Consider the following 70,871-nt stretch of genomic DNA (forward strand, 5'->3'; position numbering starts at 1 on the left):
TCCAATCTAATTCGACAAATATTCACTGACCAGCTATATGTGCTGAGCATATTGGGGGAGACAGCGATCTCCAAGATTGGGCTCCTGCTCCCTTTCTGCTTCCCGCTAGATAAAATGAGCCCAGTAATCTATGCCAAGTGCCATTTTAGTGTTATCACAAAACTGTTGATGGGGAAGGAGCAGTCACTTCCTGATGGCTGCTGACCAGGTCAAGGTCAGTGGCCCCTGACAGACAAATGGATGGGCAGACAGACTTCTTGGAGTGAGACTTGGGAAGGCAAGCTGGGGTCCCACTTGGTTTCACAAGACCTGGAGGATCTCATTTTAAAGTGCTTCTTAAGTGGATTTTGTATCTGATTGCATTCAGGCATTCTTCACAGCTCTTAATGGTTTTGAAATGGATGAAATGCAAGTGGAGGGAGGCCAAAGTGCAAAACCCAAGCTGTGTCAGAGATGGGTTAAGGTGCTCCAGGGAGAAGATTTCCTGTATGCAAATGACCCTGGACCCTTTGAAGTGCACCCCACTCTGGAAACTCTGGAAACCTATGGGAACTGTGAGATAATAAATGATGTTCTATTAAGCCACTAAGTTTGTGAGAATTTGTTACAGCAATATAAGACAAATACAAACACTTTAAAACTTTTTTAGTGAAGTATATTGTGCTTTCATAAAAGTGTACAAATAGTTAGGGTTACAGGTTAGTGAATTTTTCCAAAGTCAGTACCATGGAACCACGACCCAGGTCAAGAAAAAGAATATTACTAGAACCCCAGAAGTTCACCTCCTGCTTCTTCACAACCACTGCCCAGTCCCTCTTACCCAAAGCTTTTACATTTCTAATTTCTAATCCCATAGGTTGGTTTTCCACGGTTTTGACCTTTTTATAATCATCAGTGTACGTGTATGTCTGCTTCTTTTTGCTCAACATTGTGTTGGTGAAAGTCATCCATGTTGTTTGTAGAAGTTTGTTCATATTCATTGTTGTATAGTATTCCATTGCATTGAATCTATACAAAGATTCAGCACCACTTATTGAAAAGATCATTCCTATAATACTGATCTATCATGCTATTTCATCAGGAATCAATTGTTCATGTGTTTGTGTGGCTGAGGTGGTTTTTTCTTTTTTAATGCCTTATTCTGTCTGTCTCTTCTTATATTAATACCATTCTGTCTTCAGTACTGTAGCTTTATACTTTATAAAAGTCCTTGCTATTTGGCATGGTAATCAGTCCCCTCCCATTGTTCTTCATATTTAAGGTTATATCAGCTATTCTTGACCTTTAAATTTCCATATAATTTTTAAACCATTTTCTAAATTTCCAAAAAATTCTGCCAGGATTTTGCGATTAGAGTGCATTCCTTTAGAATTACTATCTGTATCATATTGAGTCTTCCAATCCATGAAGACTTGTTTAGGTGCTGTTTAATTTCTTTTAATAACTTTTTATAGTTTTCTGTATAGAGGTGTTGTACAGTTTTGTTGGGTTATTCCTAAATATTTATTCTTTTAATGTTAAAGTAAATGGTATCTTTTACTTCCATTTTTGTGGTGCTGATTTTTATATTGATCTTGTATCCAATACACTTAGGAAATTTACTTATTATTAGTCAGCTAGGGTTGACATAACAAATACCACAGACTGAATGGCTTAAACAACAGAAATTTATTTTCTCACAGTTCTGGAGACTAGAAGTCCAAGATCAAGGTATCACCAGATTTGATTTCTTCTTAGGCCTCTCTCCTTGGCTTGCATATGGCCATCTTCTTTCTGTGTCTCCCAGAAATTTTACAAGCCGAGAACTCTGACCAACACAAGAGATCAGATCATCACTGACTCTTCCATTATTTTCTTTTTCATAACACCCAGTGTTTTTGATTCATAGCATTATCCACAGTTTACAGTTGGATATTTAAATGTTTGTTTAGAGGACCCTCTTCCAACAAATTGTGACTTTCAAAAGGGCAAGATCCTTCCTTGTTTAATTCACTATCAAATATTTAATACCAAACATACTTCTAGGAACATAGTAGGCACTTAATAAATATTTGGTAAATTAATAAATGAATCCCTACTGAAGGAAAATAAGTATGTATGAGAGATTTCTTTAAATTATTTTTATGATTGTAGTTTCCACTTTCAGTAATGATAGAATAGGTAATTCAGACCTGCAGAAAACAATTAGAAAGTTGGACAAAATAATTTTGAAAAATTGGCTTAATAATCAATAGATCACCAGAATTCAATAACCAGCGCAGCCTTCCTGAACCCAGGGTGCTGTGCTCAGGATTTTTAGCCAGCAAATGTGAAGTGGTGAGTCAGGAGCCCTTACCACTTGCTCCCACTTCAGTGGGAGACATTTAGTAATGGTCACTGAAGTAGGATGAAGCAGTTTATAAAAGTTTGGGTTTTTCATTCTTCTATAATTATGTCATGAATCAGGGGCAACTGTCTGATGAGACCAGGTATTTACTTGGAAGAAAGCTTCGTGGTGCGTGTGACTCAATGTTCCAACAGGAATCCTAGACTCAGAGTGGCTGTGAGAAAGCATTCAGTCCCCTGTGGGTATCTGGGTGAGCTTGTGTGTGGAACCCCTTTGGATGTGAGGCAAACATATACACCTCCCCATGGAGAAGCTGGAGCTGTGGTCTTTGGACTGTGTTTCACGAGTTTACAAGCCCAGCTGGAGCTGAATTGCACAAAAAAGTGTTGAGCTCTGAGAAAGTAGCCAGGGTTGGTAATAATAAGGCTGTTAGGAGTTGGGCTGCTTCCAGCTGTAAGGGGACACTGGGATGTGAAGACCGCAGGGCACAATCCTATCTGCTGCCCCTTGGGAGCTCAGAAACTGGAAGGTCTTTCTGGACACACTTAGCCCAGCGATACAACAATCTGCACAGAGTGAGTTTAATGCAATAATAACAATTCCTTGCATGAACATAGTACCTTTTGTATTTTAAAATATTTCCTGTTTCACATCCCTGCCTGTGAATCAGAAACAACAACTCCTGTGGAGCATGCTGAAAATATCGACCCCTGGACCCCTGTCCCAGACTTACTGAGTCAGAACTTTTGATGGGCAGAGGGGTCCATCCAGGCCATGCCAGTGAGAAGCCAGTCCTGGGTATCACTGCACCAGACTATGCTAATTCTAGATCCTTGCCACTCACAATATGGTCTCTGGACCAGCAACTTCCACATCACCTGGAACTTGTTAGAGATACAGACTCTCAGCCCTTCTCTGGCCTCTTGAATCAGACTCAGCATTTTAGTAAGGTCCTGGGTGGTTTGGGTGGAGGGTTGCCATGTAAAATACAGGACACTCACTTATATTTAAATTTCAGAGAAACAACAAATAATTTTTTGGTATGACTCATGTATTTGAGACACATATTAAAAAATTATTTGTTATTTATCTGAAATTCAAATGTAACTGAAAATTATTTTCATTTGCTAAATTTCTCAATCCTGTTGAGTGCACATCATTATAGTCTGAGGAGTCTGCACTATACAATGGCCTGTTCCTCCAATCAGCATCATAAAGGCATCCCACTGTATTTTTTTTAAAATTTTATTTTTATTTATTTATTTTTGGCTGTGTTGGGTCTTTGTTGCTGTGCGCAGGCTTTCTCTATTTGCAGCGAGTGGGGGCTACTCTTCGTTGTGGTGCGCGGGCTTCTCGTTGCATTGGCTTCTCTTGTTGCAGAGCATGGGCTCTAGGCACGCGGGCTTCAGTAGTTGTGGCTTACGGGCTCAGTAGTTGTGGCTTGCGGGCTCTAGAGTGCAGGCTCAGTAGTTGTGGCGCACGGGCCTAGTTGCTCCACGGCATGTGGGATCTTCCCGAACCAGGGCTCGAACCTGTGTGCCCTGTATTGGCAGGTGGATTCTTAACCACTGCACCACCAGGGAAGCCCAAGCCCATTGTATTCTGAATGCATTTGTTGGAAAAAATTTTTTCCACTTAAATATGATTAAGCTTTTGAATGTTTCTCTTATAAATTGAAATAGTATTCAAGTAGAATCTGAACTGAAACTGCTTTTTCAATTTATATTGTTTAGTTCAGGATACCAGAAGAAAAAAGAAAACAAAATGCAAACTAAACATTAATTACTAAATAGGTAACTTATACGTTATTTATCAAAAGAGGAACATAATATGAAAATTCTATCCTAAGTAATAAAAAGCACATCTAACATTTTAGAGGTATAATTCAATATAGTCACAAAGATTTATTTGAGCCCCACTAACTTAGTATACAATTAAAAATGGTAATTTAATTAAAATGTCAACAAACAGAAAATGTTCCATTATAGAAACTAGTCCTTCAGAAATCAAACTATTTTGTAATTAGAGTTATTATGTATATATTAGACAAAAGGTGTTTTTCTGTTTTAGGGTGAAGGTGTATGAGGAACTGTTGCCGTGAAGGGGCACCAAGGGGTTGTGTAGGCACGATTGCTGCTTATTAACTGTCATATTGTCCCACTGTTGGATATCAGGAAAACATATTTGCCAAAATAGTAAAATCTCTAAAGAGAACCTAAACTCACGTATGTTTTAGGAAATTAATTTCTTAAATTAAATTAAGAAAAAAATGTAAGGATGAAATCAAGACCTTGGACATCTGCTTCAAATTCTGAAAAAAAAAATTACATTTCCTTGGTCATATGGCTTTCTCATCCTGCTTTCAGTTTGGTTTCCAGCTTAGCGGGCTAAGAATATGGCACCCTTTGCCTCCTCTGACCTGTTTTTTTTTAGCACACTTCAGGATGTCCAATGTTGAAAGGCCCCCGCCATCTGCAGGGAGGTGCAGATAATCCCGGGTTATATGGCTCAGATTGGCCGGCACATATCGTTTACGCTGTGACAAGCCCTCCCCGCCCAAGTGTGTTTTGACTCATGCTGGGCTGAGTCACATAGAATAGATAGATAGTTTATCAGCACATGTCCTACAGATCATATTATCATCTTACAAACATAGCGCATTAGCGCACAGGCCGGGAAGGTGGGGCAGTTGGAGCGCTTCCGGCCCCGGTGTGTCACTGCTGCGGAGTAAACAGGTTCGGATTCCACTCGGCAGGCAGCGGCAGGGGCTCAGGGCTGCAGCCCATTCACGGGTAGGTGGGCGTGGGGGGTGAGTGCGCGGCTGCTCCTGAAACTGGGGGATTGTGGGGAAGGCGAGGGTAGGGGCATGGGGCACCTGTGGAGGGGGCGGGGGACAGCGCTTCCTTGTTTATGTCTGTCCCTGCTGTGCTGAGGCTTGACAGGGGTGAACCTCCCAAACGAACACGGATTGAGGATTATGCAGGGCCTGGAATTGAATGGGGAAGGAGAGCCTGTGAGGGGGCAGGTCTAGGTAGCCGGGCTGCTGCTGTGGCCGGGTCTCCACACTCCGGCTCCTGTTAGTGGGTTACTCCCAGCATCACCCTTGTTCCCAAGGCTGAGCTCCAAACTTTCTGGTCCACAGTGCTGTCCAGGGGTGATAAATCAACTTGTTTGTGCTTCCTCAGTGCCCTGAAAGGGATGATGGACATCTGGCCGGGGAAGTCTGTCCTCCAGGAGAGGCGTGGGGGTGAGGGTGGGAAAGTGATTGGAAACCCGGAAGAGAATTGTCTAGTTTTGTAAGCAGTTTGACTGTGCTGGTGGCTCTTCTTTTATATCTATATATAAATATATATTATATATATATATTTATAATATATATATTTATTTTTATATAAATATATAATAATAATAATATATTATTAATATAATAATATTAATATATTATTATATATTATATATATTTATATATTTATATTTATTTATTTATTTATTTTTGGCTGTGTTGGGTCTTCATTGCTGCGCACGGGCTTTCTCTAGTTGCCGCGAGCAGGGGCTACTCTTTTTTGCTGTGCACAGGCTTCTCATTGTGGTGGCTTCTCTTTGTTGCAGAGCACGGGCTCTAGGCGGGCGGGCTTCAGTAGTTGTGGCATGTGGGCTCTAGAGCGCAGGCTCAGGAATTGTGGCGCACGGACTTAGTTGCTCTGCGGCAGGCGGGATCTTCCCGGACCAGGGCTCGAACCCATGTCCCCTGCATTGGCAGGTGGATTCTTAACCACTGCGTGGCAGCTCTTCTGATGGACCAAATCCTCTCCCATAACTTAGGAGCTGGGTGTTCTCCCAAAGAACCTCTGTACCCATACCTGATAGAGAAAAATCCCCAGATGCTCATGCACCTTTTGTTCTTATATATAACTGGGAACAAGGTGTGTCTTAATTTCTTTTTTTTTTTCTTTAAATAACTGACATTTTTTGAGGTTTACTAGGTGCCAGGTACTGTCTTAAGCATGTGACACAAATTATGACGCGTGATCCTCCCACTAATCCTATGACCTCAGTGCTGCTGTCACACGACGTCCGGATGAGAGCACCGAGTTTCAGAGAGGTTAGGTCGCTGTCTCAGGGACATGCAGCAGTCGGCGGGGGAGGCAGGACTCCAGCCCTGAGACTGTCCTCTTGAATCTGTCTGGAGCCTCTGCCTCCCTTGGCCAGATTTTCTAGTTTAACAAATTACCGTAAAATAATGGGTGTCCCCAGGGGAACCCTGATCAGGTGACATAAAATGTAATTTAATTTAGAATTTGGCTGAAATATTGTGACTACTGTGACTGACCTCACCTGAATACTTACCCTCTATTTCCCCCACTGTTTCTATCAGAAAACTCACTCTGCATTCCACCTCTGGGGTCCAGGCAGTGGCCTTATGTGAGGATAGAAAGGAATTTGTGGGCCATTAAAGCCCCTGGTCTGTCATGTTATTGCCTCCACTGTACCTTGGTGTCACCAGAAGTTCCCATTGGTTACAGTCATTCCCTTGGATCCAGCAAGGCTGATGATAGGTGTCTTCTGCACCTGGTGGATACACCTGGAAAATGCTGTGGAAGGCCTGGAGCTGGTCAGTCCAAAGGGAAGAGGGATCTGGGGGGCTCTAAGGGGCAGGTGGGGAGGAGGGGAGCCAGGCCTCTCTCCCCATGGCTGGTCCAGGTGACCCCCCTGGCACCAGCTCCATGCCCTTCTCCCCTCTCCCCCTCTTCTGCTGTCCCCCTCCCAGCCTCACAGAGGGAGCATCAAGGATGGCTTGGCACCTGTATTGTGGACTTTGTTGAGTCTCCTCCCAGACTCTCCCAGAGCCTTCACACGTCAAATTCTCTGAGATATAAGCCCTGTACCCCACCCCCGCCCTCTTCCAGCCCAGCCTGTCATTTGACAAGAAGTGAGAGGACTAGGTGACCAGAAAGTCCCCCCTCCCACCTGGAACCCTGGCATATGATTCTAAGTGGAGACTAGTGTTCCGCTGCCAAAGGACGTGTTTTTCCAGTCATGCCCTCTGGCTCAGGATCGCAGATGGTTCTGTAAAGTGATTCTGATATACCTGGCTTGGGGAGGGAGCATGGAAAACTATTCGACCAAACCTGGAAGAGTGGTCCTTTCGCCTTCCTCACAGTCCCTGCAGGACTCTCCCTGACCCCCTGCTCCCACCCCCCATCACGCACTGGAGGACATCTCTCCTCTTCTGGCTCGCACAGCAGCTCCTTCGGTCTCTGTTGTCGAATCCACACACTGCATTGAAATGTATCCCTTTAAACATCTGTTCGCCCCTCCAAATTGAGAGCTCAGAGGCAAGGACATTCATCTTTCTGCATTTAGTGAGTGTCCCCAAATGTCAGTTATTTAGGGTTCCTGGGAATCAAAGAACAGAAATACACACCAAGTAATAAACTGGCTCCATACCCAGGGTTTCTGGGTTGAGGTTCAGAAGTGGGAGCCTGGCGTCTGTTACTGCGTGACCTAGTGTCGGTGGCTGACTTGAGGGGCCAGGCTCTGAGCCCAAGTCTGGGGCCCCTCAGGTGGTTGCTCCCGTCAGTAAACCCTGGTTCCGTTCATGGACAGATAAAGTATAATTAAACAAATGGTCAAATGATTCAACTTGTATTATGTGCTGTGAAGTAAGTAAGCAACAGCCTGAGAGAGAGAATAGCAGGAGGCTCTACCTTAGATGAAGAGGCAGGGGAGGCCACACTGAGGAGGGAATGCAGAAGTTGAGTTCAGGGGTGTCAGGGTGGGGAGAGTCGTGTGAATGGGGGGAACGTCTAGGCAGAGGGAGCAGCGTTTGCAGGGTCTGAGGTGGGAGGAAGCAGGTGGTGGACGGGCTCGGAGGAGGAGAGCAGTGGGGGTGAGTGGGAGGGGCTGGCTGAGGGCAGGTCGTGCCAGCGTCTTACTGGGCCCTGTGAGGAGCTGGGATCTCCCTCTCATTCCAACGGGAAGTCTCTGGAGGCCTTGGGCCAGGTGGCAGCATGATCTAGTTCTCTTTGGTGATGGTGATGCTCACCGTCGTGTAGCAAATGGATTGGATGTGGGTGAGTGGGAAGTCAGGAGACCAGCTGAGAGGCTTTTGCACAACTGAGGCCAGATGTGGCAGTAATTGGTGGTGAGAAACACATGCCCCTACAGAATAAATTGGATGTGTGAATGAGTGTGTGTGTGTGTGTGTGTGTATGTGTGTGTATGTGTGCATGTCCATATATTGGGTGGTCAGGGTGAGGAAACAGAAAGTATAAAGGAGTGACCGCCAGATAAATATGGAGTCATTGTCGAGATGGGGAATTAAGGCAGACAGGGATGGATAGATTCTAAATGAGTAAGTTTGGAGGGAATCATGTTTCTTTTGAGATATGCGTGAGATATCCAAGTGGGTATGTGAAGGAAGCAGCTGTATATAGACACCAGATGTCACTGTAAATTAAGACTGATTTTTATAAGTGCCTCTTATTTTACTGTTCACTTTATTAGTTATTTAGTGATGCATAAAAATTACCCCAGCACTTAACATCTTCAAATGATAAACATTTGTTATCCCACAGCTTCTAAGGGTCAGAAACCTGGTTTCTGGCTCAGGGTCTTTCATGAGGTCTAGATTTTGGCCAGGGCTACAGTCATCTGAAGCCTTGACTGGGGCTATAGGATCTGCTGTTAAGACAGCGTCTACCCACACGGCTGTTGGCAGGAGGCCTCAGTTCCTCTCCACAGGAAGCTTCCCCATAGAGCTGCTTAAGCATCCTCAGGACATGGTGGCTGGCTTTCCCCAGAGTGAGTAATCCGACAGAGAGAGCAATACCTTATGGGACTGAGTCTCAGAAGTCACACACCCTCACTTTCACCACATTATATTCATTAGAAGTGAGTCACTAAGTCCAGCCCAAGCTCAAGGAGAGAGGAATTAAGCTCTACCTTTTTAGAGGGAAGAATGTCAAAGAATTTGTGCATATAATTTAAAGCCATCACATCCACCAAAGCTTTTTTTCCAGGAAAAAAAGGCATTTTTGGGAGCAGAGAAGAGGCAGATTCAGGGACAGATGCAGGTGCCACTCACTTAGCACCTTGGGGGAATGAAAGCTGCTGCCATTTATTGTTCATGAAAGCTGGGATCAGCAAATGATCACCCTCAGGCCTGGCACTGCCAGAGCAGGCTAGCACTGTGAGCCATGGAGACCAAACTGGAGTAACCCCCTCTGTCCCCATTCCCCCAGACTCTCAGCACCTGTCTACCTGGCCCGCTGTATCTCACTGCTGCCCAAGACCCGCGCTGGTCGCCATTCACATATTGGAGACTCTACTGTTGGCAACTGCCAGGCACCAAGCAGTCGAATCTCTGTGCAAGAGCTGGTGACTTACCAGCTGCCCAACTTGAGGTGAGTGGGAGGAGAGGACGCACAGGCACCTGGGCGTCACTGGGGCAGAGAGCGAAGCTGACTGTAGCAGGTCCCCCCTCGCCTGCTCCATGCTCGTGGCCTGCCAGGCCTTTCCCTCTTGGGCCAGTCGCTCTTATCCTGAGAATGTCTCCAGTAGGCGGCAACTGGGCAGAAGCGTGGACTCAAGGTCAGTGCTCAGGCAGGCCCATCCCAGGCAAGCAGGGAGGCCAAGCGTTTTCTCTTTTGTTATGTAAGTATTGTACTTACATAAAATATTTACTATCTTGCCCTTTAATAAAAAAGTTTGCTGACCCTTGCAATAAAGCAAACAGTTTTTCCAGGAAAAAAAATTGTTTTTTTCCTCTGTGAATCTAACCTTTGTGAGTCTCTGATTGTTGACATTTCATTCAGAGCCTGAAACACTTGGCACTGGAGGGGAATGAACCTGACCACACTCTGTGCTAGTGTCCTTTCTGTTGCAGTGAGGGACACCGCAGTTCCCTCCTTTCTCATAGTCCCAAGTGTTTTCTTCTCTGGAAGATGCTCTGTGGCTGTGGACAGTGCAGCCAAATCTAGGGAGACTTGTTCTTGTGATTCTGCGCTCACCATGGGAAGCCAGCTCTCTAGCAAAGAACTGGAATGAGGGTCCTGGAACCATGCATCTTTGCTGTCAAGTTCAGTGCAGGCCCAGGCTAAAGCTCTGCGTTCTTTTGCTGCCTCAGAAACATCTCCTTGGTTGTAAACATTTTCTCTGACAGGTTATTGTTTTATTTGTGTTGAGGGCTTCCAGACTGGATCCTGGAGAGGGTAATTTTCCTCTCTTCTGCTTTGGTATAGCATACCATGGTGATATTTCTATAGCTCTGCAGAAAGTTAATGCTTAGAAAATTACATCTTATGTAATTGCCTGAAAGACTGGGTTGAATGGAGTTCATGCTATGAAGAAGAGATTAGCTTTGTGAATTTGCCAGGGGACTCTCCTTCCCCCAAGCTGCTAAGTGACTGGCATCTGCATCTGTCCCTGAGTCTGCCTCCTCTCTGCTCCCCAAAGGGGCTTTTTTTCCTGGATGGAATGACTCACGGGCTCTTGTCATAAAACCACTTTCCCAATCTCAGCACCCGCCCATGGGGCTACTACCTCCTGGGTTAAGGTCCATCCTGTCCAGTTGTCCAGAGAGGCCTGGACTCAGCCCTGTCCTGCACAGGATGCCAGCAGCTGGGCTGGACCTGGGATTTAGGAGCTGGTATTTCTTAGCTTTGCAGGATCTCTGGAGGTTACAGTGTAGATCCCCAGCATACATGGTCATCACTTACCATTCTTAGAGTCTCTAGTTTTCATTACACACATTTGTAAACAGAACCTCTGATAGGCAAAACCCTGATTAAAATCCTAGCACTTTCAAAACCCCCTTAGTTGAAGGATAGTACCTCTTTCTCTGCTTGGCAAAAACACAGAGAAAATAGTGAATGTGGTTAGATGACAGACAGGATAGACTCTTTTCCACCAAAATACTGAGACTAATGTTGGTTTACAAATATTTAAAAATAGAACACAAAGGCGTCAAGAATAGACCATTTCTCTAATATAGGGACTTGAATTATATTTCTCTAAATTAATGCATAGAAATTAATGTACATATTAATGTACAGATCTGGTTACTTTTCAAGGATTTATTGGCCTAAGAAAATAAAGGAAACTCCACAAAAGAATCAGAGCCATGACTGGCTGATCTAGAACACACACACCCTGGGCAGCAGGTGGGTCTTCCAGCTTCAGGTACTCTTGGATGACTGACTGTCCACACTGTTCAAAAGCAGTTCATTTTACTTTGGCTTTTTGGTTTGCTTTTATGTGTAGACTTGGATTATGTGCAGAGATTTCCTCAAAGGAGCTAGGCTGCTTAATTCTTTCTCTTTAAAAAAATTTTCTCCATTAATGGCTAAAGTCTTTAATCTCTTGTTTTCAGGCTGATGCTTGGCATTGCTTTATGGAGGCTTTTATGTCAAAAGTCAAAGCCTTAAGACCTTTGCAGCTTAGGTGCTCCTGAGCTGAAGGTAACAGAGTAAGGAAAGTGGTAAAAGAAAAATTAAATGCAGAGATTTATGGTTTGGGGTGAGATGGAGTAGGCACACTTCACCTTGTCTCTCCCACTAAATGTAGCTATAAAACCTGGACTTATTACACAGAACAGCAATGTGAAGACCCTGAAAAGTAAGCAGTTGCAAGAGAAGAAGGGAAGGACACCCTAATTCAAAGTAGAACAGAACCTGTGGTCTGTTTCCCATTTTTCCCCTCCAGTATACCCCAGCCTGGACTCAAGGCAGCCTGAAACCCAGAATTGAGCACAAAGCACCTAATTTTGTTCCAGGAGTGAGAAACAGGCTCCTAATGCTCAGAGAGTGGGGGTAAATCCCTGTCTTTTTTCTTTTTCTTTTCTCCACCCTCTAATGCCTTAGGCCCTCGTAGGATTGTGTAGTAGTAGCAGCAGTGAGGGGCGATGGGGAGAAGGTTGGTAGTGGAGGACCTCAGTCACCCAGACTTTGGGATAAGAGATTCTTCCTTTCTGAGCAGAGGAGCTGTGGTCCCCAGAGGGTGGAGGAAACTCTCATTGCTTTTTTCCTTGCACTGTCCTCCCACTGTTTGGCCCAACACAGTGCAGTTGTAGGACATGCACAGCAAAGCAGGGTAGCTAAAGCACCAGGTCTCTGGCCAGAGTACTGAAAAGCAAGCCCCAGGAACCTAGAAGGACCAGAGAGATCACCGAGAGGGAGAAGCTCTGGAGAACAACCCCAAAAGGTTGCTTATGAGCTCCTGGGCTCATTCCCGAGCTGCACCTGCATGGATCTGACCCTCACCAGCGTTGGCAGTCTGTTAGAACCCCTGCCCCAGATGGCCACTAGGTGGCGCCCACAGACCAGCTGAAGAGCACTGCAAAGTCAGAAGACTGATCTGACGTGGGAATCACAACCTCGGAGGGCAGGTTGGAATGTGAGGTCTAAACCCAACCAAATTGATCACTTACTGTGTTAGTTATCAACTTATTGCCTCTCAACTTGGAATGCACTCTTCAGTGTGTGTATTCTGTGATACATAATGGAATTCCTTTAAGTATTTGTCCTTTGAAGTGAATACCATTGTTAACCTTTCTCAGTAAAGGACACTGGAGTGACAGTGTAGTAGGAAGAGGTTTCCTGCCTTTCCCAGGGGAGGATCAGCATTGTGGGACATCTACTGGAGCCTGCCCCAGTCATGGGCACAGAATATGGTCCCTTTGCAACCTGGCAGCCTTGGCTAGCAATAACTTTCTGCAGCTCTCTTGATGCAGAAAACAGAGGCTTGTGTGGCCCATTTGCTCTGTGGCCCTCCTGCCCTCCTTCAGAAGGAAAATGGAGAATTTGCTGGCAGATCTCCTTTAAAAGAATTGTTAAGGGAAGTTTTTTAGACAGAAAGCAAATGATACCAGAGGGGAACTTGGAACAATAGGAATGAAGGAAGAACAACAGATATGGTAAATATCAGGGTAGATATGACAGGCTAGCTTCCTCCTCATGAGTTCTTTGAAACAAGTTTGATGATCTGAAGCCAAGAAATCTAACACTGATATAATACATAGGACAACTACAACATAAAGGTGAGAGCATAAGGGGACCTATATGGCAATAGGTTTCTTTTTTATTTTAATAAATTTATTTATTTTATTTATTTATTTTTGGCTGAGTTGGGTCTTCGTTGCTGCTCGCAGGCTTTTTCTAGTTACGGCGAGTGGGGGCTACTCTTCTTTGCGGTGCGTGGGCCTCTCACTGCGGTGGCTTCTCCTGTTGCACAGCACGGGCTCTAGGCATGCGGGCTTCAGTAACTGTAGCACGCAGGCTCAGTAGTTGTGGCTCACAGGCTCTAGAGCGCAGGCTCAGTAGTTGTGGCGCACGGGCTTAGTTGCTCCGCGGTATGTGGGATCTTCCCGGACCAGGGCTTGAACCCACATCCCCTGCATTGGTAGGCGGGCTCTCAACCACTGTGCCACCAGGGAAGCCCAGGTAATAAGCTTTCTATATCTCACTTGAAGTGGTTGAAATACTGTTTCTAAGTAGACCACGATAAGTTAAGCATGTATTTTATACTCCCTAGGGCAACCATGAAAAAGAAATGACAAAGAAACATAGTCAAAAACACAATAGAGAAAATAAGATGGAATAGTAAAAAATGTTCAGATAACACAAAAGAAGCAGGAAAATATAAAAGAGGAAAACAAAAGAGGGCTCAAACAGAAAATGAATAGTAAAATGGTAGACCTGAATCTAAATATATCCTTAATTGTACTAAATGTAAATTGCCTAACAATACCAATTAAAAGACAGAAATTGTCCAAGTGAGTTAAATAAATGAATCAACAAGATTCTGTCTATAAAATCTCATATCGATTATAACCATATATTTAGGTTAAAAGTAAAAGGATGGAATCAAGAAAGTGAAAAGACAGCTCACAAGATAGGAAGAAATTTTTGCAAATCATATATCTGGCAAAGGACCAGTATCTAGACTATATAAAGAACTATTACAACTCAACACTAAAAAGACAAATAGCCCAATTAAAAAATGGGCAAAGAATCTGAATAGACATTTCCCCCAAGAAGGTATACACATAAGAAGATGCTTAACACATAAAGCACATAAAAAGATGCTCAACATCATTAGCTATCAGGGAAATGCTAAAAAAAGACAACCTTCACACTCACTGGGATGGCTACAATACAAAGAGAGATAATAACAAGTGTCAGCAGGGATGTGGAGATACTGGAACCCTCATACACTGCAGGTGAGAATGTAAAATGGTGCAGCTGCTTTGTAAAACAGTCTGGCAGTTCCTGAAAATGTTAAACATAGAATTAACATATGACCCTCCAATTCTACTCATATGTATTTACCCAAGAGAATTGAAAACTTATGTCCACACAAAACTTGCACCATTTGCATCTTTGTCAAAAATCTCCTTTAGGTAAAAGAGTTTTAAGGGAGACAAAAGACAGTCCCAGATGTCAGAAATTAAAGGAAAGAGGGAAATCAACTGGGGTCAGTGTTTTCAGCTCTTCAGACTAAACTTATTGACCTCAAATGTTCAGCTGCATAAACATAAGCCAGTTCTGCCACTCATATTGGCAAGCCATTTGTGGAGAGCACAAACTTGAGTCAGAAGATTTAAATATTTGGTTTTGTATCCCCACTGACTGCTATTTAGAAGTGTCTGGAATTGGAACAGAGAATATTCAATAGCCTTACTGTTTGCCAACTGACACTCTGTGTATTTGTGGACATCAGGAAATGGATTTAGCCAGATTTTGATGCTGTAGGTAGGGGAAGTTTAAAACAATATAAAGAAACTTATTTTACTTCGATAAGGGGGATAAGCATAGCTTAGTGGAATGAATGTTGAAATGCACTTTTATGTCCTGATAATTTTTTTTTTTTGCAGTGGGCAAATAATGACTTAAAACAAATAGTAAATATGAGGTGGGAAAATAAAGAGAAGAGAGAAAGTTCACTGAGTGGGCTGAGAGTGAAGCAACCTGGATGCAAATCTTTTATTCACTTTCATTGATTCATTTACTCACTTAGTCTTTCAACAAATATTTATGGAGGGTCCACTATGTGCCAGACACTGTGCTAGTTCTCACTAAGAGGTGATGACCAAGATGTACCTGAGTCTGACTTCCCTTGTGTTTGAGAAACCACATAAACAGAGATCAGCAGCTGTGAGGGTTCATGTTGCAGGGGAAACGTACAGGACTAGTGCCCAGGCTGTGTGGTCAGTCCCAGGAGGAAGAGTGCTCAGTGGGGTTTGGTACAATGCTTGGTGCACTTAATGGTGGCTGGTGTTTAGACTCAGATAACTGGTGTGTGTGTGTGTGTGTGTGTGTGTGTGTGTGTGTGTGTGTATCTTCTAATTAACTCATCAAACTTACCTCTGAGTATGTTACAACCTACTGAGAAGATCAGATGCCAGTAAATTCAATAGAATGTGGAACCACAAAGCTTGAGGAATGCCCAGGGGGCTTTGGGAACCCATGTGTCAGCTGAGGGGTAGAGAGACAAGTGTGACATTCTAGAGGAGAGGACCCCAGTTGAGCACTGAACTTTGACTTACAAACTAGAGTACTCTCAGACCCTAAGAACATTAGCAACTGCCATCCTGGAAGAAACAAGGCATTTCATCATTATTGATAAAATTAATTCACTCATATTTTATTTTAAAGTTCAAGTTAAAACTATTTTCTTCTGTGTGTGTATGAAGCTGACATATATATATATATATGTACATATATATATAATTTTTTTTTAAATAGGTAATTTCATGCTCTTAAAATGGGGCCTAAAGTGGTCGTATTCGACATTTCTGTCATCAGAGCCTTGTGGGAAACTCGTGTCAAGAAGCACAAAGCCTGGCAGAAGCAGGAGGCAGAAAGGCTCGAGAAAAGCGCATTGGAAAAGTATGTGTTCTCTGTACTTGCTCTGTAGCTCTTTAGCGAATAAGACAGGCTGCATTTGTGTTGTGAAGGGGGACGCCTTTCCTCCGAGATTTCTTCCTGTCCTTGACACTTGCTCATTGGACTTCAGAGTCTTCATGCTGTTGCCTACAATGGATATTTGATTCCTATAACAGTAACACTCATAGCTATAAGGACCCACATACATTCCAGGTACTGTGCTAGGCATGGAAAAGACAGCAATGACATGACAAATTCCTCTACAGGAAATTCTGAAAGACCGCCAGCTGCCCTCAGCAGGCTGATGCCATCCACCCATGTGACCACGTGAGGCTGCTCTATGTCCTGCACTCAGCTCTCGCCCGTTGAGCTGAACGTTAGATAAGATTCATTGTGTTGATGCAATTTTTACTTGGATTGGAATGATGTGGTTTGACTACTGTCATACACTCATGAAGTATGAGTAAAAGAGAGTTACTGTGTATATGAAAACTAAGTTGAGGGCTTCGGAAAAACTATGTATGTGATCAGTACGAACCACCCAATTGAATTACCACTGTACAAGACGGATAAAAGTACAATGAGCTAGAAAGGTTGCACATTCAGGTGGCTTTGCACTTCTGTAATTTTTATGCCCTGTGAGGAAACCCAAACTGGAAGTCTTGGATGATGCGTTATGGGTGTGGTTTATACAAGAAAGGCAGAGTGGGATTCTAATTGGCAGACCCATTTTCAAAGGCGGTCCATGACCCTACATCAAATTGGCAAATTGTGACATATGTCTATGCTTTAGGTTAAAAACAAAATGTGTAGGGTATGAATGTCTCTTTATTCTTGGTTCTCCACTTCTATGAACTATTTCGATCAAACAAATACCTATTCTGATCATGCTTGATAATTAAGCTGCTGCTGTAAGCATCACAGCTGTTCCAGGTGGTTATAATTATCCCCAGTCTGAAGACGAAGTTAGGACCTAAGTATCTTGCCCAAATTGACAGGGCTGGTAAATGGAGGATTTGGCCAAACGTTTCCCCCGATATGATGCTGTAATCACAGATAGCTGGCCTGTCTTTTCACTTGCCACTAATATGAGATTATCCAATATGACATGAATCTTAAATTTAAGAATTGGAACCCTCAGACCAGGCAACACCCATGGCAGAGGATCTTAGGGATCTACATGAGCATGAATTACACAGGTCCCAAGGCCCTATGAGCCCGAAGTGGTTCTCAGCCCTGCTCCAGCTTCCTCCCACCCCCAGCATCTGGGGTTACTCTAGGGTGGGACAACTTGCTGAATGGGGACCCAAGCCCTGGGAGGTTTATGGAGGTGTCTGTAGCTCAGGTAACCCCCTGTGGGTTCTGGGAACAGCAGCCACCTGCAGGAGCTTCGGTCTGAGAACCGTGCCCTGGAAGCCACTTTGCAGTCGCGTTTGACTCTTGATCTCTGTCTTCCATCGTGGTGCCAAATGGCTTTGTGTCCACATTCACACGTCTCATGTACACAGGGTTGGTCCTGCATTAGGCTCAGTGCCATGGGGCTTGTGCTGTGCCTTATCTTAACCTAAGACAGAAAACTTCTTGGGAATGTGTTAGGATTTTCTAGCTCAAGATAAGAAAAACAGCCACCAAATTGGCTGGGTGGTGAGGAGGAACTGGGAGGGTGGCTGGAGGAATGTGATGTTCAGGAAGAAGCATTAATTTCCCAGGACCTGCAAAAATGAATGTAGTGAATTTACCTTTTTCTGGCAGGTATTTTTGAAGTTTCATAATATGACTTATACTGTTGTTGTTAGGACTATTTGAAGGTTACCCTTTAGTTTCTCAAAATTTGTTGCCTGTGGGAAAGTTAATATATACATATATATATATATATATATATATTTTTAAATTTATTTATTCGGTTGCACTGGGTCTTAGCTGTGGCAGGTGGGCTCCTTAGTTGTGGCATGTGAACTCTTAGTTGAAGCATGCATGTGGGATCTAGTTCCCTGACCGGGGATCAAACCTGGGCCCCCTGCATTGGGAGCACGGAGTCTTAACCATTGGACCACCAGGGAAGTTCTGAAAGTTAATGTACTGATGACTGCTTTGTATAAAAGGCAGTTATCTGGTTAATTTAAATGTACTAAACCAGGCAAAGCCCTTTAGCTTGTTCTGTTACCTCACTTCATGGTATTTCATTTTGTAATACTGTATTTGTTCCATGAGGTATATACCAACACTTAAAAGTTATGAATTGAGAACATCACTCTACTTGAATGAAACTCAGTCATTTAGATGGAGAGATAGAGATGCTTTCGTTAGGCTCTAAGTGAGGAATTTTTCATCCAGTGAGGCTATTTGCCATCTAGACTAAGATTGTGGGCTCATTTCCTAAGGAAAGAGTATTTTATTTGCACACTTACTGATTTAATTAATAGAGCTCTAATGGCATTGTTTTGTATGTTTATCTTGTATTTGAAATACTACTAAAATTGACTTAAGGGGACCATTATTCAATTATATGAGCGATAAAGTATAAAGACAATGACATTTTATTTATGTTAATTACTCTCAAGGAAGAGAATGGAATTGTAAAAATAGTTTATATTCTCATTGTGACTTTCTCTAGGTTTCAAAGGGACTAAGACATCAAACATTTAAAACAGAAATCCAAAAAAGATTTGGTATTTAACTATTTTTTAAGTAGCGCATCTAATTTCCTTTTTCCCTCCACTTACGTTGGCTGTACCAAGATATGTGAAATAGTTACATCAATTTGTAATTTGTGATATAGGAAAGATGTGTTGGGGAGGGCTTAACCGGTATCATTTCATTACCTTGCCAGACTCTACCTTCAGGTTCAGTCTAAGAAATGAAGAAAGAAAAGTTAGAGACATTAATCTGAAAAGTGCTCATTGAATACAAGAACTCACTGTGGCTGTGCTGCTGGTTGTGAAAATTCTGGGAGGATTTCTTTTATTATTTCAATCAGTGTCTTGGATCTAGGGTCTGCCCTGTATCCCTGACTGCTACAGTCAGAGCTAGAGCTACAGGTAGATATTTAAACTTATTTTTATCACATGGTATTAAAAATATTTAAATTACACAGAAGAGCTAATAATGAAAAGCAAAGCACCCCAAGCCCCTGCTAGTATTTCCCAGAGGAGCTCACTTCTAACTCTTCCAGCACTTTCTCCTGGTATTAAATTCCTATTTCTCCATGTGCTGGTATTTTAAAATTTATCTGTTTTATTACATTATTTGTAGACTTCATATGTAGATCCTGAAGCCCCAGGTAGTTGATTACCCAGTGCTTTTCCCCAGCTCAGCAACCTGTGACTAGGACCTGGGTAGGGTAGTAGCTGTGCTAGCCAATGCCATCAGCAAAATAGTTTTTTTCAAGTGCTCCTGTTCTCCTAGATGAATGGCAAGCACGAAACTCCACTGATACCTGAAGTGGTTTCTGAATAGCAAAAAGTCTGATTAAGGGGGAAACATTTGCACATAGTCCTGGGGAACCAGCCCTGCAGAAATCTGGGATCAAGAACTCCAGGTAGACGGAACAGCAAGTGCAAATACCCTGAGGCAGTGGTTTGCCTGGGTGGTTCAGGGAAGAACCAGGAGGCTAGAGTGACTGGGCCAGAAAAAGTAAGTGAGGGTGCAGTAGTGGATGAGGTCAGACAGGCAAGGGGGAGTGCACAGATCCGCAGGACCTTGTAGGCCATAGTGAGACATTTGCTTTTATTGGGTGAAATGAGAAACCAATGAGAGGTATGGGCAGAGGCATGACATGGTGTGACTGACACTGTCACAAGCTCACTCAAAATGCTGGATGAGTTTAGACTGTAGGGAGGCAAGAGTGGTGCCTACATGAAGATGCTGGTGACTTGGACCAGGATGGGAGCAGTGCAGGTGGTGAGAAATGGTCAGATTCTGGTAGAAATGACCCTATTTGTTGATGGATTTGATGTGAGATATGAAAGAAAGCACAGAGTCAAAGATGACCCTGAGCTTTTTGACCAGAGCAACTGGCAGGCTTTTTCTAAGATGGAGGAAGAAGCAAGTTTTGCAGGTGAAGATCAGGAGTTTGGGTTGGAACATGTAAATTTGGGGGATCCTTTTAGATATTCAGGTGGAGATGCTGGGAGGCAAGGAGGCTGGATTCATTGAGAACGTCTTGGCTGGAGATATATAATTGCACGTCATCAGCATATAGATGTATTTAACACCAAGAGACAAGAATGTCTGTAGACAAGAATGATTTGTATTGCTATCAATTTTCTACAAGTTAACTTCAATCTCTGCCGAGTTGTAAAATAGCTTAGTCAACGACAAAGGTGCATACCCCTATAGGATCAGATAAAATCCACCAAGTCTCCAGTATTCCAGGAAAAGGATATCCACCAGTCTCTTGCTTTTTTCAGCCTTACATTTCTTCTTACAATTGACAGTGCCTGGTAGTCCAGGCCAGGACTTTCCACATGCCCAGTCCTCAAAGATGTTTCTGCCCCAGACTCTTTCCTCTGTTCCTGCCCGTCCTGACCACTTGGCTCCTGGGCTTTCCTGAGACAACAGAGCCACTGTGATTCTAGTGCACTTTTCCTTCAGGTACCACCTGAGAGTTTCCGTACTAGGACTGACCCTCTGCTACAGGGTTTTTTGTTTTGTTTTGTTTTGTTTTGTTTTATTCAGCATTTGTATTGCTTCAGGCCCTGTAGAGACCAGGGCAGCATCTGCAGCCTGTTTCTAAAAGAGCCCTCTTTTAGAAGCCTGGGATCCTGCCTGTCACCAAGTCCCTGAGTTGGGCTGAGTAGGGCCCAGATGCCTTCCTGAGTGTGGAATGCACCAAGTTCCTATCCAAGGCAGGCTACCTTATTTTGAGACAATGTCTCTGTGTGATAGATTTGAAGGAAAACCACAACAAACCTTGTTTTTGTACCACATAGAATGTTAACCTGTTAAAGTCTCCAAGCAGATATCAAACCTCTACATGGAGAAAGGCCCCCAGGTGCAAAACACTGTTCTAATGACTGAGTGAGCATCTGGAGGGCAGCAAGACGTGGTCCATCATGATGGAGCTTATGACCAAGCTGAGGGGATAAGACAACTATAAAATAATGTGTCAGAGAAGTAGCAACAAGAAGGTGCTGGGAGTGATGGGGAGGCTGAGGAGTCCTGGGCCAGCTCCAGTGTCAGATTGGAACTGGAGTTTATGAATAACAGGTTCATCTGCAGGAGTGAAGTTTCCCAAGGTGGGTGATGGATGACCTTCTAAAGTCGAATTTTATAAACTGGGGCTGCCTGTATATTTCTATCCATATGCTCCTGAAAGATCATCAGATTCCTGTGGCCTTGCATTTTAAAAAATTTGGGTGTCACCTCAAAATATCAAGGGATATTGTAATTAATCAAAGGCATAGGTAATTTTGGTAGAAATTTTAGCCATGCTAACTCACCTCCTCTACTTTTAAAGTCAGATTTGCTAATACTTTACAACTCTGAGGGTTTAAGATTCCCCTGCACCCCATATCCACCACAGCAGAGGAAACAAGAAAGGAGGGGCGGGAGAGGGGGCGGAAGTGGAGGGGAGGGCTTGTCTCCTGCTGGGAAACTGCAGGTGATGAGAAGGACTGCGCTTGCGCCCAGGTGGCCCGCCTGACTTCTCCAGGCAGGTGATGGCGATTCCCCAGGAGATAACCGAGACCTCTGCTGCCCGTTTTAGGATAAAGGAGGAGTGGAGCTTTGTGGCCGAGTGCAGAAGGAAGGGCATCCCCCAGGCTGTGTACTGCAAGAATGGCTTCATAGACACCAGCGTGAGGCTTCTGGACAAGATTGAAAGGAACTCCCTCGCAAAGCAGAGTACAGTTTCCAAGGAGAGAGACAAACGGAGCAGTGAGTTTGTGTTTGAACTTACGGGGGAGCACTGGAAGGTGAGTCCATGCGTTTCGGTCCCTACAGCACGCCGAGGCTCTTTGCAGCGCTGCGGCCGACGTCTGCTGCTAGGCTGAGCTCAGGCCGTTGACCCTGGCCCAGTGCGCGCCGTTGCTGTTGTCTTTAGAGAGCTTTCCCCTGCATGCGGAGGAGCCATTGCCGGCTCTGAACGGGGTTCTCGCGTCTTTTCCGCGGTGAAAGACTGTGCAGTCTTGAAAAGGGCAGCGGGATGCCCTTGGCTCTTTCCGACGACGCTGCGAGGGACTGGGACCCCAGCGGCTCCTCAGGATGGCACAGCCTTTACAATGCTTGATTCTGGGAATTCCCTGGCCGTCCAGGGGTTGGGACTCCGCGCTTCCATTGCCGAGGACGCGGGTACAATCCCTGGTTGGGGAGCTAAGATTCCGCCAAGCCGCGGGGTGCAGCCAAAAAAAAAAAAAAAAAAAAAAAACCTGCTCGATTCTGCCGCCTCCTCGCCACCCATCCCCGCCCATTAAAAATAACTCCTTGCCTTTTTTTTTTTTTTTTTTTAAATGCTCTGAGCGCTTGACTTTGCCTAACAGCCCTCCGTGGGCGGTGACTTTGCTGACTTGTCACAGAGTGTAGAGCCGCGAAGGAATTTCGCAGACCCTTTAGCCAGTTCTCCTCTCAGTTTCTGAGGCCAGGACAAAGATGTCCCCTCTTTCTTTCCTCAGGTGTGTACAGGTGCTTCGTGCTGCCACTCCCCCACGTTGCTGCTGGCTTGGAGAGGCATCTCAGGGCTGCCTGTGCTCTGATGTTTCTTGGTTGAAGCAGCACATGGTATGTGTGCGCTGAGTGGCGGCACAAATGAGCTCGGGCTATCTTCGGTTCAGTGGGACAGAGTTGTCTGGGACCTGCCCTCCATCTCTTTTTATCCCACCATTTTGTGGCTGAAAGGACTCTGGACTGGGAGACCATATAATTTGGGTGGCCGTTTATTGGCCGTGTGACCTGAGGCTGTTTGCTCCATTTGTATACATTTTATCTCCTTCTCTGTTCAGTGGTGCTAATGCTTGCCTTGACCCCCTCTGAGGGCTGTTGTGAGGATTAAACGAGCGGATATTCTGTGACACTGTCTTGTTAGCGACACAGCCCTATAAAACTGGGAGAGACTGTGACTGAAACCTCTTTGGTGGTCTTTCTCCTGCATCCGCATCATTGAGATCAGTGGATACGTGGATACTGCCTTTTCTGGGGCAAGAAGGAGGGCCTGTCTGGATTTCTAATTAAATACCACTGGTAAATCATTCTCGTGTGCCATGGTCAAGCACGATCCCAGCCCGCTTGGGGAACCTGTTGAGTCCTCTAGGCTCACAGCACCTTTGGAAAACCACTTTAAAGGGCATTTAGTGAGTGCCTAGTGTGGTCGGGGGGATAGGAAGAGGGTTATGAGTCAGCAGGCTAGGGAGACCCCAGGGTGAACTATGTGGATGTTGGCTTCATTACTTACAGCCTTCTTGTCCCCTGCATTCGGTTCCCTGAGCTGGTACCCTATCCTCATGGGTACCCACTGAAGGCAAGACTCTGGGGCCTCAGGCATTCATTAGTATGAATTTCAGTTGCTGTTCTCCTTCCCCAGAGAGATTAGTGTTTCAGTCTTGCCTCTACTTAAGGAGTGAAAAGCTCCATTAAAGGATGTTCGCTGTCTTAGAGTGCTCACAGCAGCGAGGGAGTTCTGGCCTCTAACATCGCACCAGGCAGCAGGTCTGGCCCCTGCAGGAGGTCAGCAAGAGGTGGACAGGGCAGTGGAGCTTCTGGGGCCTTGGGAACTGAGTGGGGAGAGCTCCCCTGGGGTTCCCTGGAGCGGCTGTGGGGCTGTGACCTATGACTTGGGTACCCGATTAGGATGGAGGTGTTGGGAGTCAAGCATTCTTTGTGAGCTGGAAGCCCCCAGGCCCTGGGCTCTGCTCTTTCAGGGAGATTTCTCTAATTTTACTGAACAACTTTCCAATAGAAAATTTCACTTCTACTGTCAAGTTTTTAATTTCCAAGAGCTGTCTGTTTGTTTTGTGAATGAATGAGTCCTGTAATGTGGCTTTACATTTCTACTTTTATGGATGAGTCTTAAATTTTCCTTTAAAAATTTTGTCCTGTTTTCATTTCATGGGGGCTGTTCTTACTTATCTTGGGATTGATAGCTTTTTTTGGAGGAAGTTTCCATCTTTCAGAGTCTCCTTTTTCTTTTGGGGTGTTTGTGTTGGTCTGGCATGTTGGGGCTCTCTGGGAGGTCTGGACACACGGGGTGTCGGGAGCACTGAGAAACTGGAAGCTCCAAGTGTGTGTCAGGTAAGGGCTTCGTTTTTGGAGGGCGTTGCTATAGAGCCCCATGTCTCCAGCGTGTTCCCCCCACCCCCAGCCCCAGGAGTGCATATTTATGATTTGTCTGCAGCTGGTGGGTGCCCACAGAGAGGATCCTCTCACATCCTGCAGGCAGGGAGAGGCCCAGCAGCCAGTGCTCTGGACAGAGAGGAGGGCTGGGTGGGGAAGTCTCAGCATCCATCACTCATCCTGTGGTTGTTGCCTCCCTCCCTAGATGTACCTGATGGTCCGCAATCCAGACACTCTGTTTAATCCCTCCAGTGGATAAGCCTCAGTCTTCTACAGGGGCAGTAGTTCTGTGACATGATGGGCGGGGGCAGAGATCTGGTCCTAGACTTTGAACTTGACCTCCTTCTTTTAGCCCTGCCTTCCACTCTCACCTCCAGACATGCCCAGCTCTTCCACTTCCTGAGCCTCGGGGGCCTCTGGTGAGAAGTTCAGGTTGTGTCTCATTGTTCCTGCTGCTGCTGGTCTAAGACTGAGCAGATCAAGGGAGGTGGGTTACCATCTTCCAGTTTTCCAGCTACCAACATTTTCCTGCTGCTGCCTCCCTTCTCTTTCTCTTTGCCCTCTGTAAGGTTTATATCTTCAAAAAATAATTCCTTTACTGTCATCTTTCATGGAATTTTAGAGAGGAGCAGAAGTGTATGTGTTGTGTTCAATCTGCCATCTTTACCCTGTTCCTTTTATTTTTATTTAACACGCTATCTTAAGATTTTCCCATGTTATTAAAAATAGTTATGGATATAATTTTAGAAGGCATAATAGCCTTTCCAAGTATGCCATTATTGGAAGAGGAATATGAGAGAAGTTATTTATGAGACACTTGATAATTGAAGCTTCAAAAGAGAGAGTGTTTTTATTACCTAGGGTCAGCTCCCTGATGCCCCATCTTGTCATCTTGTCATCTTGTCTCAGCGGCAGGAGGAAACCATCTGATCTGGTGTGGGTTGCATTCAGATCAGGATCAGGAGGTGCCGAGATGGGTTTGCCAGGCCCAGGTGCTGGGGGCAGTCACACAGGGACCTATGCTGGGAGGGGCCCTGTGCTTGATTTAATGCTCTGCTGTCACCATCTTGAAATTCTTAATTTTTAGAAGGGGCCTGCATTTTCATTTTGTACTAGTTCCTGAAACTATGTAACCTGTCCTTACTCTAAGTGACCCATTTAAATGCCTTTGGGTTTCAGTGTCCCTCTTTTAAGTGGGCCTTAATCATGCCCACTCTGCCTATCTTATGGTACTGTTACGTGAAAGCATATTTAAGGTGAAAGTACTTTTGCAAGTTAAAAGCTTAATCCACATATCCAATAGCAATGATCCTAAAGCCCATTACAAGCACCAGGTACCAAGCAAGGGTCACTGTGGACCTTCTGATTGCTACCTCCACCCCACCCGACTTCTCCCCTGTACATTCCTGCCCCGCTTTGCTGATGATGTGCTGTGGTCAGCTCCATGAGGTCAGGGGACATGCGTGTCCCTCAGTGCTCAGTACACCTCAGTGCAGTGGGGGCTCGTAATCCTGTGAACTGAATTTCTTCAGCTGGACAAATAGCCCCCTCTAAAGGCTTAAGCACTTCTCAACACCTTTACAATTTTATCCCAGAACACTAGATCCAGGGGAGGCCCTGGATACGGCCAAGTCCCTCTCTGTCACTTCAGAAGTGAGGGCCCAGGGAGGGGGTGCCCCTAGAACATGGCTCGGCATCCAGGTCTCCACACTGTCCTTCTGGGCTCTTTCCCTGTTAAAGACTCATAAAAACATTTAGAAATTTGGCATAGCAAGTGTTAGGTGTTGATCAAATATTTTAAAAAGCAATTAGTTTCAGAGCTGCCTGATTCCTTCTTGTATCTCTAGTGCCAAACATGATGTCTGCCTGGACATAACACGGCTCAAAAGATGTCTGCTGGATACAAACTACTATAAATAAAATAGATAAACAACAAGGTCCTACTGTATAGCACAGGGAACTATATTAAATATCTTATAATAAACTATAATGGAAAGGAATATGAAAAAGAATATATATATTCTTTTGTGTATATATGTATAACTGAATCACTTTGCCATACACCTGAAACTAACACAACATTGTAGATTAACTATACTTCAATAAAAAAAAAGATGTCTGCTGAAAAAAAAAAAAGGCAGTTAGTACAGAGGAAGGGAAATGCAGCACACATTTTAAAATCTAAGACGTGGCCAGATTTTATTTTTAGAAAATGTTAAATCCATATGTTGTAAATAAATAATACATGTGTGGCTTTGGGTGGGAGCCTGGTTGTCAGTATTCACTCGGCATTTGACTTTGATAGAATCATGAATTCATGGGCCTTTTGAAATTTGGCTAATCTGCTAGTATGAAATTAATGACATTGGCAGCATCTTGCTTTCTTTTTGGAATGGCTATAGAGCTGGCAGTTAAGCTCTCACCCATGCTCTCTCCCCTCTTGTTTTTGAAATAAATGCACATTTTCCTTGGCTTTGTGTGCCCTGCCTCTGAACTGCGACATACGGAGGAGCTAGTTCTGATCGATGGGATCCATTCTATTCCAGGAGCTCCCAGATTCCTTGAAGGAGCAGACGCACCTGAAAGAATGGCACATAAGCAATACCCTGATTCAGATCATTCCTAAGTATATCGAGCTGTTTCAAGCCATGAGGATTCTGGATCTGCCAAAAAACCAAATCTCCTGTCTTCCAGCTGAAATTGGTATGTTGCTTAGCTGGAGCCTTCAGGCCCCTTGTCTGGGAAGGAGGCAATACTGAGAACTCTTCCTCCTCCTGCTGCCCCAGGAAGTTGCTGGGCCGGGCTATTTTGGGTGTTCCCAGAGCTGCTGGTTCGTGGCGTCCCCTCTGGATGTTGATGCCAGGGTCTCACCTATGTAACTCAGCAGTACTGACATCTGCCAGTTTCTCAGAAACAAGTCTCATGAGTGAGCAGTGCTGTGTTTAGAAACTTTTTGTTTTTTCTTCCTTTTAGTTTTAGAAATGCAAACATGCAATAATATATTTATTGTAAACATGAGACACAGTATATTGTTCCCACATATTAGTTTTAGAAATAAACATGCAATAATATATTTATTGTAAACATAATATAACAGTATATTGTTTCCACATATTAGTCCATTGATAAGTTTAGCTTAGCTTATTGTATTAATTTGGTCAAGGTTCTATTATTTTCAATCATTTTGTTGTTCACTTGCTTTACCGTAAGTCAAGTCCACAGCGATCATCATCACTGTTTCTCTTTGTCTTGTGTGTGAGGCACATAGTTGTGCTGGGCATATAGTTGTTATGATTCTTCTAAGACACTCAAGTCTTCTTGGAGACATATCATCCCCATAAACCTCAGTCATGAGCAGGGCAATATAATTAAACATTCTAGAAAGGAATAAAATGTAAAGTCAACTCTCTCAGTAAGGATTGTTAACGGTTTCCTGGATATCAAAATTGTACACACAACCCATGTTCTTCTAGATATCTACATTGTAGCCATATCTATTTATAAATATGTGTTAAAATATATATGCATGTTAAAAATATTTATATACACATATGCTAAAATATACGCACGCTAAACATATTTACATACGAGGGCTTACAGCATGTTCTTCAGCCTAAGCCTTGTTTCCCCTTATCATACCATGAAGGTGGGGGTGGACTCTAGGGTCAGGCTGCCTGGGTCTTTCACTTACTGGCAGGTCACCTTAGGCAGGTCACTCACTGGTTTTCAGTCTCCCTATCTGTAAAATGGGGATAATAATCGTACCTACTTCACAAGGTTATTGTAAGGATTAAATAGTTAATACAAAGAAAGCATTTAGAACAGGTAAACCCACAACATTTGCTAGCCACCTCCATCATCATCATCATCATCATTGTCTATTTCTTAAGTTTTTAAAAAATTTTACTTAATTTATTTATTTATACAGCAGGTTCTTATTAGTTATCTATTTTATACATATGAGTGTATATATGTCAATCCCAATCTCCCAGTTCATCCCACCACCACTCTATTGTTGTCTTTACATAAATGTTATTTTTCAATATTAGAATATCCAAACTTTCGTCATTCTCCCTAAGTGATGGCTAAGTGATGATTATGGCATGATTTATTTAACTTGTTCTTCAAATATTTTAAATTTAAACTAAGTAATTGGATACTAGGTCTGAGATTCTGAAGGTACAATTCTAGTCTGACTTTGAGTAACTTGGGCAAATACTTTAAAAAAAACTCAGCTACAGGATGAGATAGTCAAGAAAGAGGACCATGGGAATGAAGAGTTTTGAGCTCTTTTCTGTTGAATGGCTGTATTTTGTAAAGGAGGTAGAGTTGGATCTCTTACAGTGCTGTCTTAGAGAACTACTGAGCATTGGCTGAGCAGAGGGGGTGCGGGGAAAGTGGTCACCAAATGGGGTGTTCTTTTTCTCATTATCAGGACAATTATTTCTGACATTTGACATCAAGGAATTAGGCATGGCAGTGGGTGGTCCTCTTAACTCCTTTGTGGAACTCCTGAGAAAGTATCATTAAATGGGTTTAAAATAGCTAATTATTGAAATCATTTAATAATGTTCACTCAAATAACTTAAAGTATGTAAATTCCTTAAGGTATTCCTTGGGCTCTAGAAACAAGAAGCCTCTGGACAACAAATTGTGCCTCAGTTGGGTTATATTCCCCTCACTGGAAATCAGGTCTGAGGGCCCTGGGAGAATGGGCTATAAGTAGGGAGATTTCATTTCAGTTGGAAAAGATCCTGGAACATTCTAGGAAGGGATGGACTCATTAGCTATTTAGAAATATAACGTGCTGGAGCTATGACACCTGTCTTAGTCTGATCAGTCTGCTATAAAAAAAATACCACAGACTGGGTGGTTCATAAACAAAATAAATTTATTGCTCGCAGTCCTGGAGTCCGAGATCAGGGTGCCAGCCTGGTGGGCTGAGGGCCTTTTTCTGGGTTGCAGACTTCTCGGTGAATCCTCACATGGTGGAAGGGGCCAGGGAGCTCTGTGGGATCTTTCTACAAGAGCACGAATCCCATCGTGGGGACTCCACCCTCATGACTTTATCCAAACCTGATTACCTCCCAGAGACCCCACCTACTAACAACATCACCTTTGGGCATTAGGATTTCAACATACGAATTCTCAGACCATAGCAGTGCCTTAAAAGTTTTATTTTAGTTTTTGTGACGTGGGACCCTTGTCACACCGAAAAACTGTTTTTTCCAGAACCTCAAGCTCATGGTGCTTGAAGATAATGCTGTTCACCATGTCTGATGGAGACAATTGAGCCCATCTCAGATGAATAATGCCAAGTTCTTACCAGGATGTTGAGAAAGAAAAAGTAGTGTTTCCATAATGAGATCAGGCATTGTGGAAATAAGTGGCATGGAGAACAACAATTTGAATGCAAACATATACAATTTCTTAGTGTCTATACATTATTAAAATGTTATATTTGAGACAGACTTTCTAAAGCTATTGCTTTTCCTTTGAGCTAGGAAAGTTGCTTTTTCTTTGAGCTAGCTAGAAGGAGCTCATATACAGCTTTCTCTCCAGTTACCTCACCTTCTCTTTGCATCCCCTCATGATAAACAAATGCATGTACAGTTGGTATAAATATGTCCCTAATGCAAATGCCTCCATCAACCAGATCAGGTAACTCTTTCATAGATAAGTTTACTCTCCTGTGTCTGGAAACTAGACAGCTTAGACATTCACACCATCTATGCCAATCTTCTACTTTCCTTATTTAAAGAAGGATTGTACAATACACTGTCTTACAGAAGCTGGGGCTGTGGCGATCACTAGTCTGATCACATGCTCTCCAGTCCTCCCCAGAAAAGCAGTCTTTCCTTATTTTTTATTAGCCCCCATATCCATCCTGCTATCTTGACACCAATAGCTGACCGTAAGGTTGCAGTGTATACCAGGTGGGTAAGTTAGAGGGGCCACTGATTTCCACAGCATCACCATTATCTTCTAACAGTGAGACCACCAAAGTTGACTCAGAAGTGGCCCTGCCTCCAACATACTGTCTTTGTATGTTTCCCTTTCTCATTTATAAAATGGCAGGAAATTTGTTATTTTGAGTGCCTGCTCTGCAAAAGGAAACAATAATTTTGGTTTTCTAATTTTTAAAATTAGGTTAAGAATGTTAAGGTATTCAATGCCTTAGAACACGCATGACATGATTTTTGGAATATTAAATATTACTCTTGTGCTAGTTTCTGGTTTGGAATTGGTCATGTATTTATTCAGTCAAGACAGAATTGGGATTCAATGTTTCTCCATCAATCCAGTTATTGCCTGATATTCTTAGTGTGTTCACTTCCTGCCTGTGAAATGGACTTAGGCTTTTTTAAAGCATATTCTTTAGGAAGCATGATACATCATAATTAGTAAATGCAAATCTGAAGCCAAAGATAAATGAATTACATGCAGCCTATAAACAATGACTCCTTGTTTGAGTCATTTAGCACGTACATAGAGCTTTGTGTGTATTTCAGTACCTAGCTCACTTCCCATCAGAGTCCACCGATAGGCCATAGCTGGTCACCGTGCTTCCTAGGAACTGGACCATTTCAAAGCCATTGCCTGTTACTTCATTCATCATGTGATTTCAAAGGGGTTTGCGCTCTGTGGGTGCTGGGCCCTGACCCAGTCTACATAGGGAACAAATCCCCCACACTCACCTAGCCTGTAGTTTCACAAAGGGTTAAACAGATAAAGAATAAGCAAAAAATTCTCTGATCAAGGACCAAAATGCTCAGGATAAAAGATGAGCAGACATTCAATCAGAGTGCTTAAAAAACAAACACAGAATTATGTTTAATGCCTTTCCCACCATCATTTATACAAATGTTTTACATCTTCGTTTTGCTTTTTGTCCTTAAAAGACCTTAATGGACCTACACCATGCATGTTTTCTTTTTCTGATGACAGGTCGTTTGAAGAACCTGAAGGAACTCAATGTACGTTTCAACCGTCTGAAGAGCATTCCTCCAGAACTGGGAGACTGTGAAAATCTAGAGAAACTGGATTGTTTTGGAAATCTAGAATTAACTGAGCTCCCCTTTGAAGTAAGAAAGAAACATGTTTGTACTATGATTTACTTTTATTTGGTTTATGACATGGAACGGTCTGTAACATGGGGAAGAATTTTAAAAGATGAAATTCATTTTTATTTATATCACTTTTCCAGACATTTTAATCACCCTAAACCAGCTATTATCAAGTCTTTAAAAATGTTCTTACACTCGGCCACAACCTGAATTTAAGTTCAAAAAAGCTATCAAAGGAAAACTAGGCAAAAAATCCTATTTTCATGCAATATATTTTTATTTAATGCCTATTTAATATATGATGCCTGTTGTCTGTAATGCAGATCCCGATTTATTTATCCATAATGGAGGAATAAATTGAAAACAGTTGGAAATAAATAAAGGGGATAAAATTTAAAAATGTATATTACTCGTAACAAAACTTATAGATAACTAAAGCAGTTCTACAGATAGGATTTGAGAAGTCCATTAATTTAAAAGTATCCATTAGTTTCTTTTTGTCTGTATTCATTGGGGAAATGATTTTAAATTATTTTTCTGATAAAACAGAACATATGAAAGTGAACAGTTTTTATTGCCAGATAAAACTCAACAAGGTTCTTGTGCTTGAAGAGAGAGAGAGGGATCTCACAAATTCTGCTGGTAGTGAATAGGCTAAAAATAGTATTGCTGGTGAGGCTCTGACAAGGCCATGGCCACTGAAGAAGGCGTATTCTTCTCCCTTCCTGAAAACTTCCGGGTGGGAGGAAGAGGCCACTTCCGCTCTTAGCACCCATGTCACCCAGGAAATGCTGGGCAATGGTCCCGGTGAGGGTGCACAGCCAGGGCTCAGGATTCCCCACACAAGCTGCTCGTTCCCCAGTCCTCCCCATCTGAGAGAGAGGCCCAGTCCTCTCTCAGATGCGCAGGCTGGAAGCAAGCCAACTCACCTTTGACCTCTCTTGCTCCCATGCCCCATGTCCACTCCGTTGAGTAAGTCCTGTTGGGCAAGCCCTTCAGAGTAACAGGGGAGATTTCTGATCATTTGCCACATCACTTTACCGGTTCACATGTGAGTCTTCTGAAGATTTGCCAAAACCCATTAAGACAGTCTTCCCCAGGTCATCCTACTCTTTGAGGCTTGCACTTTCTGTCTTCTCTGACTTTGCACATGCTGTTCCCCACCTGGAGTTTCCTCCCCTACATTTCCATCTGTCAGGGAACCTCAGGACCCAATTCAAGTACTCCATTCTCTGTGAAATCTTTCCTGACCCCTGACCCTCACCTCACTGTGATGCTGGGCAGATTAACCACTTCTTTCTTTGTGTTACTGAACATTGCAAATTGGAAACTTCACACTAGTTCTTACTACATAAAATTTCATTGCTTGTTTATGAAAGTATAAACTCCTCAAGGGCAGCCACTGTGTGCTTTTCATCCTAGCACGCCCAGCGTGTAGCACAGTGAATGACACCTAGTAGATGCTCAACATACATACTATATTGATCTGGTTTGTATATGTTCATAGAAATGCCTTTGGGAAGAGACATCAATCTCAAAATTATTAGTTGAACTTAATTCCCACTCTTAAAAAGTAATTAGAATATTTTGTTATTCCTTCCTAGTTAAGTAATTTGAAGCAAGTTTCGTTCATAGATATCTCAGCAAACAAGTTTTCCAGTGTCCCGATCTGTGTCCTGCGGATGTCTAATTTGCAGTGGTTGGATATCAGCAACAATAACCTGAATGACCTGCCACAAGACATAGACAGGTAGCTACTTGCATTCTGAAGGTGAGGTATATGAATTAGTCACTAACATTTTAAACATGCATAACACGTGAATGTTCTCTGAGATCAACTGATTTTCCAGAGTTTCTTGTTTCCAGGAAATCAGTTTGATTCTTTATAGAATAAGACAATTCCCAGTCTGCACCATACATATACATGTACAGTTGACCCTTGAACAACGAGGTGGTTAACCTGCATGTAATTTCTAGTCAGCCTCCGTACTTGGGGTTCCTCTGCATCTGTGAATTCAACCAACCATGGACCCATGCAGTACTGTAATGTTTACTACTGAAACATATCTGCATATGAGTGGACCCGCACAGTTCAGACCTGTGTTGTTCAAGGGTCAACTGTATATACATATATATATATATATATACACACACACACACGCACACATGTATATGTGTGTATACGTATGTGCATATATATATATACATATATATGTATATATATATGTATATATATAGTTTGAACACATCTTTAATTTACTTTAGTTCCTAATAGAATGGAACCATTAACTTTCCTTTCCTCCCCAGAAGTAGAAAAGTAAATTTATTATGTACAGAATCAAAACATATTATTCTATTTGGGATATCAGGATAATTTTTATAAGTTTCATTTACTGCTTTGATTGATGTGCTTAGTAATGTCTTCAAATTATATCCTTACAACTATTTCTTGTTTAAAAAGTAACTATTATACTAAATCATGTAAGATTCCTTCATTCATTCATTCTACCAATATTACTAGGCAGGCCCAGAGAGTGGGCTGGGTTCAAGGTGGTAAATGAAACAAACTCTCTGGCCTCCTGGAATCCACAGTCTTCGTTATGAAGTAGTGTAAGTAAGCTATTGGAACATAGGGAGCGAAAATGGTTTGGTCCCGAATGCCGTCTCATATGACCTTTCTTTACTCCTGGTACATATGATGTGTATGGATGCTTCCTGGTTTATGAGGCTAAGTGGGAATTGTTTTAGTTTGAAACACAAGGGGAACTTTGTGAAATATTTTGTGGGATCAGTCAAAATTTTGCAAATGAATTAAAGAAAAAACTAGAGAGGGAGGCACTGAGTTAGAGCAAAATGGAAAACAGAGTAAAACATATTTGGAGCATATTTTTCTCATTTCCTTTTCACTCTGCAGGTTTATTCCTGTTTTAAAGTTAAAATATGAGGAGAGAAGAGTAACTGTGTTTTCAAGACATACGAAAGGAAATATGTTGCCAAAATTTGTTTATTCTCACTCCAACTCTAATATGATTTCTTTCCCATGACCTGTTAACCCTTGGGAATGCAGTAGACACTTGAATATACTGATTTTTTAAATTCCATCTTGATCTACTGTATATTGTGTAATTTGCTTATCCTGCTGCTATATCTCTGCCTTCAACTGTCAATTAAGTCAGTAAAAACTTAAAAAAGAAACCCAAATCATGTCACCCGGCATGACTTTATTTATTTAAATTGTAAAGTCAGTTTATTCTTATGAGTCACTTAAAAAAATAAACTCACTAGGGATTTCCTACTAGAATTTATTTATAATTCACTTTGGTTTTCTTGCTATGAGGCTAAGTCCTTGTGTTCTAATCCCTTTTACATCTTCTTAGGCTACAAGAACTGCAGACCTTGCTCCTGTATAAGAACAAGCTGACCTATCTTCCCTTTGCCTTGCTTAACTTAAAGAAGCTCACCTTGTTAGTCGTCAGCGGGGACCACTTGGTGGAGCTCCCGACAGCCCTTTGGGACTCATCCACACCTTTAAAGTGAGTAGACAGAGAGCCCAGTAGAGACCCATTCAGACACAAGGGAAGAGCAAGAAGCACCTGGAGCCTGGGTGCCCGTGTCAGGAACCAGATTAGATGGTTCTCGTACTCTGAGAACAAGAAGTTCTGGTGCCTTCTTACAGGATTTTGAAGTTTTTGGCCAATGGCATGGGGAGGTAGAGCTCAGAGGATTTCTGGACAAATGCTACCTGCTGGTTGAAGGCACCAGGGCTCCCTGGTCGGATACTCAGCACTCCCATCACCGCTTGGCCTGGATGGGTCAGTGGCTGTTGAATCTTTCAAAATTGTGAAGAAATTAGATCAAATGCCATTTTGGAATGTCTTCTTTAGCTTCCTTTTTTGTTGCAGTAGTCCATCTTTTAAACACCTCCTTGGTGGGGAGTTTATGAGTCCTTTTCAATGTAGCCACGTCATTTTAGAGTTTGATGTCACTAATTGGGAGTAATATCAGACAAACATAGTAAGACATCATATATGACGGGGAGACTAAATGTTATTGTTCACCTCATGGCTTCCTGCCCGCTGTCCTCTGTCTGTGGCTAAGTAACTGTCATTTCCCCATCAAGCCTCTGTACAGTCTCTGCTGTAAACTGACTCCATAATCCTGTTGGATTATTGCACAGTAGAATTCCACCGGTGACACATATTATGTGGTTAGCTGTGACTTCTAAGAAGAAGTGAGAACTCGGGATTTAATGCCACAGAAGTTGACTTCTTCTGAGAGGATTTTTGCACAATACAAATACATAGGTGAAAATGTGATATTTTCCATACTCTCTTGAATAGATTTGTAAGTCTTATGGACAATCCTATTGAGAATACCCAGTGTCAAGATGGTAATGAAACGATGGAAAGTGAACAAGATCGCCAACATTTTGATAAAGAATTTATGAAAGCCTATATTGAAGATCTTAAAGAAAGAGGTAGGTTACTCATATTCAAAATTATTTAAAATGAGTGTATAGTATTCCATTCACTCATGCAACACATTTATTGCTATAAGTCAATCTGACAAAAAGTTAATTGGTTAGGTGCAATAACCAATAAATAAAAATAATTTGTAAATTATTTTTCTATTTACCAAAAAAAAAAAAAAGATACATTGCCTTTCCTTAAATAATGAAAATTTCCTAGTGCATTAGCATGCTTAGTACATCTACAACCATGTGACAGAGAGGCTGGGAAGCAAGCACTTAAAATGTGAAGATTGTGTTACTAACTTTACATGGCTTTTCAATGAAATGATATTAATAAAACAGTATTCTAGTTAATGGGAAAAGATTCCATGTCAAAACCCATTTAAATTCAACTTTAAAAAAAGTCATCTCGTATAAATCAAGGTACACCTATGTAAAAATCACAAAAGGAAAAAACAAGATGGCAGATTAGTAAGTAGATGCATTTAGTTTTAGTTTCCCATAGGGTGGTGAAGATACAGAGAAACAGGGCAGTCACAGTACCTCAGGAGAGGGCAGAAGTGTTTTCCCCAGTGGCTATTTCCGAAGTGTTTCAGAAGCCTTAGAACCCCTTCCTTCTGTCACATCTAGACACAGGAAAAGGCATAAATCAGCCTTTGTTCTTCTAATCCCCACCTCTTTTCTGGGTGTGGATGCCTGCAAGTTACCCCTTAATTTTTCAAGTCTCTTTTTCTGATAAGCTGGGTGCAGACCTGAAAGAAAGATGTCACGCCTGTGGGTTTAGGGAGGAGGTAGCCCTGGCCCCCAAAACTTTGAAGACAAGCACCTGGGAGCAGGTTCCATCAATCACGCTCAGAAAACATGCATGTGAGCTTATTCCTCCCTCCTTAGTAGGTGTCCGAAGATGATGAGTCACATTCAGATACTCAGCTGTCTCGTGACATTAATGAAAAATACCATTTATTGGCAAATTAAAAGTTTTTCAATTAGATTAAGAAAATTTCTATACAGTTACCTCTAATCTGTTTGTCCATCCCTAATCTTGAATGCTGAAATATTATGAAATAAATTAGAAATTTATGTTAAACATGAAACTGAAATAACAGAACCATTTATTTATCAAAATTTATCTTTGGGTCATATAACTTTCCTCTTGTGAAAAACTTTGTATTTTATTCATTTCTTCATAATTGTATTATAGTGCTATTATGTAAAAATGCAAGAACAAATTAGAGAAAATAAGTATTAATCTTTCGATCTATGTGGCCAGCAATAAAATAATTTGATTTTCAAAGTTAACTTTAGTGATGATAGATTTTGATTCCATTCATTTATTTCTAAATAATTATCGTAATTCTATCCTTCACACATTCATAGTAGGTTGAACTAAATGATATTGCCAATATTCAGCTGATTTTGACCTACGAAAACGGTGATTTCTTAATAGTTCAACCTATGCTGGACATATGCTTTGAATTTTTTTAAGTTTGTTTCTTTTTTCTTCATCATGTTGTCTTCTCTCTTTTTCCTCCTTCCCCATAAGACTAACGTCTGAGTTAGAGAGTTCATCACTCTAAGGAACAAAAGTAGATTTAGTGAGTCTACATGGATGTCCAACCTGATGTGATTCAAGAATGATGAGAAAGTAAAGCCCCTCGCTGGTTCTCACACTTTAGTGAACATAAGAATCAGCTGCAGGCCCCACTCTCAGAGTTTTTGAGTCATCAGGTCTGGGGTGGGGCCTGAGAAAGTACATTTCTAACAAGTTCCCAGGTGATACTGATGCCTTGTGTCTGAGAAACACACCTTGAGAACCATTGGTATAGACCATCCTTTGACAAAAATTGGCTGTGAAGAGAGAGAGAGAGAGTGGGGAGTAACCAGTGGGAAGAGTAAGAATGATAAAAGGGTTATTAATAAGATGGTGCTTCATTTAGGAATAGCCCAAACTTCTCTTGTAAACTGTATTCCCTTCCACCTGGCATCCCCAGTCCCAAATCCTTGGCCATCTATTTCTGTTTTGTCAACTTTTATTATTTTAGGATCATACAGTTTCCAAGATGTTGATGTAGCTGTGTGAGTTGGTTGGGAAGACTGCAAAAGAATGAGAGTTAATAATAATGTATTCTTCTTAGATCTAAATATCTCTAACACCAGACTATACATTTGCAGTGGTTGACTTAGTGGTAATAAATGCATTTATCTCTATACTTGAAGTATGAAGTGGCAATAATTTGTGTTTTGACATAGTTACACTTCATAATAAAATGAGGAATGGTTGAGTATATATTTTCTTTTTGTTACAGAATCTCTTCCCAGCTACACCACTAAAGTATCTTTCAGCCTTCAGCTTTGATGCCATCCATCAGAAGACTACAGAATTTTCCTGACCTGTGGAGCTGTAAATCTTCCTGTTGTGGGTCATGTCATAGAGGAATAATGGCTTGTGCTTAAAGACAAAGTCTAGAAACCATGGTCATAGTTGTTAGGAAAGATGATTTTCAAATTTCAAATATGTGAGTACCTCTCTCTGTGGACTGGAGAATTGATAAATGGGTTTATATATTGATATTTAAAGGTTCATTTGCATACACTTGTTTCCAAATAATGCACATTCAATATTTTAGAAAATGTGTTATTTTTAAAAAATTATCACTTAAAGACCAAATTTTGAAGTTGATTGCATTGTTTTCAGGAATCTGGAGATAAAGGGATGGTGAGAAGAATATTTATACTGGACTAGTCAGATGAGACTTTATTTTATTTTGTTATTTTGAAAGAGTTTTAATGCATTATTTCTTTTACTGAGGACAGTTTTCCTTGGGTTTATACAAATGGCTATTTTCATGTTTTAAGTTATATTTTACAAGTGTAGGCTTTTAGGAAAGACTTTAGGTATAATCTGGACCTTGAAGGCAGAAAGAAGGGCTGGATTGTCTGTCCAGGCATGGGGCTTAGATGGTGTGCTGGTGGCCCTAGTGGAGTAAGTGTGGGCCTGGCTGGTCCTGGGAAGCCTTGCGTGGCCTGCATGGGTGGTCAGCCTGCCTTGAGTGGGCCTGGCTGGTCCTGGGAAGCCTTGCATGGCCTGCATGGGTGGTCAGCCTGCCTTGAGTGGGCCCTTTGGGGGTCCTGGGAGGCCTTGCGTGGCCTGCATGGATGGTCAGCCTGCCTTGAGTGGGCCCCTTGGGGGTCCTGGGGTGCCTGCCAGAGCACAGAGCAGAGGCCTTGCCTCCAGGGACCTGTCCTCCAAGGTGGCCATATAAGTAGTGGGAATCACTAGTCCACACTGATGAGGAGTTCCTAGCAAGGCTTCCCTGCAGGTAGCACAGGTGAACTCTGCCTGTGGCCAAGACGCTGCGGTCCAGAGGGAGCTCAGGAGACTGGGTTTACATTGGCAAAGAAGGTATTCATTACAGGGCTTTGAACTTTGATATCACATTGTAGGATTTGGAGAAATTGTACAAATATCTATTTTTATTCTATTATCTTGGGCTAAAATAAACAGGATTGTGAATGTGTTGAAGCTAAGTTTAAACAAGTAGCTTTTGTGACTAAGACGGAAAAAATGCATATCTTCACATATATTTATATATGATTCGACTCCTATATGGTCTAGCCCAGTGCTGTCCAGTAGAACTTTATGCAGTGAAGGAAATGTTCTGCATCTGTGCTGTCTAATTTAGTAACCACCAGATGCATGTGCTTCTTGAGCTCTTGAACAGTGTCTGGTGTGACTGAAGAACTAAATTTTTAATTACATTTAAATTTAAATAGCCAAATGTAGCTACCATATTGTACAACAGGGTCGAGCCATTTGGGTTTTTCAGAAGTTAATCTGGTCTAGAAATGAAGAGTGATTTTCATTTTCTTATCTGAAGAACCAGTCTACCCCCAGAGGGGTTAATACTGACACCCAATATTTTGTCTTAATAGGTTTAATCATAACTCTAAATATTTTATCCTCAACAGACATAAAGCAGGCAGAACAGTCTAAAGCCACATAGTAATGCTTCAGTAGAGTACTGCATCAACTTAAAGACAAACTCTGAGAAGTAGGTTAAGAGATGGAAAGAGTAAGAAAATGAGAAATCACTTTAACTGAACCTCAAACAATTGTATTTTTCTTTATAACACTTTACAAATATAATGCAGATTTATTAGTTGTACTACGTGAATGATTTTGGAATTTTATTTCATGCTACAGTATATGTTACATACAGCCAAATGGAAAATATATCTGAAAAGGGAGGAAATGAGGGCTTTCGCATAAATTGACTGTCCATAACTCATGTAAAATTTATTTCAATAAAACCAGTCTTTTGTGCAAAAACCTTATCTCGATGTTACATAAAAATAACTGAAAAAGTACTACATTGATATATAATTATTTCATGTTACATAACATCCCCAAAGAAATATATTTTTAAAATATGAGGCTTGTAGAAATACTATTTACCTTATTCATATTAATGTAAAAACGCAGAAAGATTCTAAAGTAGAATAAGCATCTTAGTGGAAATAATAGAGATTTGAACATCTTGCATGATGCATATGGACTGATTCATAATTTGGAAAAGTAATTTGCATAGTAGAATATATGTATGAACATTAAAGCAATATGAATGAAAGAAAATATAATTCTTAGGAGAAAAATGTTCTGGTTCCAAAAGCTTATTATTATACCCATTTTTCATATGCTGGAAGTTAAGGGGCAAAGACACTTAGGTGAAATCATTGAGTAGAGCATTTTAATTAATAGCAAGACCTACACCAGATTTCTTGACTCTAGCTTTCTAGAATGACCATTTGGCATGCTTGCCAAACACCAGTTTAGGGTAACTCATGATGATTGTGAGCAGTAATCTCCGGAAATCAGTTACTGTCTTTCCCTTTATGAGTGGGAAGGAAACTTAGATACTTTTAGTTATCTTTTTTTTTTTTTATTGGAGTATAGTCAATTTACAATGTTGTTTTAGTTTCAGGTGTACAGGAAAGTGATTCAGTTATACATATACATATATTCATTCTTTTTCAGATTCTTTACCCAGATAGGTTATTACAGAATATTGAGTAGAGTTCCCTGTGCTATATGGTCGGTCCTTGTTGGTTATCTATTTTGTAGTGTGTGTATGTTAATCTCAAGATCCTAATTTATCCCTTCCCACAGCATTTCCCCTTTGGTAACCATAAGTTTGTTTTTGAAATCTGTGAGTTTCTGTTTTGTAAATAAGTTCATTTGTATCATTTTTAAAAATTAGATTCCACATATGAATGATATCATGTGATACTTGTCTTTCTGTCTGACTTACTAGTCTTAGTATGATCACCTCTAGGTCCATCCATGTTGCCGCAAATGGCATTATTTCATTCTTTTTTATGACTGAGTAATATTCCATTGTATATATGTACCACATCTTTATCCATTCCTCTGTCAATGGACATTTAGGTTGCTTCCATGTCTTGGCTATTGTAAATAGTGCTGCAATGAACATCGGGGTGCATGTATCTTTTTGAAGTATGGTTTACTCCAGATATATGCCCAGGAATGGGATTGCTGGGTCATATGGTAGTTCTATTTTTAGTTTTGCAAGGAACCTCCATACTATTCTCCATAGTGGTTGTACCAATTTACATTCCCCCCAACAGTGTAGGATGGTTCCCTTTTCTCCATGCCCTCTCCAGCATTTATTGTTTGTAGACTTTTTGATGATGGCCATTCTGACTGGGGTGAGGTGATACCCCATTGTAGTTTTGATTTGTATTTCTCTAATAATTAGTGATGTTGAGTATCTTTTCATGTGCTTTTGGTCATCTGTATGTTTTCTTAGTTATCGTTCTGTGGTGTATGTAGGTTTAAATGCTTATTTTATGGTATGTATATTGGATTTATTTCTAAAAATTAGGAAATTAAATCTAAGCTTTAAAACTTGAAATGATGCCAAACTGCAGTGTTAATAGGCAGCTCAAATATCTCTGTTTAGATTCTCTAGCTGTTTCATCAGGATGAAAAATTGAGATGCTTATGTCGTTTTATTGCAGCGTAATATAAATTACAGATGAAGCAAATTATAGTTGAGTATTGGGCCTTAGCACCACTCATAATTCTTAGGAAAGAAAGCAGCTAAACACTGGTAATGGGACCAAAGAAGATATGATGTTAAATAGATGAACTTGCCTTGATTGTGAAATTCAGCAGGGGGACAAAGAGGACCCAAGGCTGAGCTTGCACCAGTAGAGCTGTGGCTTTGAGGGAAGGATGGACACTGTCTGGGGTTAGGACTTCAGTCTTTAGTAATCAGCTGCTACACTACAGTCTAATTTCAGTTGTGACTGGTCAACCCCAGGTAGCTCCTGTAACCCCAGGTACGAGCAATGAAGTAGTCCAAAACAAGATCTGGTTCTCACTTTTTTTTTTTTTTTAATTCCATCACTGATTTTTTTAAAAAATTATTTATTTGTTTATTTATTTAACTGCACTGGGTCTTAGTTGAAGCACGCAGGATCTTCAATCTTCGTTGTGGCATGTGGGATCTTTAGTTGCAGCATGCGAACTCTTAGTTGCGGCATGTGGGATCTAGTTCCCTAACCAGGGGTCAAACCTGGGCCGCCTGCATTGGCAGTGCAGAGCCTTAGCCACTGGACCACTGGGGAAGTCCCTGGTTCTCACTTAGAGCATGTTTATTTTTGTGACTTTCTGAACATATTTTGTAACCTCCTGAAGGGACCGATAGTCAACATTGGAACTAAGGGAGCCAGGATTGCAAGGCCAGCTCTTTCACAAACGCACTGTATAATCCTGGGAAAAATCACTTCACTTTGGGTGAGCCTCATTTTCCCCACCTGCAAAAAATAGAGTTGGAGAAGACAATTTCTAAGGCTGATCCCCACTTTAATATTTTATGATTTGCTTTCCACTAAGAACCCCTTTTTATATTAATGACCCAGCATGCCTTCCCCACCTCACTGGTTACTCAGCTTCCAGCTATTTATGGGCTGCTGGGGCACCCTCTTTTCTCTTAGATGTTTGTTTCCTAGGCATTTGTTTGTTCTGTCTTGTCCCACTATTACATTTTAAGTTCCTGGAGTTTGCCTAATACAGATATGTAGACTGTGCTCAAACGTTTGAACATGAATAGCAAGTCTGTGAAGAATTTAGCTACACATTTCTGTTGTGTTCCCAATAGTTATCTCTGTGCTGAGTTGTACAAATATTATTTCTGATATTGCCTTGAAAGTGTAAACTTACATCATAAAAAATTGCATTTTCTAGAAATGCAAATCGAAAGCACTATGAGATATCACCTTACACCCATTGATATGACTATTATATTTAAAAAAAACAGAAAATAAGTGCTGGTTAGAATGTGAGGAAATTGGAATCCTTGTGGTGGGACTGTAAAATGGTGCAGCTGCTGTAGAAAACATTATGGCAGTTCCTCAAAAAATTAAAGTAGAATTACCATATGATCTTGCAATTCCACTTCTGAGTATATAGCCAAAAGAGTTGCAAGCAGAGTCTCAAAGAGATATTTGTACACCCATGTTCACAGCAGCACTACTCACAACAGCCAAAAGGTGGAAGCAACCCAAGCGTCTATCAATGGATGACTGGATAAACAAAATGTGGTACATACACACAGTGGAATATTATTCAGCCCCCAAAAGGAAGGAAATCCTGTCACATGCTACAACATGGATGAACCTTGAGGACATTACGCTAAGTGAAATAAGCCAGTTACCAGAAGACGAACACTATATAATTCCACATGTATGAGGTATCTAAAGTAGGCAGGTTCATACAAACAGGAAGAAGAATGATAGTTAGCAGGGCCTAGGGGGAGGGAGAAAAGGGGAATTGTTGTTTAATGGCTACAGAGTTTCAGTTTTGCAAAATGAAAAAGTTCTAGAGACTGTCCCAGCAGGAGCAGCCTGCAGGCTAGGGCTCAGCCAGACCAACCCTGTGCTTTCTGGGACCACTGTCGTTGATGAGAGAGGCAGGCAGATGGAGAAGGAGACAAGGGCGAGTGAAAAGGAGCATTTGCTGTAAATGACTACTGCTTTCATTTTAGCTACATATACAGAAGGATTCCTATTTCTAGATAAAAAAAAGATGTGAGAATGAGTCTTAAAATTATTCTCATTAATCAGAACAGAAAACTTGTATAGAAAGCAACTTGGTTTCAGAATCCTGGTGAGTATCCATGGACAGACTTCCACCCTCGGTCCTTCAGAACAGGGTCCCCCTGCAACGATGTTTTTGATTTTGCAACCCTGTCAATGAGAAACTGAACACCCACTCCAAATGGGTGTGTATTTATTTATCATATCACTATACCATTCTACTAATATTTTAACATACATGATAAAACATGTGACAAGAAATAGTTAAGCACAAACAAAAATTAAATGGAGTTGTAAGGATATCTCCCCACCTTGGCGGATGGTCCTGTCTCAGCCCTCAGCTGCGTGTAGCTCCTCGGTGGAGACCACTGCTCTAGAACCCGGCTTTTCAGACTAATGCTTTGGACGGCAAACACCTCCACAGACTGACATCAGAAGGTCTGTGCAAAATCGTCTGGGGAGAGGGCCCCCGGGTTTCATGAGATTTCCAAACTGTTCTGTGAGCCATAAACGCCTCAGTCTCAGTTCTCTAGAGAATGAATGAAATTGCAGCGTTCTTTTTTTTTAAATTGAGGTGAAATTTACATTAAATTAACCATTTTAAAATGAACAAATAAATGGCATTTGGTGCATTCACAGTGTTGTGCAACCATCACCTCTAAAATATTTTCATCACCCCCCCCAAAAAACCCATACAGATTAAATAGTTGCTCTCCATTTCCTCTCTCCCCCCAGTCCCTTGTTTGGCAGCCACAAATCTACTTGCCGTCTCTAGATTTACCTATTCTGAATATTTTACGTCAATGGGATTATACAATAGATGACTGTGTGTCTGATTTTTTTAACTCAACATCATGCTTTCCAGGCTCAGATAGTGGTTTTCACCACAATTACAATGATGATTATTAGGATGAGACAGCTGCAGCTCATGCCTAAGCTCCTGGTATGCTGGGCTGTGTGGGAATAGAAAGTGCAATTGTTGAAGGAGTTCTGGTCTCTTCTCTCTGCCTGGAAGTTGGTGTTTGCTCCCGGGCTCCAGGAAGTGGGGAGGCTCTCAGCTTGTGTGGTCTCAGGAAACGACTGTCTGGGTAATACCTTCTTTTTCTTCACTGCATCCCCTCCGGTGCTACTCCTCGTGGGGGAAGGTATTTCGGTGGTGATCCCGAGGACGGGTGAGCTTATTGTGGGAGGTAATGGAGATATTGGTGACCACATGGCCAGACCTGACTCACCCTGCATGCAAAAGCCCTGCAGACATGCCTCACAATTGTCACTGTCATGTGGCCCTTCAAGAGAGATTTCCTTGATCACAGGAATCTCCACCAACGTAAATCCTTCTCTATAGCATTTCTTCAGAATTTGCAGCACCAGGTTGTTCAGGATCCTAGAGATGTTCTCTTCTGTGAACTTGGGAACCTCAAACGAAGGCTGGGAGCACTTCTGACATCTCTGGGCAAAGACCCTCATCTTCACCTGGCCCCTGGATTCCCCCTCACTCCAGTGCATGTGGAAAAGGACCTGAACTTGGGCAGAGGCCCAATTTCGAGAGCATGAGGAGCACTGGAACCCGTGGAGAAAGAAGACAAGACCCTCAGCTTGGCTCAGTACGGCCCAGTTGTGGGCTGTGCCGGAGGGACACACGGAAACATGATTTGATCAGGGTCATGGATTAGTGGGGAAGAAATCCTGAGCCCCTTGTTCCTATCTCCATTGTGCCACCAACATGCTCTGTGACCCACAGGTGTGTCTGCCATGAAAACAGCAAATCACAAGCCATCAGAGCTGGAAGGAATCTTGGGCAAATTCGAAGTCCGGTGTGATCATTTTAGAGATGAGGCACACGCTGGGAACTTGTCACGCCCAGAGACCCAGTGAGTGGAAGAGGCAGGACTGGAACTCCAGTCTCTTGACCCCAAATCAAGGTTTCTTCAAATGTAGATTTAAGTGGGTCAAAGGCTACAAGTGCAACAGCCCCAAGAACCCTGAACTGAAATCCAAAAATAGATACAAGTGGGTGTGGATAAGTGCTGTAGTCTGAATGTTTGTGTCCCCCCGCACATTCCCATGTTGGGATCCTAACGCTGAAGGTGATGGTGTTAGAAAGTGGAGCCTTTGGGAGGTGATTAGGTTGTGAGGGTGGAGCCCTTGGGAATGGGATTAGTCCCCTTATAATCGCGACCCCGCAGAGCGCCCTAGCTCCTTCTGCCATGTGAGGACACAGTGAGAAGCCTGTGGCTCAGAAGAGCAGCTGGCACCTTGATCTTGGACTTCCAGCCTCCAGAGCTGGGAGAAATGAGCTGAGACTCTGCTCCCATGCTCTTGGCCTGGGAAAACCACGCGCCACCAGGAGAAGAGAGCTCTGCTTCCTCTGCCCGGACCCTCTCCCGGCGAGGGGTCGGTGGGCAGGGCAATGAGCACGGCCTCAGTCCTGGGATAGAGTCCCAGCCTCCCACCCCCAATCCCTGGGGCTCTGCTTTCCCAACTGGAAAAGAGAGGGTGAGACTTTGGATGACTTCTGAGGGTCCTATTTTAAAAAGACTCCATCAGCTTGGAGTAGAGAGGGGTAAGGCTGCTGAGTGTTGCTCAGCTCTCCCTGTCCTCCGCCCCCTCCCTGACGGCTCTCCTCTGCACGCAGGGCCTCTCCCCACAGACTCTGTGTTGGACCCTAGGTCTCCCAATGCAGGGAGCATGAGCCCTGGATCCTGCTCATCCAACTCTCCTGCGGTTGAGGGAAATAGCCTCCATTCCTCCCCTTCTCTTTTCCTCACTGCTTCTCACCCTCGCCCCTCGCAGCCTGTTTTCTCTCTATCTGGGCATTAGCCCAGTCCTGCTATTGTTTTGGGGTTCAGTGTAATAAGGAAACATTTTTAATGAAGCCAAAACGTCTTGGATCAAGGGCACCTTGCTTCCTGTAATCTTCAATTTACAAGCATGAGCAGAAGAAGACAAGTAACGAGTGTACACCGTAAGAAATAAGGAAGAATTTTCTGGAATATTGCTCTCGCATTCCCTACTCACCTGGCGAAGGTCCACTGCTGGTATTGTGTCCACCCTGGCTTCAGGATGTTAGGAAGAAGGCTTTTGTCTAGTGTCAGTTTCCATGTGTGCCATGGTTTCACCTCCCGGATTAATTCCTGGAACACCTGCTTCCACACCTCCATGTCCTGACGCATTGCCGCTGTCCCCGTGAGCTGGGTGCGACAGTGTCTCCCGGGCTCTGATGGATCTGGAGCAGGACATGAGGTTTCCCACTTTAGAGAGCAAGGGTTCAGACCCACTCTCCCTTTATGTCCCTGGACTGGGCTCGTGGACCACGTCTTTGCCCCAAGGACAAAGGTCAGTTGATTCTGGCTCCAAGTTCCGAGAACAGCACTAGGCTCCACAGGGAATTTCGAAAGACACGGAAGGCATGGCTTCATCCAGCAAAATATTACCAAGAGAGGGCCCCGGCCTCCGTGTCAAGAGGGGTGGATCTCAGCCTGGCTCTGCTGTTTGCCCACCTTGAACTGGGAACACACCTTTTTACCTCCGAAGCCCCATAGATGGTGGAGACAGGCTGCAGTTTCCCTTTCTAGAAGTAACATTTGAAAATCCTTATCCATTGGGCTGCTGTGCTCACGACCTGGGAGGAGAGACGAAAAGAAGGACACGGCCATCCTGGGACCTTTTGCTCAAATTCCTGCCTCCCTGCATCCTCGCTCTTGCTCTTTACTTCCTTGCTTGCGCCAAGTCTCTGTGGGACCGTGTTTCACAGACACTAAGCTGTCCAAGGCAACTCCCAAGCTCACTCTTCCACCCATTGGAGACCAAAGCTGTTGTAGTTCCCATGCCCCGGAGATGAGGCTACAAAGTCCCCACATGGGTGGGAGGCCATGGCCACACCCCGAGGTGCTTCACCATCGCCTACTTCCTCCAGGAGCAGCTAGGCAAGGAGGAAGGAGAGAGGAGCGGGGCTGACGCCGGGGTGGCTGCTAAAGCAGGAGACACTACCTCTCATGAGGAAAGCCCTGCCCTCAGCGAGGCCTCCGGGCTGGCAGCTCCTACCTCAGCTCAGGCCTGCAGAACAGCCTCTGTCCTGGCCTGCCGGCGCCTCCAGGGCTGCTTGAGCCACTTTCCACACTGCAGCTGCAGGTCTTTCCAGAGGTGGAAACCCCCACCTACGTGGGGGTGTAGCATGGCATTCAGACCCCTCACAGGCCAGCCCTGCCTTTCTACCAGCCTTAGCCCTGCCAGGCTCATGCTCCCGCAAGGCCGTATCCGCGCCTTCAACCTAAACCCCAGCCCCACACTCCGGGCCATCCTCTGAACACTCCTGCTCTCCCTGCCCTCCTGCCTTGTACGCAGATCCACCCCACCCAGAGCACCCACCTTCCCTCCCTCCCATGTCTCCTGCTCACCTTCAGGTTCTAGGGCCCGCTCAGTACATGTTCCACTGTTCACTCCCTGGGCCTGCCTGGTGTTAACTAAAGAAATTCCTGTGCCCGCCTCCTAACTGCTGCTGGAGAAAGAGATCTCCTGAAGGGGAGAATGGCCTCCTCCTTTTCCCCTGCAGTTGAACAAATGCAAATACTCTTCTGCAGCGTAAAGCTCATTCAGATAATAAGGTGGTGACCAGAGAATATTTAAACAAAGGATCGGTCTGACTTTGTAGCTGGTGTGAAATATTGTGTGAAAATGTCATATCCAGTTCTCTTTCATTAAAACCACCTTTGAAAATAATTGTGTAAGGAGATCTTGAAAGATACGCAGATAGTGTTTCTGGGTCACGTAAAGATTACTTTTAGCCGCTTGCTCTGGTGAGAATATTCTAATTTGAAAACTCTGTGCGCTTAAATGATATAAATATTTGAACACAAGTATTAAAGAATGTGAGAGTGTTTGTCACAATTAAATTAACATAGGCTGAATGTCTTCTCTCTAACTACCATGAGTAACATCACTTACCTGTTTTTCCAGAGAATTCTGGGTTTCTGGGGTAGGGGTGGGGTATGCCAAGGCCTGGGAAAGCTCCGTGGGGCTGAAGAGAAGATAGCGGGGTATTCATATTCGTGTCTCACTGGGACATTACTAGTCCCAGCCCCAGAAGTTCTCATTGAGTTGATCTGGGCATCAGCGTTTCTAAAAAGCTCCCCAAGTGCTTCTGATGCTCGGTTATGGTGGAGACCACACGAGGAAGTGGAAGGGAAGGGAAACCTGGAGAGATCCTGGTAGCAATCACACGAGAGGGAGACGGGGGTGTCCCTCCTTCCCGCAAGGTTTACAGAGCCTGCTTTTGGGGAATCCAGTCCTAGGGCTGCCTGGTGGCATCCACCAGCTGGGTCAGGCACTGGCAACCTGAGCAGTGGGCCGTAGAGGGAAAAGGAAGGGACAGAAGCCGGAGGGAGGGAGGCAGTAGGGGTGGGTGGGGAGGAAAAGGAAGAGAGCGGGAGGGGGAGGGGCTGGCCATGGCAGCATTTGGCAGCCTCACAGCCACCTCTCTCCCGCCCTCTGCTGCTGCACCAGAGTTCAGCTCCTTCAAGAGCAGGCCCACCCTGGGCCATCTGAGTCTGCCCTCCTCACCCTCCAGTTTTGTTTCTCTATATTACTTGGCTCGGGTCACAAATTAACCAGATTTGGGGAGCCCGCTTAATCAATTTCTCTCTTTCAAATTCTTTTTCTGTGCTCCTCCCACGTACTCTCAACCTCAGGGCAGATTAGGAGAAGATTTAGGAAGAGGGTGAGGGTACAGGGGAGAGTCTGGACTGGAAGTCAGGGGTCTTTGGTCTGTGTGGCAGTGAACAAGTGGCTTCAGGCTTTTGGAGGATGAAATGTGCCTTTTATGTGGAAGGATTCTAGGTGTGCCTGGTACAGAGAAGAGCCCATAGATGCTGGTCTCTTATGTGGAGAGCTTGACAAACACAATTTCCAGGACCTCATTTGGAACACCCTCAACTCTCACAGGGACCCATCCATTCCGGAAACGGAAATTTATGTGTATAAATAGGAGCTTGCCTCACTGCCTCTCAGCTAGCCAGGGCACAGCAGGATTCTGTCCCTTCCTCATGGGAATGGCTGCGGCCGGTCCCTCCGGACACTCATCTCAGCTTCCAAGCCTGGGGCCATTCTCTTTCAAACAGGGTCAGGACTCAGCCTAGACACTCCCTGGTACTCTTTCTGAACCCTGGGCTGGGCCCTGGGTCAGCTGCTCTGAGGAGGGCATCTCTGAAAGCTTGGGACATGCACAGAGTGGGAAAAATTTGAGTTACCCAATGCACATGCTCCCAGCTGAAAGGGAACAAGACAGCACTCTGCCTTCTTGAATCAGCTCTCATGCTGTAAACAGGTGTCCTTTTCATGGTCTATTTGTGCCATGTTTTTCGAATTTTTGTGCTTTTTTTGGTGATTCTGTTGTTTAAAGAGGCCCCAAGTGTAGTGCTGAAGTAGTGTCTTGAGTTCCTAAAAGCGCAAAGGCCGCGACGTGCCCTACGGAGAAAACATGTGCGCTAGATGAGCTTCATTCAGACGTGAGTCATAATGCTGACAACTTGATTTCAGATTTCCAGCCTCCAGAACTGTAAGATAATAAATTTTCATTGGTTTCAGCCACCCAGCTTGTGGTAGTAAGTGAAGAAATGAATACAGAAGGGTTTAAAGCCTCCTGGCATTTGCCAGCAGTCCTGAGGGTTGGGGCCACCTGCCTGCTTTTCCAACAGGTACAAGGAGCAGGAAGCAACTTCAGCATATAGTGCATTCCTTCTTTTCCCTACCAGCTACCACTTCCTCGTTATTTGTTGGAATAATGAGAAAAGATTCTCATTATTTGTTGGCCGGACAATTTTGATAGCCCCTTGATTCATATTCGTCCCCTAGTGTTCTCTCTGAAAAATCAGCCTTTACAGAGTCGCCAAAGAGCTCTTTTTAAAATCCAGATGCCTGAGCCACAACTAGGGAGCCCGCCTGCCACTACTAAGACCCGGGGCAACCAAATTAAAAATACGTAAATAAATAAATAAATAAATAATCAATCAACCAATCAATCCGGATGCCACACCCTGGCCGGCCCGCCTCCTCACTCCTCCGTGAACGTGATAAGCTGGAGCAGGGCTCGCTCAGTTACTTCCTCCATGTCTCTCCTCAAATGTCACCCCAGTAGAGAGGCCTTCCTCAATCCCTAGATATAGTAGCTCCCTTCACCTCCCCTCCCACACTCTTTCCCTCTCACCATTCTATATTTATCTTTTTGGGGGTTTGTTTTTAAATCACGTCCTGACATAGCCTTAGTTTCTAGGAGACAACCAATTTGAAGTAGGAGAGCAGGGAATTTTTATCCACCCAGAGAGTGCCTGGGTGCTCAAGAATTACTTGAATGAACGTTAAATGAATTCTGTCCAAATTCTGTTGCCGCTCTGTAGAACAATCCCAATCCGGGGCCTGGGGGTGGGGTGAGGGAGGAATGGGCGTGGTCCTGCAATTGCTGCTGTCGGTTTTTCCAGGGCAACTGTCCACGGTTTCCCACTCTGCGGGATCATTTCCATTTTCTCTCTAATAATTTGCCTCTTTTTCTGTTGGGTCTTGCTGGGACGTGTCATCATCCCTGATCTATCCATCCCAAAAGAATGCCCTCTTTCAGAGTCTCAGCTTTAAGAGCATTTGGGTCAGGACAGGTCTCTTTTTCAAATCTGACCAACTTAGCCTCTCGGATCTTATTTCCCAAGGAAATTGCTCTTTAAGTCAACTTTAATACAAATGTCTTCCATGGTTTTTCTTTCATTTTGCTCTGTCCCTGTCCTGTGCTGAGTGCGAGAAGGAAAAAAAAAAAAAAAAAGCTTTGTAAACCAATTTAGTTCCTCCTTCAGACTGATAAAACCCTAACCAGTCTCCTAATCAGTAATTAATTCCTAAGAACAGAATTTTCCATCTTTGGGACTTTTAAAAATTCCGTTTGAACTTCTGTTTTTATTATCATTCAACTGAGAATTTTTTACTTCTCATTAAGACAACTTGCTCTCTAGATTATAAAAGTTCTCATTACTGATTATCTGTTTATGGACTGAAATTCACCATCCCTGTGAGTTAAAATTCAGAGCCTGGGCCAGGGCTAATGTAATGAACAATCCAGAAGGAATGTGAGACCAAGTGACTGGCCACATGAACGCCTTCCTCAGCACAGCAGTTGAGGCAGCTCAGTGGCACCTACTGACATCTGGATGAGGTGTACAGGCCAGTGCAGCACTCAGGGGTGCTCTGAGGCCCGAGGTACCTGACTGCAGAGCTCCCAGCCTGCTCTGGCCATGAAAATGGAGACCCCCATCGTGGGCAGGGACCCTCACTGCTCAGCTGCTTTGTCTTCTCTTGGAGCATCTTTGTGTTTTGAGTTTTAGTTTTTCATAATTCTGTTGTTAATGGTGCAAAAAAAAGTGAAAACTTAAATGACCATTTTTTTAAAAATAAAAATTATTCTTAAAATGTTAAACACAGCCCCCTGTTTCTGTCAAGGTAATTAAACAAGGAGTCCGTTAGACTGAGTTGCTTTTTCTGCCTTGGGAGTCTTTGTAAGCAAACTGAAACCTCAGCCAGAATCAACGCACTGGAATCTGAGAAAACGAAACTTAAGAACAACCTATCACAAAGAGCCAACTAGGCTTTCCCAAATTAGGCAACCAGGTAAGCTATAGCCAATCAGATGGTCTCCTTGTTTAGCTTCTGTGTCTTCTCTAGAAAAGCCTCCCCCAGCCCCTGTCGGTGGAGCATAGCCAGCCAACCTTCAGTTTGGTGCTGCCTGATTCCAGTAGATATATGCTCAAACTCTTGAAAATTTTAATGTGCCTCAGTTTATCTTTTAACATTTCTTTTCCCCAATAGTATGTATGTGAGATTTATCCATGTTGTGCCATGCCGCCATAATTTATTGATTCCTAATCGTGTATATTCCATTGAATGAAAATTGCAATGTATTTATCCACACCAATGTTTGCTTATTACAAATAATGGGACTATGCATATTCTTAAGACATGTCTTCTTATGCACCTTTATACGCCTTTTTTTTTGGTGTATGGTCGGGCCACTCAAGATGGCTCTCTGTACCTCCCCTGCCCTACCAGTGTCTGCTTCACCTATATCTTACACACGACTGACCTTCCTGAACTCCTGCCCCCGCCCCAGCTGGTGATTGTTCTTATCAAAGGGGCCGTGACGGGCGTGCCCCTCCGCTGGTTTCCCTGGTAACTAATGAGCCCACCTGACATCAATTCCCCTGTAACTGGTAATCTCCCCTTCCCAGTGAGCGAAGGAGGAACAAAGACTGCCACCATGATCCTTTTCCCCGTCCACCGCACACGGTGGGGGTGTCGCTCCAGGACCTCGCTTCAGACGTGTAAGCTCCCCTATCCATTACACCCCTGACGTCTCTGTTGCTGACTCCGGGTTCTTTCTTTGGTTTTGAAGTGGGGCAGGCACAGGCCTTGTAGGTTTGTGTGGTGCAGCCCAACAGTTGGGTACATAAGCCAGTTTTTTGAAAGTTTATGAGTGTTTCAATTGCTCTAATCCTCACCAACACTTGGGATTGTCCTGCCACCAGCCCAGGGGTAGGGCCACCAACCTGAGTGCATTTCTCATCCCCTTGGTCCCAAGGTGTCATAATTGGGCTGCTTTATTAAATTGGGACACATTCCTCTGGGGCCGAGGCTAACCTTCTCTCCCAGAGGGAGTGCTCCTAGGGCAGCAGAAGAGTCAATAAAAAACTAAAATAATCCCCAAGAGTAACTCCAAGGTATAAGGAAACTTAGGGCTGAGGGAGAATCCTTAAGGGAGGACAAACTTGGAAGGGCTTCGGGTCTCCTTGGAGAAGGTGCGGTCAGCCCAGGGATAGCAGAGACGTTCACTGGGGGCCATGGGGCCAGGAGGCCTTCTGAGTGCCTGAGCCACGTGGAGGCTTGCACAGGGGCTGCAGCTCAATGTGTGACCCTGGGCTTGGAGAGGAAGTCCGGGTGCCAGCGCACAGGAGGCCACACAGGCTGCGTGGGGCTCCCGGCTCTGTATGGAGAGGGCTCTGGAAAAGGTCATCACCAGACCCAGGCTGCAAATGGGCAGCCCAGACTGCCTGTCCTCACGCCCACCCTGCCCTCCCCTGGCCCTCACTGGAGCTGGCAGGAGGACGCCTGTCTCCTGCAATGTCCTTCCGGCGCCCTCTGCTGAGAAAGCTCACCATCGCGCTCACTCTGGAGTTCCAGCTGAGTGCACATGCTGAAGGGTGCATTCAGAGCTGGGAGGTGGTAAGTTGATGATTGACACAAACTTTATACAAATGCATGACATGACCTCATTGAAGTGGCTGGCGGGAAAAGGGGCTGATCTGAATCACTTTAGAAAACAGTGTTTTGCCTGGAAATTGTAAGGCTAAAGATGAAAGGAGCTGTGAAGAACGTACTCTAATTGGTAACTTTGTTTCCCGGAGGGCTGCAGTTCCGGAATTGCTTCACAGGTGTGCTGGGGTAGAACAAAGAAGTAAATGGATGATAGAAAGTTGTGTATACCGCAGGAGAGGAAAGTTACAGACACACAAGGAAGGAAGGCTGGAGTGAATCCTGACTGGGTTAGACTGGAGACCTCAGGATGCAGCTCAGTACGTGCACAGCTGGCTAGATACAGAAACAATGTGAGTACGTCTGTGTACTTTACGTGTATGAGTTTTACCTATATTACCTCACTCTGCTGAGACAGCCCAGTAGCAACAAGTATACCCCGTGTTAAGGCTTTGATTTCTGACTATCATTGTCCAGTAAAAGGAAGGAAGGCAGGCTTGGTAAAATGGCTGATTCTAGGCCGGGGGCAGGGAACATACAAGATGAGCCTGTAGCATCTTGTGGTGCCAGAAAATAAGGAGGTTCTCAAAAAAACAAAAGGATGGGGGCATGCCAAAAGGTTGCGGGAACCAACCTGAAACAGATCCCAACAGCCAAAGCTGGAACCAACATTTCCCTAATGCGCCAGACACGGTGCCAAGGTTTTTAAAAAATATAAATATCGAATCCTTGCTACAGCCCTGGGAGATTTTTACTCCCATTTTAGAGATGAGAAAACTGAGGTTCGAAGAGGTGAATTAGAAATGCCTCTCCCGTAGCCCAGGTTCACTGTTGGAAGCTGAAGCCTGCCATTCATCTTGTGGCTGGTCTATGTCGTCCCCAAGTTCCAGGTGCCTGGCCCGTCTGAGGCCATCCCTTCCCAACCTTGGCATCATTTCTCCCTTGGGCCTTTCCTCCCCCCCAGCGTGAAAGGGCACTGCTGTGGGTAAGAAAGCAGGAAACCAGGCTGCTTCCTTGTTCCTGCCCAGCCTGAGAGTGGGGATGGGGGTCTGTCAGAGGGGCCACAGGAGGGTGGGCTTTCCCTGCAGAGGAACTCCCCCGAAGTGGAGCACAGCTGCTCCTTGTAGCCCCAGCCTCTCTTCACAGAACCCAAACACCTGTGCTCACTCCTTCTCTCACTTCTAGAGGACAGGCCAGCCCTCTTCCTTGGCTGTGACAGGCCTTAAAAGATTCCGAGGAAGCTTCCCCAGGACATTTTCTCTTCTAAGTTCCTTCCTGAGCCCTTTGCATGAAGGGTGGCAGTTCTGGTTGTATCTCACTGAAGTCCTCCCAGCTTCAATTCAGACCGCTGCCTCAGCCCCAGCCTCCCTGGGGAAGAGAGCCCGGGATGCCTTGGTTCCCACCTAGCCAATGGTAGCGACAATTAACGCACCACAAATGGCTAGCATCCCAGCAATGAACCCTGACCCGAAAGCTTGAGGGAGATGACGTAGGAAGAACCACTTCACAGGTGTGACGGCCAACACCCGTGGGAGCAAAGGAGCCGGTCGGCATGAGTGGGTTCTCTAAAGAGGGAGGGGCTGGGCACAGGAAGGGTGTGGCTTGAGGGCTTTCTAGGGGGCAGGTACCTCCTGCAGTCTCTTTCCTCTGCGGAGGCCCCCTACTCTCCTTAGGCGCTGTGTGGGTCCTCAGAACCCCACCCCACTCCCACCGGCCTCAGCCTGTGACCTTGGCATCCCTGCTTGGTGATTGACATTAAGCAAGCGGGTGGTCCTCCATTGCCACCAGCAGCTGTCATAGGAACTGTGGGGACATCCTGCCCTGCAGGGCTCCCTGCTTCCCACCAGTTCTCCTTCTTTGCCCCACACCCCATTCCTGCTCACTCTCTCTCCCCAGCAGAGAGCTCTACTTCCCGCCCCAGTGGACAGTGTCTTGCAGGCCTCATGGCTGGTCTGGGGCCAGAGCACAACCGGAACCCAGAGAACAAAGCCTGGGGCCCAGCCAGCAGGCCTTGTCATCACCTTCCAGGCTGCCTGCCTCTGGCTCAGCCAGCTTGCACCCCTGAGCTTTCTTCTCCCAGCTTCCCTGGTCCCCGATCCAGCTGAGCATTAGACTGAGGTCTGACTTGATCCAGAATTTAATCCACAAAAGGAAAGGAAGACGGCTTCCTCCTCCTGGGGCTGGCAGGGGCTTGGGAGAGCAGGAGGCTGGCCAGGGAGGAAGCATGGCCTTGGAGCCAGACCCAGAGGTCATGGAGACTCTTACCAGTCTGGAGCTAGCTCAGCAGCCCCCAAGGGCAGGGAAGAGTTGGCCTTTCTGCCCCAAGGCGGCAGGTTCTTGCCCTGCTTGACTCGAGGTGGGTGGGGCTGGGGGGCGAGAGATGAGACAGATTGTGGAGCTCGAGGTGTCAGCATTTGCTGGGAACATTTGACTCGATTTTTCATTTGTTTCCTTTTTCCTCCTGTGGGCCCCTTTGATGTCCCTGCTTCATCAGCCACAGCTGATTTTGATTAACAGCAATATGCTGGGGCCCCCAGATTACGAAGGCTCAGTGCCAGTGTGGGAGGGAGGTGAACATTGGCAGAACATTCAGGCCCTTCTTGGCACTGCCTTCCCAGCAGAGACACAAAGTTTCCTAGGGGAGTAACGGGGGTGGGGCAGGGTGAGGAGAGCACAGCTCCTGGGGCCTGAGGCTGCCTAGAGGGTGCTTTGGTGTCACCTCGCCCCTGAACCTTGGTGTCCCCATCTGTGAGATGGGCAGAGTGATGGCAGGACCTACCTCGCAGGGGTGGCTCAGGATCCAATGTGTTGTGCACACACAGCGTCCGGAACAGCACTTGTCACTGTGCTCAGGTGTTGGGCAGAGTCTGCCAGACATGCTCGTTTCTTTTCCTCTCCCTCCCTCCCTCCTTCTCTCCCTTCCGTCCTTCTCCTGAGCCCAGGCCCAGCTCAAACACCATCCCACTGTGACTTGGGTAACCACAACTTTTGTCCATTTACAAATATCCATCCCCTTCCTCACCCCTCCCCTTTCTCTCTTCAGCCACTGTCAAGGGTTGACATTGGAGGGAGGAGGTCGTTTATCAAGGAAAGATTTGCCCTGCAGGTTCCAGAGGGCCTCCCAGCGCAGCATTTTTGACACATCCCCTTTGGGGGATGCAGTCGTTTGCCTTCATGCTGGTGGCATTTAAAAATAAATGTTTAATTGATGTACAACCTACGTGTAGAAAAGTGCATGGTTAATATATGTACAGCTCGGTGAGTTATCACAAGATGAACACCCTCATGTAATCACCACCCAAATCAAGAAAAACCCCCACATTACCAGCACCCTGAAGCCCCACTCCTGCCCCCACCGATCACTTTCCCACCCCTTCTGCCTAAAGTTTCCACTCTCCTATCTTGTGACATCATAGGCTCATCTGACCTGTTCTTGAGCTTTATATAAGCACAGTCAGAGCTATGCACAAAGGTAGACACAACTTTGTGTCCGATCTCTTTCACTCAGCATTGTATTTTTGAGATTCGGCCCTCTTATAGTGGGTAGCAGCAATTCTTATTGCTTTATAATTTATTTTTCCTGTCTGCCACTAAGAGACATTTTGAATGTTAGGGGTAATGCTCCTGTGAACATTCCTGCTTGTGCTTTTGGCGCTCACGTGCACACAGTTCTATTAGGCGTACACTTAGGCAGCTCTGCGCAGGAGCTGGCTCGTCTGGGTTCATGAAAACCAGCTGTTAGATTGCCAGGAGCTTGCAGAATTTTGCCCCACTCTGACCTTTCTTCCCTTGCATTTCTGTCGTTCTCGATGTTATTTATGTCTATTGTACCCGTTTGGCAGGAACACTGTATAACATGGTATGACTCATCTCTTCCCAACTCCAGATTCAGTGATGTCCATCCACGTTGGCAATATGAAATCAGTCGCCTTGGAAATTGGCAAATGCTACAAATCAGGGCTTAATAGATTGTTGTTTTTTATTGATTGTCTAGAGTTAGACTTAAGAAAGTGATAGAGAAAGTGTCCACAATGCAGATTAAACTAATAAGTGTGTCATCTCTGTAGCTATAACATCATAAATAGCACAAACAACTGAGAAAATATTTTTCAATTATATAGGACTGGAAAACGATCATGTATCTGATTCAGGAAAGACATTGCTCACATCACTGACAAATAAGTGAAGTTCTGACATGCATCTAGTCGTTTCTCTTTCTTCTTGCTCTTTAACATGAAAAAATACCTCAAACAATAGTCATGCTGGAATTACACTCCCAGAACCAGTTATTAAGCACTTAGTGGCCCAGCCCTGGTCATGGGGCTTATTGTGCTTTAGCTGATACTGCCAAATGGTCCTCCAAATGGGTTGTACCCATTCATATGTCTGTTTGTGGGGTTTTAAACAAAATTCAGTTGTACTTTGTAGTCCTATCTCAGGACCAGCAGTTTCCTAGAAACTGAGGCCTTGGCGGAGCAAACTAGTTGACACAGGCTGGGTGATAATTATCCGCGAAAGATTCCATAAGCAAACGCTACTTCCATAGGGCCACTTGCTGACGTGTGATCTGGGCAGGGAGGTGGGCTGCAGGAAGGAAGAGGTCACGCAGATGCAGCTACTCGGCTTCCTGGAGGGGGCTGCCCTTCGCTGGCTCTGAGAATTTGAGTGAGGAGGGGAGGCACCAGGCATCAGGGCAGGAACAGCCCATGAGCATTGCAGGGCAAGGAGTATGGCTGGAGTATCTTCCCATAAACAATGGTAGAGGGCACAGAGCTGGGGGCAGCTCCACTGGTAGCTGTATCCCTACCGTCCGGGTCTCCTGTCCTTTATGTATCAGCCCCATGGCCCACCTGGAAGGAAGCCTGAACTAGGTTGTCCCTGGGGCAGAAGCCCAGTGTGAGAAAGCTCTGCTCCTTCTCAAGGCTTCTCTCATGGGTTTACTTCTCACATCTTATGGCTCACTGCTCAGCTCTGATCTCAGTAAATTCTTTAGTGCACTGAAATCTGTGGCCAACACAAAGTGGCCCATAAAATGATGAATAAACATTGTCCAGAAATGCACACAAGCCCTTCTGAAGCTTGTGAATGTACCCATTGTTCTCCCTGTAGCCAAGGTAGATGTTTCCTTCTCTTTCGCTCAGGGATAAGCCAACAATCAATCACAAAGCAGTGGTCAACAATCAATCACAAAGCAGTGATAGTCATGGAACTCGCAGAGCCAGGCTCTGTGCTAGATATGGACCATACAGAGAAACACTTCAGCCCTTCTGGGTCCCTGTGCAAGGAAGGAACCGACATGCCTGGAACAGTGCCGATAAGCTGAAGGCTTGAATGGGAGATTGTCTGCACTCCACTGCTGCAGGCATGGGTAGGGCAGGGGCAGAAGGGTCAGAGTGGGACTTGAGGGGGCCATTAGGAAAGTTGTCCCAGGCTCCTAACATGTAAAAATGATCCATCAACATGATACAGAGTGTTTCATGAGGCCCTGGAGTTGGACAGTGTTTTGGGTAATTAGACATCAGCATTATCCTGGAGAGAAAATGGATCCATGGCCCCAAAAATAATTTTAAATAAAGCTCCAGACCTCTGCATTTGACTCCTGCAGTACCAGTGCATTCTGAGTGGTGGTGAGTCAGGGAGCTTCCTCTCTCACAATCCATCTGGAGGTCCGGGGTCTGTCAATCTGATGGTGTCCAGAATGGAACTTCTGGTCTACCCCCTCCCAATCTGTTCCATCCACAGTCTTCCAAATCTCAGTTAATGGAAGTCCATCCTTTAGCTTCTCAGGCCAAGCACCTTGGAGTCATCTTCCGCTCCTGACCTTCACACCCCATATCCCCTGGTAATGCAAGCAAATCCCATGGTGCCCACCTATCAAATGTGCCTAGAATTCAACCTGTCTTTCCACTTCCCCGCTGCTGCACCCCAGGAGAAGCTGTCTCATCTCTGTCCCTGATTATCGCTGAGCCTCGGCAATTGCCTCTCTGCTCCCTCTCAGTCTATTTTCAGCCCCCCACCCCGCAGTGACTCCTACCTCCCCAGAGTAAAAGTGGAAGTTCCTCCAGTTACCCACAAGGCCCCACAATTCCTGGTCCCTATACTCTCTCTCTCAGTCACTTGGTTCCAGCAAGGCCACCTTGTGGAGGTTGCTGGAAGATGCCAGAGTGAGGGTGTGTGGGGACTTTGCCTGCCCCTTTCAGAGCTGCCACAGGTGGGAGGCAGACTCCCTCTCCCATTTACAGGGCACTGAGCACAGGCATGGTCTTCCATGCCTTTTCCTGGACATTCTCATCTCCCATCATGGTAACTGCCTGCTCACTTTTCTGTTGCCGTTGGGGGTAGGGACCAGATCTGGTTCATTTTGGTGACACAGCCCTTGACAAGTGCCTGGACCAGAATAAATGCTCAGTGAGGATGTTTTTAACTGAAAGGAACCCCACTCCTCCCCTAGTGCAAGGAGTCAGGAAACCAGATTCTACCTAGCCCTCCCTGGGCAAGTCTGGGCAGGCCACATGCCCCCTCTGGGCTTAGAGACCCTACTTGTAAAATAGCATCAAAGGAAACATTCAACTCTGAGAGTGTCTGATTTTTTTTGTTCAAGTTATTTCATAGGAACAACCTCAAGCCAGAATATTTCCAAATATCCTGGAAATTGCTCACTTCTCTGACTCTTTACTCCATTTGCAAATAGCCATCGGGTTCTGCTTCATCTAGCAGGTCCCCAGGCTTTGCTACCAGTTCCTCATTCTACGAATCATCTTCTGCCTTTAAACCCTCATCTTGGCCATCTGGCATCCATGTTGCATCCTGCTGCTGCTTCCTCAACAAGGTGAACCATTCCCGATGACTAGGGAATGATGGTTCAGAACAAGCTAGTCCTGGACTCACCCCTCAGTCCGTGGCACTCTCCGCAGCCCCTGCAAAGCACATCACCTGTCCTTAGTCACCAACATAGTGACCCTCAGCTCTTGAGGAAGTGGCCACGTGGCCACATGGGCTCTGGGAAATCTTTCCTTGTAGCCCAGAGAATTTTGGAGGTAGGAGCAGAGGTAGGACCTAAGAGTCAGGAGGCAGCTGACTGGAAGACGGATTAGAAAATGCCAAGATGAGGGCTTCCCTGGTGGCGCAGTGGTTGAGAATCTGCCTGCCAATGCAAGGGACACGGGTTCGAGCCCTGGTCTGGGAAGATCCCACATGCCGCGGAGCAACTGGGCCCGTGAGCCACGATTACTGAGCCTGCGCGTCTGGAGCCTGTGCTCCACAACAAGAGAGGCCGCGATAGTGAGAGGCCTGCGCACCGCGATGAAGAGTGGCCCCCGCTTGCCACAACTAGAGAAAGCCCTTGCACAGAAACGAAGACCCAACACAGCCATAAATAAATAAAAATAAATTAAAAAAAAAAAAAGAAAATGCCAAGATGAGCCACTGAGGCCGCTAGGTGGGGCCTTAGAATTAATAAGTGAATTTAATGAGGTTGCCAGATATAAGGATAATATCCAAAAATAGATTGTATTTGTAATACTAGCAATTATTAGGAAACAAAATAAAAATCAGAAAATGAAAAAAAAAGGATGATCTCACTAACATAATGTTCAATGAAAGGAATCAGATACAAGAAAATACATATTGTACGATTCAATTTACATAAAGTTCAGAGGCAAAAGCAAACTATAGTGTTAAAAATTAGACTAGTAGTTAACTTTGGGGACAGAGAGAGGGTGTTGGTTTGAGTGGAGGTATAAAGAGGCTTCTGAAAATTGGCAATGTTTTCTTTTTAGACCTGAGTGGTGGTTACATAAGTGTTCTTTTCGGGATAATTTATTGAGCTGTACACTTACATTTTTACACTTTTCTGTATGACAGTCATTTTTTAAAAAGTTAAAAAAAGACTCCTTGGCCAGCTTGAGTAGGTGATCCACAATTTAAGTCAGTTGGCTATAGCCAGATCAAAAGAGCCATGGGATTCAAGAATAGCCCTTTGCAGGACAGTATGGGAGGGGAAAAGGGAGATGTGGGGGAGGAGAGAGCCAGAAGAAAGTGATCTCATTTCACAGGGGGCTTCTGCAAAGAATAATGGGTTCTCATTCTCTCTCTCTGTCTCTGTCTCTGTGTGTGTGTCACTCCCATATCTGAACACCTGTGTTTCTCAAAATGTTGGCTTGGCTGCTGGTTTTAAAACTACCTAGGTTCTTATTCAAAGTTATGACTTCATTGTCTTTTGGGAGGAACTCAAGCTCCCCATTTCTGACTCTGACCCATTGATTATTTAGAAGCACAAAGCTTAGTTTCTGAGTGTTTGGAGGTGTTCCTATCTCTGTTCTTGATTTCTAGTTTGATTTAATTGTGATCAAACACATTTTGTACGATTTAAATTCTTTTAAATTTGTTGAAGTTTGTTTTATGTCCCAGGATGTGCTCTATCTTGGTAAATGTTCTGTGGACACTTGAGGAGAATGTGTATTCTGCTGTTGTTGGGCAGTGTTCCATAAATGTTGATCAGATCTCGGTTGGTGGTGTTGTTGGATTGGTCCTTACCCTTGCTGATTTGCTGTCTCCCTGTTCTACCAGTTGTTGAGAGACGAGTTTGATGCTTCCAACTATAATTATAAATTTATCTATTTCTCCTTTTAGTTCTATCAGCTCTGTTTTTTGGTGCATACCCATTTAAGATTGTTGTGATCTCTTGGTGTGTTGACTCTTACCATTATGTAATATTCCAAGCTGCCCCTAATAATTTTCTTTGCTCTGAATTTGACTTTATCTGATATTAATACAGCCACTCCTACTTTCTTTTTTATTAACATTTACATGGTATATATATTTCCATTCTTTTACTTTCAACCTAGATATGTTGTTATATATTTTAGTGAGTTTCTTGTAGACAGCCAATGCAGGGTTGTTTATTTAAAACACTCTGCCAATCCCAGTCTTTTAATTGGAATAGTTAGACTATTTATAGTTGATATAATTATTGATATATTAGGGTTAAGTCTGTCATTTTATTTTAATTTTTGTTTGTTTTCCCTATTTTTACATTTTCGCTGTTTTCTTTTACCTACTGTCTTGTGGGATACTTAAACATTTTTTAGAATTCCATTTTGATTTATCTATAGTGTTTTTTGGTTTTTTTTTTTTTGATATGGACCATTTTTAAAGTCTTTATTGAATTTGTTACATTATTGCTTCTGTTTTATGTTTTGGTTTTTTGGCTGCGAGGATGCATGATCTTAGCTCCCCAACTGGGTATCAAACCCGCACCCCCTGCATTGGAAGGTGAAGTCTTAACAACTGGACCACCAGGGAAGTCCCTGTCTATAGTGTTTTTGAGTGTATCTCTTTGTATAGTTTACATAGTGGTTGCTCTAGGTATTACTTCACACACACAATTTATCGCAATATACTGGCCTGTTAGGTTGAATATGGACCCCAGAGATGTACATGTCCTGATTCCTGGAACCTATAAGTATGTTACCTCACGTGGCAAAAGGGACTTTGCAGATATGATTGAATTACAGATCTTGGGATGGGGAGATTATCCTGGTGGGCCCAATGTAACCACAAGGGTTTTTATAAGAAGGAGGCAGGAGAGTCAGTGTGAGAGACTGAGATATGATGATGGAAAGAGAAGTGGGAGTGAGGTGGGGCCAAGATGCAAGGAATACGGTGGGCCTCTAGAAGATGGAAAAGGCCAGGAAGTGGGCTCCTCTGGCGTCTCCAGATGGAGCACAGCCTGGTCTTCTTTAGCCCACTGAGGATAACTTGAACCTCTACCTTTACAACGTTAAGATGATTCATTCATATTGTTTAAACCACTATATCTATCATCTCCAGGGTTTAAGCTGTACTTAGCAGGAGGAACAGGGAGAGATGTGTCTACTCAATCTTGGTCCAGCACCGGAAGTTGGATGTGCTGCTTTGGGGTGCTGGTGGGATTTCAGGCTGAGTTGTCTGGTTCACGGCTGAGCGCACCTCCAAGTAGGCATGAGATCTGGGTGGGCAATACAGTTCTGGGGGTTTTCAGCAGAGTGGGTTGTTTAATCCAAAGAGGGAAGGGGGATGAGATTCCTTAGGGACAGAGTGTAGCGGCGGTGGGGGTGGGGCAAGGGGAGATGACTTGGAACCACTGTTAGCTCTGTGGTTCTGAAAGATTCCCTCGGGGACAGACTGCAGTGGGGGAGCCGAGAGGCAAGGGAGTGGTCAGGAGCCCAAGCAGGAGCCCAGGGCCATCTTGTGACCATGGAAGAGAAAGGAACATGTGAACATAAGGGCAGAATGAAGAAAGACTGGGTGCATTTGGGCCCTAGATCACATATAGTGGGTGAAGGAGAAAGAGAATCAGAAAGACACAGAAGTATCAACCCAGAGAGACTGAGAACATGGGCCCAGCCCTACCAGACTGGAGTGAAGAGAAGACCACAAGGAAGGACAGGGGTTCCGGTGTGTGGGGTGTGGGCACAAGGAGAAAGGGCAGGAAGGACAATCAGAGAAGCTCTTGATTGCTGAGTTTCCTTTACAAATGGGGCAACATTGGGCAACACCGCTATTGGTTCAGAGCCCTTGCTCTCCTGTCCCCCAGCCCCCTCCCCTGAGATTCCTCAGAGTCCCCCAAAAACACGACAGCTCTAGGGGGTCAGCTCTCTTTTCAAGAGGGCCAACCAGGTGGCTGAACTTTAAGAGTCTTTTCCTGAATGGATTTTTGGAAATTAATTCTCGCTGGAGGAAGATTTTGCTCAGGGTCAAGATCAGCTTGGTGGATCAAGAAAAGGAGGCATCCTGCTACCCCCACTACCCCTCCTCTCACTCTCAATATGAACACACAGGAGGTTAAGGATGGGTGGACAGGATGCCCGGAGGGAAGCCTGGGCTAGTGCCTGCTGAGCAACCTTGGGAGAGTGCCATTTCCGGGATAAGACACACTCGTAGGATAAATGCCACAGCTCACGGGCAAGCACCTCCTGAAGGGCCCTGGGTTTGTGCTATTTTTACTTCTGGTTGCAGCTGAATAGAAGATGCATAGGAATAGAAGGAGGACCGAGGAGGCTAGAATCTAGAGCTGGGAGGGAAGGGAAGGGAAGGAAGGGAAGGGAAGGGAATGGAAGGGGCGTGTCCCCACGGAAGGCCCACCTGGCAGGTGCTAGTGAGAGGCCCTAGGCTGCCAAGGACCCCTCTGGAGATTCCAACAAGGCTTTGACTGCAAACTAACCCACTAAGTTGAAAGCACCTCTGGCCTTGAAAGGGAGGCACATGAGGGTTTGGGGGTGTCTGGAACCCTGCCTCCACGGTTCTCCCAGCTCATCACTGGCATTTCCCTGGTGCTCTCCTGCTGCCCTCTCATTTTGTCTTTGGAAGCTGATGTGGGGAGGAAAGAGGCCTTTTGGTAGAAGTAGGTCCTAGCTTCCCTGTAGGAGAGTGCTGGATGCCGGGGTTGATGGAGGAATCTCCTCTTCAGCCTTTCCCATCCACTCCCTGCTGCCATGCTCTTACTGACCCTCCTCAGGACACCAGGCAGGCAGGTGCTGCACAGCACAGGGTGGGGGCACTTCTCAACTCTCCTGCGCTTTTGTGCAGGGCTCCTCCTCCTCTGTTCCATTAGATGAGGTCTTGGGTTCTACTCAGCTCTGATGTTCCTTCTCCCTCCCAAGGTCCGAGGCAGGACCAGAATGTCCCCCCTGCTGGGAGGCCTCTGCAGGGCACAGGGTAGGGAGGAGGAAAGATGGGTGCAGCCACCCCCCACCACACTGTGCTGGGGCTTCTTCCCACCTCCTGGGGGATGAGAAGGGTGCCATCAATTAGAATTGTAACCAAAGGATTTGGTGCGGGGGGTTTCTTGGCTTCTCACCCCAGCTTTCTCTACACTCACTCAGTCAACAAGCCCTCAGTGAGGCTCTTCCTGGGCCAGAGATGGGTCAGCCACCGACCCTTCCCCCTGGAGCTCAGCACTGGGGGCTGTGGGTGCCGGAGATGGGTCAGTAATTGCAATGACTGTGGTAGAAGGGGGCTGAGTCAGGGTCAGCGCAGGCTCCCAGAGGAGGGGCACCCAGGACAACTGCAGACACATGTTTAAGAAGGAGGGAGGGAGAGACAGAGCTAGAGATGGAAAAAGAAGCCAAGGAGAGAGAGACAGAAAGTGAGAAGGAGAGGGGAGGAGGCCGGGATTAGAGACAGAGATACGGAGAAGGGGCCAGAGAGCAGGACAGGGTGATACGGAGAAGGGGCCAGAGAGCAGGACAGGGTGATACGGAGAAGGGGCCAGAGAGCAGGACAGGGTAAGACTGAACACTTTAGAACATGGGGGCACCTGTGTTCTGTGATAAGGAGGGGCATGTGGGAAAACTACCTCTGCCATTGTCTCTACCCCAGGTGGGCTGTTCCCTTCGCTGTCAAAGCTCCCTGCGACACCTCTGTCTGTAAATCTACACACTGGAAGGCAGCTCTCAGCACACACAGCCCTTCCCGCTGGACCAGGTGCCCCCGGCCACTTCTGCTCCCCTTGTACCCTTGTGCCCAGCTGAGCCCCGCACAGCGAGGGCTCATGAGTGTCTGCAAATATGGACAATAGCTTGCCTGTACTGAGCCTGTGTATGCATCTCAAACATCAGGTTTGAACTCTGCCCACTTCACGAGGTGGGTATTTTTTGTGTCCCTTTTTTACACCTGGGGAAACTGAGGCTTAGAAAGGTTGAGAGACTGGCCCAGGTCCAGGTGGCTGTTTAGGGTGGAGCAGGTTGAAACCCAGTTGTCCAAACCCACCTCCTGAGCTTCTAACCACATCTCCCCTGGGCCCTCCAGCCTGCCAGACTGTCCAGGGAAGAAGTGAATGGAGGGGCTTCCCTGGTGGCGCAGTGGTTGAGAATCTGCCTGCCAATGCAGGGGACACGGGTTCGAGCCCTGGTCTGGGAAGATCCCACATGCCGCGGAGCAACTGGGCCCGTGAGCCACAACTACTGAGCCTGCGCGTCTGGAGCCCGTGCTCCGCAACAAGAGAGGCTGCGACAGTGAGAGGCCCGCGCACCGTGATGAAGAGTGGCCCCCGCTCGCCGCAACTAGAGAAAGCCCTCGCACAGAAACGAAGACCCAACACAGCCAAAAATAAATAAATAAATTAAAAAAAAAAAAAAAAAAAAAAAGAAGTGAATGGAGGGATGAGGAAGGGAAGCCCGCTTGGAGCAGTGGTCTGGGGGCTGAGCACTCCTGGCCCAGAGGAGCTGGAGAGACGGAGCACCGGCCTCACCCAGGGAAACGGAGGAAAACGGTGGTTCCTTGTTCCTCTAAGTACCCATCTCAAGCTCCTTCTCAGCGAAAGCCCATCTGACCTTCCCTCGTGGGGTGCAGGCAGCAGACATGGAGGCCTCTGGCCAGCTGAGCTGAGATGCTGAAGGCCACTGGGCAGAAACCCTCCCTCCCAGAATGTGGCCCCAGGAGAGGGGCAGCAAAAGGGCCCCCAGGGCTCAGGTGCTTCCCGCCTGGGCATTTTCCTGGGCAAGGGGCCTCATTCCTTCTGGGAAGAAATTTGCATGGCTGGCCCTGGGCCAGCCTCCCCCATCGTCCAGGCTGCCCTTCTCTGACACCTTCCTGGAAAACTCTCCCCGGGCCTGGCCTGCTGCCCATTCTCATCTCAGTGATGTGATGATTAGGTGCTCATGGAATCGGATTTCTGCCAGGACACGGGGTGCCACCCTGACCAGCAAGACTGAAATCTTGCAATTGGGCCAACCTGGGGCGTTTCCACTGCCCCTTCGACTGCTGGGAAGAGTGTCCCTCAGCAGGTCTGCGGGTGCTGGCCCTGGGAGGGCCTGGCCCTGGGAGGAGAGGGTCCCCGCAGGGCAAGGGTCCTGACTGTGAGGAGGGGTAGGTGAGGAGGAGGAAGAGGAAGAAGTTTGTGCATGGAGATAGAAACTCTGTCTCTGTGGGTTCTTTGTAAATTGGGCAACAATTGGCAATAAGACCTATTAGTTCACAAAAGCACGGTTTTCCTGCCACTGCGCTTCAGCTGAGCTCCCTCCTGATGGCACCCCAAACCCCACAGACGTGTCCGAAGACTCTCGGGGACCTTCGGCTCTATGCAAGGGCCCAGCTCCAGCGAAGGCCTTGCTCCAGAAATCACGGTCACCACACTGGCTGGAAAGCAGGGAGCTCTCCATCCATCTCTTGCTCATTCTTGCTTACTTCCTGATCTCTCTTCAGGGTGGTCAGCACAGGATTGACCAAACCAATAAGAGATCATGGGACAGGAGTCAGGGGCCAGTGACAGATTTCTAGCTGCATGACGGTGGACGAGCTACTTTGCCTGAATCCCCTCGTTTGGAATGAGGTCTAATGAGGCCATCACGGTGCTTCTGTGAGGCCATGGCTGATGTGTGAAGGGGCTGGACAGTGCCTGATCCACAGGAGGGTCCAATACTGCCGCTGAGGTCAAGAGCGGAGGCCATCCCTGGGCCCCAGTCTCTGCATCCGGCGCTCTCAGAGAGTTCTGGGCCCAGTGGAAAAGAGCGCGCCTGGCTAAGGGCCTAACGGGAGACTCGGGGTTAGTCATTTGGTCTCCATATCTCACTCACTGCGTGACCACAGGCAACCCTCAGTTTCCCTCTTTTTAGAGCGGAAACAGTGACTTTCTTACCTCAGAGAGCTATTGTTAGAGTCACAGGAGACACAAAGTGACTGACAGCTCTGTTTGGAGTTGAAAGTGCCATCTAAACGCTAAGGATTATTATCTTCTCTCTCCTGGGATGCCCCCACCCCCTCACACACACACACACAGGCACTGCATGCCTCCAAATAATGACAAACATAGGCAGAGGTGTGCTGTAAACTGGCTTTCTTGGAGGGAAAAATGACATGATTTATAGAATTTGCTAATTTCCATGGTGTAAATATTCCCACCATGACGGATTCCAAGCTACCAATGGTTTAACAAACCACCACGACATCCCTAAATATTTAACAAGTGGCTCTCTACCAAGCCAGTAACCTCACACCACTGGCAGGGGCAGGAAACAAGGCCTTCGTCTCCTGTCAGCCAGCCTGGAAGCCCCCACGTGACTGGATGTCTTGGGAACTCCTTTTTTCCGTTATTCCATCTGGAGCCGATTCTGCCCAGATCCCTCATTTCCTTCCAACACTTCTCTCGGGGGTTGAAGCTGGAGGACTCCATAGAGGGCAGGGTGTGGGGTTTGCTGCCCATTTGTCGGGAGGGCTTAGCTTGGCCCGGCAAAGGGTCGCTGTGTGAATCTCGGGAGTGGAGAGAGGGTGGGGTCCTTGGGGAAGAGCCTCCCTCGCCTGCCTGTGAAACGCCAGCTCCTGCCATTACACTCGGGTTTGTACCACATCCACCTTCTTTGCATTCCTTATATTCATGCCATGCTACCGTCTCAGCATCTAGAAACCTGCGTCCTACCTCCCTGCAGGCTCTTCAAGATCTGGCCCAGCTCCTGGCACATCAGAGGTGCCCCATAGATGGGTGTTGAATTAATGGGTAAATTGATGACTCCAGACACACAGGCTCTGGGGCGACCGGCATAGCCAGACCAGGCTCTTACTGTCTTTCAGATCTGACAGATTGCAAGCAGGATCTTTTGCCCTGCTCTGTCCTTCCTCCTCACTCATTCACTCATCCATTCAACCAATATTAATCATTAAGTGCCCGGCACACATGTAGGGCTACCTGGCCAGAGGCTTTGAGGAGGACTCCGAGGTTCTTTGTCTGGTGGGTTTGGCGGAAAATGGTAGGAAAATATGAGCGGAGATGCAGGGCTGGAGGGAGCAGAGGAGTTCCATTTTAGATGCATTGACTGTAGTGCTTGCAGGACCTGCAGGAAGAGCTGTCCAGGGGCACAGAGACACCCGTGTGGAGCTGAAGATGGAGGAGGTGACTTTGTTAATCCTTCTTCAATAAGCGTTCCAGGCCAGAAAGCCCGCAGCGACTTTTTGTTGTTCCTCCAGGTCACCAAATCCACGCTCCCGAGACTTTACTTGGCTATTTCCTCTACCTGAAATTCTCTTTGTAGAAACCCTACCTTTCCTTCAGGTACCCAGGTCAAATGCTCTTCTTCAAAGTCTTCTGGGACCCTCATGATGGGAACTGGTCAGTCAGTCCTCCTTTGGCTTCCACCCTCACTCTGTTTATGCTGCCTTGCCTCTTTCCAGGTGGCCTGTGCCTATCCCTGTCCCCCGTTGTGCCCTGAGCTCCTGTGGGCAAGGACGGACCCCTCTTCTCTGTGTCCCTCATGGCACCCACCAGTTCTGGCATGAAAGAGTGAGTGAATGAATGTTGATAACAGATCAGTTGAACTTTGTCTTCTGGGCAGGCCCACCCCCTTCATCAGCTTCCCCTGCAGATGGCCTGGGGGCTGCTCTACAGATGTTCAGCTGAGCACATCCCTGCCCTGAGGCTGGGCTATTCCCTGAAGACACAGCGTGCCCTGTTGCCTACCCGCAGTCCTGCCTCCAGGGCGGCC

At 45.0% G+C, this 70,871-nt stretch overlaps 2 protein-coding genes across 5 annotated transcripts; one reads left to right on the plus strand and one right to left on the minus strand.

Moving 5' to 3' along the window:
- The first annotated feature begins 4,971 nt into the window (after positions 1-4,971).
- Positions 4,972-40,670, plus strand: LRRC2 (leucine rich repeat containing 2). Of its 4 annotated transcripts, XM_007168853.3 has the most exons (11): positions 4,973-5,118; positions 9,571-9,732; positions 11,401-11,490; positions 16,072-16,215; positions 21,920-22,127; positions 27,024-27,180; positions 31,426-31,562; positions 33,149-33,294; positions 34,922-35,077; positions 35,885-36,021; positions 38,322-40,670. In XM_007168853.3, the coding sequence occupies exons 4-11, from the start codon at positions 16,091-16,093 to the stop codon at positions 38,369-38,371; spliced, it is 1,116 nt and encodes a 371-aa protein (XP_007168915.1). In that variant the 5' UTR covers positions 4,973-5,118; positions 9,571-9,732; positions 11,401-11,490; positions 16,072-16,090; the 3' UTR covers positions 38,372-40,670. The 4 variants fall into 4 exon arrangements, with proteins under 4 accessions (XP_007168916.1, XP_007168915.1, XP_007168914.1 ...); XM_007168852.3 differs by lacking the exon at positions 11,401-11,490; XM_007168854.3 differs by lacking the exons at positions 9,571-9,732; positions 11,401-11,490 and having other exon boundaries at positions 4,972-5,118.
- Positions 40,671-44,680: 4,010 nt separating this feature from the next.
- Positions 44,681-47,309, minus strand: RTP3 (receptor transporter protein 3). The gene is made up of 3 exons (XM_057555755.1): positions 47,155-47,309; positions 46,515-46,618; positions 44,681-45,758 (listed from the first exon to the last, which is right to left on the minus strand). The coding sequence occupies exons 1-3, from the start codon at positions 47,307-47,309 to the stop codon at positions 45,004-45,006; spliced, it is 1,014 nt and encodes a 337-aa protein (XP_057411738.1). The 3' UTR covers positions 44,681-45,003.
- Between the last annotated feature and the right edge of the window lie 23,562 nt (positions 47,310-70,871).

Source organism: Balaenoptera acutorostrata, chromosome 10 (assembly GCF_949987535.1).
Source record: "Balaenoptera acutorostrata chromosome 10, mBalAcu1.1, whole genome shotgun sequence".
In the NCBI taxonomy this organism is placed as follows: Eukaryota; Metazoa; Chordata; class Mammalia; order Artiodactyla; family Balaenopteridae; genus Balaenoptera; species Balaenoptera acutorostrata.

Coding starts and splice junctions, on each gene's coding strand:
- LRRC2 (XM_007168854.3), top strand. CDS start 16,091: ATGGGGCCTAAAGTGGTCGTATTCGACATTTCTGTCATCAGAGCCTTG. Junction 22,128..27,023: donor TTACGGGGGAGCACTGGAAG/GTGAGTCCATGC, acceptor ATTCTATTCCAG/GAGCTCCCAGATTCCTTGAA. Junction 27,181..31,425: donor CTGTCTTCCAGCTGAAATTG/GTATGTTGCTTA, acceptor TTCTGATGACAG/GTCGTTTGAAGAACCTGAAG.
- RTP3 (XM_057555755.1), bottom strand. CDS start 47,309: ATGCGTCAGGACATGGAGGTGTGGAAGCAGGTGTTCCAGGAATTAATC. Junction 46,619..47,154: donor CAGCAGTGGACCTTCGCCAG/GTGAGTAGGGAA, acceptor TCTCTTTTCCAG/TTGGGAAAGCAGAGCCCCAG. Junction 45,759..46,514: donor CGACCCCTCGCCGGGAGAGG/GTCCGGGCAGAG, acceptor CCTCCGGCACAG/CCCACAACTGGGCCGTACTG.